The 72,089-nt window shown below is 40.2% G+C and overlaps 1 protein-coding gene across 3 annotated transcripts; it reads right to left on the bottom strand.

The window, feature by feature from the left end:
* Window positions 1-27,087: 27,087 nt before the first annotated feature.
* On the bottom strand, window positions 27,088-68,750 carry LOC134868824 (tenascin-like). Of its 3 annotated transcripts, XM_063890136.1 has the most exons (29): window positions 68,549-68,750; window positions 55,188-55,400; window positions 49,007-49,554; window positions 47,074-48,387; window positions 46,482-46,745; window positions 46,278-46,393; window positions 45,088-45,241; window positions 43,460-43,729; window positions 42,604-42,789; window positions 42,421-42,510; window positions 41,957-42,220; window positions 39,918-40,343; window positions 39,099-39,374; window positions 37,488-37,760; window positions 37,058-37,330; window positions 36,083-36,355; window positions 35,140-35,448; window positions 33,855-34,127; window positions 33,479-33,601; window positions 32,537-32,680; window positions 32,075-32,194; window positions 31,426-31,569; window positions 31,208-31,338; window positions 30,404-30,536; window positions 29,913-30,064; window positions 29,361-29,457; window positions 29,104-29,265; window positions 28,365-28,528; window positions 27,088-27,796 (listed from the first exon to the last, which is right to left on the bottom strand). In XM_063890136.1, the coding sequence occupies exons 3-29, from the start codon at window positions 49,467-49,469 to the stop codon at window positions 27,686-27,688; spliced, it is 6,705 nt and encodes a 2,234-aa protein (XP_063746206.1). In that variant the 5' UTR covers window positions 49,470-49,554; window positions 55,188-55,400; window positions 68,549-68,750; the 3' UTR covers window positions 27,088-27,685. The 3 variants fall into 3 exon arrangements, with proteins under 3 accessions (XP_063746206.1, XP_063746207.1, XP_063746208.1); XM_063890137.1 differs by lacking the exons at window positions 39,918-40,343; window positions 68,549-68,750 and having other exon boundaries at window positions 55,188-55,476; XM_063890138.1 differs by lacking the exons at window positions 35,140-35,448; window positions 36,083-36,355; window positions 37,058-37,330; ... (1 more) ...; window positions 39,918-40,343; window positions 68,549-68,750 and having other exon boundaries at window positions 55,188-55,476.
* Between the last annotated feature and the right edge of the window lie 3,339 nt (window positions 68,751-72,089).

The raw sequence follows: 72,089 nt of genomic DNA, 5'->3' as shown, positions 1-72,089 counted from the left end.
GGGGACTAGATATGAAGTGTCATGAACATGACACTGAACAGAGTTGTGCTTTTCTATGTCAGGGCCCTATGCTGCATTGCATTTGCAAAGGATCAAATTGGCCAAAAGTCTGTCAGTTATTTGTGCACGATGGGGACGTAGTATGATGCCACCATTGCTGAAAACTCTCTCCACTGGAGCACTAGAAGCAGGCACTGCCAAGACTCTGGTGGCCACTCGGAAGAGTGAAGGAAGAGACTTCATGTTCAGTGCCCAGAACAAAAGGGCGTTCTGTCCTTCGGCTGTGTCTAGGTAGTGACTTAGCTTTAGTGCTGGAGTGGTCCCAACATCCTTCTTCTGCCTCTTATGGTATGCAGCAAACAGCCCTTCTCCTTGTCCAAGGTCCTCTTGCTCTTCTTCATCAACCAGAGGCACAGGTTGCTCAGTCTCTGCAGCATCTTGCAGGATCACTTCTGGAAAAACATTTAACAACAGAAACAAAAGAGCCCTTATTACCATTGGTGTTGGTGATACAGTGTTAGACTGGAAAATGCAATTATTGATGCTGTCAATAAGATCAGACTACGAGAAAGAAAGTTGCATTGAAGTCAATAATATTAACCTTTAACTTGTGCCACCTCTGCCTTGATGTCACGATTGACCAGTACATGGTGCTCCACCCACAGCAGAGAAAAGGTTGGATCCAAGGCGGCTGCTTTGAGGTAGACTGGGTCTGAAAAGGGGGCAGTAATCCCATCTTGAGTCCCGGCCATTTTCACGTTAATGAAGATCCCAAGAAATCTTTTGTTCAGGGATGCCTGGAGATTTCTGACCAGGCCGCTCAGGAAACAAACTTGAGGCTTTAGCTTCTCAAGGTGATGATTGAGGGACAAGACGGATGGAACAACTGCACTGATTGTGATGACCTTCTCTCCCTGTGTTAAATCAGTTGGTTCTCCAAACGGCTTCAAGATGTCCACCAACTCCTTCAACAGATTCTACTCTCTTTGTGTGAATGACAACTCCTTATTCCCAGCCTTTTCTAGAATGGCACAGAGCTTTAGATCAGGGGTCTTCAACGTTTTTCAGGCCAGGGACCCCCAAACTGATGGAGAGTTGGAGCAGTAGTAGTTAATATGGCATACAATTGTGTTTTATATTAAACGGGGCCTAGTGCAGTGTGTAAACATAGATACTGTTATTGTACATTCAATACTAAGCTATTCAAATAATACACAGGTTAATATATTCATGTTTTTATTTTAAACAAGTGCAAGGTACAGTGTGGCCGTACCACTGCCATTTATGAACATATATCTTGCACACAACACAGGGCTATTAAAATAAATCACAATAAAAGTTTGAACTTTAAACAAGTGCAAGGTGCAGAGTGGCTGTGCCACTGTCATTTATAAACAAACACTGAGCTATGAGATTTTAACACTAAACATGCATGTAGATGGGACAATGAATCCTCAAACCATCTGTGGATGGCACACGTACTCTCACATCAGTGAGATGTCTGACCCTGATGAGCAGCACACAGCTGATCCAGCCTTGGACGGATGGAGGTTGTCAGGCAGAGGGTCATATCAGCCTCAGGCTGCAGCCTTGACCTGTATTTGTTTTTCAAGTAAGTCAGTGAGGCAAATCCACTTTCGCAAAGATAGGTTGTGGCAAAGGGCAAAAGGCTCATCATGGCTTTTCCTGCCAATTGCGGAAAGTCTTTCTGGCAAGAGATCCAGAACTGGGTGAGTGGTTTTGTGTCATATATGTGTCTGAACGTACTGTCAGTGGATAGTTCGATTATCTGATCCTCCTCCGTCACTGTCAGGTGTGTGCCGTCTGCTGCGTTGTCTGTGAATGGAAACAGTATCCATGTCTTGTCCCTGCGCCAGGAGTCAGCCTCAGAAAAGTAGTGCCCAAATTGTCCCTCGAGCGCCTCCAAATGCGCAAGAATTGCGCGTGTAATGGGGGGCGAGAGCACAGCAGAATCTCCCAGCTCATCCACTGATGGAAACATGGAAAATATTTCCTCCCCGATGCGCTCCCTCCACCTTTTGATTTTTTTTAGAAAGCCTTCCATTTTGTCATACAGTTGAATGGCATGGGTATTGCGGCCTTGCATTGAACTGTTAGCAAGATAACATCAGCAAGATAGGCAAGTTTGGTGACCCAAACATTGTCACTGAAAAGTGCAGCCAGCTCTGTGCGCTTTTGGAGAAGTAAAAACTCCCGAATAGACTTGCGCAATTCCAGCACACGTGACAACACTGTTCCACGTGAAAGCCACCGAACCTCGGAATGGTAGAGTAGCGCAGTGTGTTCTTCTCCCTCAGCAGCACAGAGATTCGAGAAGAGACGTGTTTGCAATGCGCTCTTCTTGACTAGGTTGACTAATTTCACTACCGAGTCCATGACATCTGCCAATTCAGCGCTCATATCTTTGGCAACAAGTGACTCCCTGTGTAGCATGCAGTGCGTCCAAATCACTTGCGGAGACACATCCCTTACAAGCGCGATTAGTCCACTTTTTAAACCAGCCATGGCTCTTGCACCATCAGTGCACAGCGCAATACATTTTGTCCACGGAATGTCATTCTCTCTGAAAAAAACATCGATCACTTTGAAGATTTCAGAACTAGTTGTGCGTTGAGGGAGGCACTTACAAAACAAAAATTCCTCCTGCATTTCCTTATCATCGACAAAGCGCACAAACGCCAGAAGCTGGGCGTCCTTCGACACATCTGTTGACTCGTCTAATTGTAACGCAAATGCATCTGCCAACCTCAGCTTTTCTATCAGTTGCATCCTCACATCAGATGCCATCTCGTCTATACGGCGAGCTATGGTTGTGTCCGACACTGGAATGGTTTTCAGTTTATTAATGTCAATATCATTTCCATACATGGTTTTACACATATCGGTTGCTGAAGGCAATATTAAATCCTCTGTATGGCTGTTTCTTCTGGGCAATCCGAAGAGCAATTTGATAAGAGCATTTCAAAGCTAGCTCCCCAACTTTGGCTGATTTTCTGATCAATGTCTGTTGACCTTGGAGGGATTTGAGGCTAGCTTGGAAGTATTCAACAGGTTTGTCTTTTAAGTGGCTGTGTGTTGTCTCCAAGTGACGCTGCAGCTTTGATGGCTTCATAGATTCATTTGAAAGAACAGTAGAGCAAATGACACACATTAGAATCTCAATGCCATCTGTCTCCTTAAAGGTAAACCCGAACTTCAGATAATGATCTGAATATTTTCGTGTCTTCTCCCTTTTGCGCTTACCCTTATTAGCTGCAACATCTGCAGGCGCAGCAGGTTCTGCCTCGTCACTTGCATGTTCACTGGTGGATGGTATCTCGCTTGTGCTTGTTGATTTTTTCGCTCGAGTTACAAAACGATCCATTTTATATGTATGGTCTTCTCAATAATGTCGCTGCGTGCATCCCTGTGTCTGGGTCTTCAGTAAACTGGGGCCTGAATAGGCTCTCGTCCAATCACGGGGAACCTGACAGAGCCAGCGCATAGACATAATATTATGTCTATGAGCCAGCGTGTGTCACACGGCCTCGTGATTGGCACATCTGCCTCCATTTTTCCGTTCGCTATAATATTTTGGATTTGTGTTGTGCATTTAAAGACATTGCAATTTGTGGGAAAAAAACGGTTTGTAAAAAAAATATATATATATAAAAAATTGTCTAATCAACCAAAGATTTCGCGACCCCCCTGCAGTACCTCCGCGGACCCCCTGGGGGTCGCGACCCCCCTGTTGAAGACCTCTGCTTTAGATGATCACACTGGAGAACTGCCTTTACTTACCTCAGTGTTGAGTTCCATCTTGTGTTGACTGCAGCAGGGACGCCTTTCTGTTCCCCAAATTCACTATCAGACACATCTTTGAATGTTGTGCTTATGTGCAGCAATGACCTAAGTTTTGATAACTTGGAAAGAGAAGGACATGCCACTTTTGTTTCTTTCAAACCGTCTCGCACCACCAGCTGAAGAGTATGCGCAAAACACTGCAGGCGCTGTTTCTTTGCCATAGCAGCATCTACCGTTTGCTGTTCTTCCAGGGTTAAGTCACACCAGAGATCAGGGTCATCAAGATGATCTCCGTCATCATCCTCTTGTCATACCTGCAAACTAGTCACCTTTCGGCGAAATTCGCCGTTTTCAACTCAAAATATGTCATTGACGTGAATCGTGTAGATCCGAAGAGTTTTTTTTAGGGGGGGGGGGGGGGTCTGACCGACGACTGACCGACCAACCATAGACTGTATAATCGACTGTATAATGAGCAAGAAACAAGTGTGCTATCTTCACAATAAATAAAATCTTTGTTCAAATGACTCGTTCCACGACCACCGACCAATCATAAGCAAGATAAACCACAGCGCGCGTTCTTTTACCCATCGGTCCCTCTTGGAGTGGAGTGATCAGTCGTCAGCGAGTGGTTCTTCTGGACAATTTTCGGGATACGTTACAGATACAAGTTTTGAGGTAGGTCTAGTAGCAGCTAATCTGGCAAAAACATTGTATGCTGTATAATTTTAACGTTGCTGAAGTAAAATTATTTGAGCCAAATAAAGTGTATTAACATGCTTAAGCTTATCAGCTTGTTAGGTTGCTAGCTAACCTCAGTGAATTGTGTTAAAGTTAGCCTAGCTAGACCCGTTCTACGTCACCTCGTTCAATGCGAAAAGAAGACGTTTGTGAAGGCTGATCTCCACAGCATCCGTCCTGTTATCTGATATTACTGGCAGCCAGTGGCGGTGCGTCAATAGTGGGCGCTTGGGCGCCGCCCACCCTGACTTTTTGAGTTAAAAAACGTTATATATACAACATAATTGAAATAAGAAATGTACCGTGTTTATGGGTTAAATGTGTATGGGAGACCACTGTCAAGAACCGCTAAAATGTGTCCGGACATAATATATTGCCATTCGCCTTTTCTGAGAATAGGCAGGTCGGCTACCGTCCGTGGGCGCCGATAACATGGGAGTCTATAGGAGAGCTTATACTTTTCTCAGTCATTTTAGCAAGGATAGCTTTTCATTGGGGGATGAAACTTAGATCTGTGGGCGCAAATCTTTGCGCCCACAGCCAATGGCATTGTTTCTTAGTTCAATGTGACATTCTTAGATACGCGATTGGACTATTTCGGCGAATCAGCATCGTTATCATTCCCTAACCACAAGCGTAAAGAGCAGCACCGTAGCTAGCTGAAACTTAGATTGAGTGAATATGGCGACAACGATGGCTGAGAACTCCGTGCAAGCTCTACTTAAAACACCGTTTCATCGACTATCAGATGTCGAAAAGAAGAAATTGAAAGACTTGGGACCCGAGCGTCCGGATTTAAACATTCAACAGACGACCACTGATCGCGGGAGAACCTACACTCGGACTTTCTCCTCAAACTTGTATGCTAAGCGGAATTGGTTAGCTGGTTGTACAGTGAGCAATGCCTTTTTTTGTTTCCCTTGTCTGTTATTTCAAAGTCCTGGGACTGAAACACTTTGGACTACAACCGGGATGAAGGATCTAAAGCACTTCACACAAAAATGTAAGAAGCACGAATGTGGCCGCAGCCACCTAACCAACTGTCTTAAGCTAAACCTCTAAAAAAAGTGCTATTTAAACCGTGCTGCCCAACTGCGCCCCCCCCAAAAAAAATGTTCACCAGCCGCCACTGCTGGCAGCTATGTCATTGTGGTCGGATATGAGAGGGATGAAAACGAACACGTAATGAACAAATACACATCCGTGTGTGGTTTAGTGAGTAGCTAGTAGTGGTGCAACGGATCATCATTGATCCGTGATCCGTTCGGATCAATTATTTCGGTTTCGCATTCATCAACTTTTTAGTAGCTACGAAAAGTTTGGAGTTCCGAACAAAATCTTACAAACGCTGGCGACCGTGTGTAGAGTTAGTTTACAGTAAGCACATATAACGCTTCACTGTTGGAAATGACAGCAGTCATATTGCGCTGTGTTATGTACACAAGACGCAGATGCCTTTGAAACACGCGATCTAAAAACGAAAACATATTTTATATGTTGTAACAATTGTTGGCAATTGGCAGGTTTAAGATCCAGATTAGGTTCATGGTTGTGAATTATCTATGTAAATCGACTCTATAGATTACACGTTCATTCTACATGTTGAATGATGATAGCGTAATACAAATATAGGCTATACATACAATGACAAAACTGCCGTGGGCTATATGTTATCCGTATCCTTTGTTAAAATTAATGTTCAATAGCTCTATGCCAATGGGAACCACAGAACGTGCGCATTACATATGGACCAATGCGACACGTTCATTACGGCCGTGGACCGATAAACACTCAGTGCCGTACGCACACCAACCGGCATTTGCGTGTTTAACACCGTGTTTAACACTGGCGTTACCGCCGCTTAACTTAAATAATGAAGAACTGCTTTTAATTACGACTTGGCCGAGATCTTAACGTGCTGTTCATGCGTTTCCCATGAATAGCCTACTACTATAACTCGGAGCGGAGCAGGATATAATGCGCATGTGCGACGTTGCTAGGCAACGTGTACAAAGGCTGGGGGGGGGGGGGTTGTCACCTTTTTCAGCCCTTCTGAGTTTGCAGGTATGTCTTGTTCACTGGGGAAGCACACAGTGAATGCCTTTCGCATGTTAGCAGCATTGTCACTAATAATGTACCGTAATTTCCGGACTATAAGCCGCAACTTTTTTCCCACACTTTGAACCTCGCAGCTTATACAATGACGCGGCTAATTTATGGATTTTTCCCGCTTTCACAAGCTTGATGCCGCAAAATGGGATTTTGAAAAAAATTGACAAAAAACTGAGCACCGTCACATAATGTGACGTAAATCGAGCGTGCTCAAACTTCCCATCATTCTGATACAGTACAGTAGTCATTTTGTCACCCTCATCATGGCAAAGAAACGGAGAAATGCATATGATGCAGCTTTCAAGTTGAAGGCGATCGATCTGGCAGTTGGAAAAGGAAATAGAGCTGCTGCACGGGAGCTTGGCCTTAATGAGTCGATGATAAGACGTTGGAAACAGCAGCGTGAGGAACTAACTCAGTGCAAAAAGACAACAAAAGCTTTCAGAGGGAAGAAAAGCAGATGGCCCGAACTAGAAAATGAGCTTGAACACTGGATCAACACACAGAGAGCAGACGGCCGAGGTGTTTCAACTGTGCAGATCCGACTGAAAGCCAAAACAATTGCCACCGCAATGAAGTTTGAGGATTTTAGAGGTGGACCATCGTGGTGTCTAAGATTTATGAGACGTAAAGGCCTGTCCATCAGGGTACAAATGAGTCTGTGTCAGCAGCTCCCTCCCGACTACGGGGAAAAAGTTTAAAACTTCCACAAATTCACAGATGCAAAGATAGCGGAGCATTCCATCGGCCCGCACAACATCATAAATATGGATGAGGTTCCTCTGACGTTTGACCTGCCTCTCACTCGGACTGTCAACAGGAAAGGCGAATCATCAGTCACGCTGAAAACAACTGGGCATGAAAAAACGCACTTCACCTGTGTTCTGAGCTGCACGGCATCGGGAGAAAAGCTTCCACCAATGTTGATTTTTAAACACATGACGATGCCAAAAGAAAAATTCTCGAGAGGAATTGTTGTGAAAGTCAACAAGAAAGGATGGATGACGGAAGGCCTAATGCATGAATGGCATACGGAGTGTTACGGCAAGCGACCGGGAGGATTCTTTCACAAGAACAAGGCTTTGCTCGTGTTGGACAGCATGAGGGCCCACATAACAGATTCTGTGAAAGAAGCCATCAAGAGGACAAACTCAATTCCAGCTGTGATTCCTGGGGGCACAACAAAGTATTTGCAGCCACTCGACATCAGTATAAATCGTGCATTTAAGGTGGCGCTCCGTGTTCAGTGGGAGGCTTGGATGACAAGTGGGGAGAAATCCTTCACTAAAACGGGCCGCATGCGAACAGCAACTTATGGTAAAGTCTGCCAGTGGGTCCTGACAGCGTGGAGCATTATCAAAAAATCCACTATCATCAACGGGTTTCGAAAGGCTGGACTGCTGCGTGTTGAAGAGGGCAGCATGAGCTCAGCGGGGAATTTGCCTCCGGATGAAAGTGACGAGAGCGACAATGAAGACGATCCAACATCGGATGAAGCAATTCTGACGTTATTCAACTCCGACACCGAAGGAGATGACTTCAGTGGTTTCAGTGCACAGGAGGAGGAAGATAGTGACCAATGACTTTCTTGGTAGGCTACTGTTTACTGCTATTTTTAAATTTTTGTTACAAGCCGTGTTTCGTTAAAGCCTATTTATTTTTGTTACAAGCCGTGTAAAAAAGAACAGAAAAATAACAACGAAATTGGGGAGAATATTCATTTTAACAGCATTGACCGTCCCTGCCAGGGATAAAGGGAGATGTGACAACCGACCAAAATCATTAATGTACGCTCAAATACAGGTTTAAAGTTCAATTCAAACAAGTCTCGGATAGATCTACTCGTGACCACATCCAAGTATCAAAAGGATTTGTCAACCATCATAAATGGGAATTGAGAGTATGATATACCTTGTTTCGTTTAAAGGCCTATTTATTTTTGTTCCAAGCCGTGTTTCGTTAAAGCCTGTGTAAAGTTCATTTGTTTCAATGTACCGGTAGGCACCTGCGGCTTATAGACATGTGCGGCTTATTTATGTACAAAATACATATATTTTTTTAATTCAGTGGGTGCGGCTTATATTCAGGTGCGCTTAATAGTCCGGAAATTATGGTAGTCCAATTTATCTTTGATGTTGTATTCATCGCATATTGACTCAAATTGGTCACAGATTCGTTCAGCTGTGTGTGAGCTTTTGAAGCAATTGCAGGCCAAGAGATTTGTATTTAGCTGTATCCTCTCTTTAGCTGTCTCTTTCTCTATCCAGTGGACAGTGACACCAAGGAATCCCCACATCTTTCGGTCAGACCAAATGTCCACAGTGCTCAAACATCCACAAACATGCTCATGTTGCTCAATTGAGTTTTTAATCTTGAACGTCTCTCCCCAGCAAGGCTCTCTGTTTTTGATGTCAACGTTCTGCGACACACTGGGCTGTACTTACTGTCAGAAAGTGCCGAAAACTCTTGTGTTCCACAATAGACAGGGGAAGGTTGCAATCAATAATCAAGTCCGACAGTATTGCGTTACTGATAGCCTTCTGCTGTGGATGACTCATGCTGTAATGCGCTTCACGACTGTCCAAGAATTGTGAGATTGAAGGCTGTTGTGGTTCATCTATGATGCTTCTACTCATCTGGTATTCTTCAAATCTGTAACAGGTAAGCATATAAAACAGATGTCAGAAAGTCCCTTATAGCCACACATAAATTGCATCTGAAACTATCTCCTCATATATCAATGCTAACATGTGTTAATATTTATTTCTGTATTATTATGAATTGTATTGTATACCGTAAGATTGTGTTTGTTTTAACATTACATTGATAAAATACATTTCCATTTTCAGTGTACACTTGCTATATTAATTTATATTGTTCCTGCTTTACCTTGCCATCAAGCAGCCCTTTCCGACAGGAAACTGAAGAATGCTTGTTAATTCACTCTCTCCAGCACACCTGATTCCATTGGCAAAAACGGCCATTTTACCTGCATCACACAGAAATTGCTGGTCTACTGCTGGCTCAATGATTAAGTTCAATTGTGCTATTCTATGTCTTCGTTGATAGTTCAGCTTTGTTGTGATTTACCTAAATTACATAAACGACCTGAATGAGGCAGCAGTAGACTAGCAACTCCTTTGTGCTGCAAAGTAAAATAGCCATTTTTGTCAATGGAATCTGGTGTGCCGGAGAGAGTGAGATATACTTAGTTTTCCTATCGGAAAAAATCGTCTGGCAGCAAGCTCAAATGGTACACATTTATAATATAAAGTACATTAAACTGACCTTGATTTGATTAGGCTTGCTTTAGTTTTGCTGCTGGCAGCATTCTACTGTGTATGATCCACTGACTAGCTGCTAAAAAAAATCTCGCTTCAAAAAATCCTAAACTATCCTTTTACAATATGAGTATGGATAAGTTCACTATTTTGCACTTTGAGCCCCATTTCTGGTTTGTCTAGGATGAAATAGTGTGTTTGACACCGACATTTTAACGATTGGTCCCCCAATGCTTCATGTAAGGGCATTCATAAAGCGGTCCTTAAATCAACCTTAAACGTTCGTTTTCAAAGATGAGCAACTCACCGAGTGATCACTGGTTAGTGGTGATGCTCCAAAACGAGTGTCTTAGCGAAATACAGTTTCTGTCGTGTTAAATTTGCCATTTTGTATTCCAAATATCAAGCGGAAGTTAATAGCCTTCTCAGTGAGGTATCTGAAAACATAGCTAGTTCCATAATAGCAAATAACACGGATAGAAACCAAATATTTGGCCGATATATTTTTTTAAACAACTACGAACACCACTTGCCACTCGGTGAGTTGCTCATCTTTGAAAACGAATGTTTAGGGTTGTTTTAAGGACAATGTTATGAATGCCTGTAGCCAACTATTCTGAAGCAGGGGGTGATTCCAAATTAGCCAAAAGGTGGAGACTGGACCAATCGTCAACATTTCTATTTCATCCAAGACGACCCAGAAAGGGGGCTCAAAGTGCAAAATAGTGAACTTATCCATTAATGCAGTGATTTTCAACCACTGTGCCGCGGCTCACTAGTCTGCCGTGAGAGATCGTCAGGTGTGTCGTGAAAAAATATCCAATTGCACTTCATTAGTCTTATTTATTTATTTTTAATGAACATTTATTAATTATTATCTGCAAATAATATGCCATCGTGGAGTGTCTGTGCTGTAATATAGTTACCGGCAGGGTAATGTAATATTCGTCCGGGTGGCAACAGGTATAATTGCCTCGTTCCTTCTTAGAGACAAGAGATTTAGTGACGCCTGCGACAGGTCGTGGTGACGGTGATGGAGAAGGAAAAGTGCAAACTCCGAACTTGGCCCTGGACAACATTCTGACCCAGATGAAGGCCCTAGTACAAGTGGTGGTAAAAAGAAAGCAAAGACGGTGAGCTTGAGGCAATACAACGAGAGCTATCTTTCGTTCGGATTTACTTTCACCGGGGATGAGACAACACCGACTCCATTATGCTTGGTGTGTGGGGAGAAGCTGTCCAACAGTGCCATGGTGCCAAGCAAGCTTAAACGCCATCTCCACACTAAACACCCGTCGCTTCTAAACAAGCCGATGGACTATTTTGTTCGCCTGCGGGAAAACACAGCGAAACAGGCAACTTTTATGAAAAAAACCACAAAGGTAAATGAGAAAGCCCTCAAAGCTAGTTACCTAGTTGCTGAACTCATAGCCAAAAAAGTCCCTCACTGTGGAAGAGACATTAATACTACCTGCCTGCAAAGCCATAGTCAACGAGATTTTTCGGGTCACATCGGAATATCATGACCAGGGAGGACTAACGTGGGAAAATTGCACAAGTGTTTGCACTGATGGAGCTGCAGCCATGGTCGGGCGCACCAAAGGCTTCGTTAGCAGAGTGAAGGAAAGAAACTCTGATCTTATTACTACACACTGTTTTTTGCACCGTGAGGCCCTCGTTGCGAAGACTTTACCAGTGGAACTAGTTCCTGTGTTGGATGATGTTGTGCGCATAGTGAACTTTGTAAAGACACGACCTTTGAAAAGTCGTATATTTGCATATTTGTGTGAGGAAATGGGAGCGGAGCATACAGCCCTATGCTCCATACGGAGGTCCGATGGTTGTTGCGCGGCAAGGTGCTGGCCCGTGTGTATGAGCTGCTGGAGGAACTTAAGGTGTGACGAACGAGAGGTCCGATTACTCCAATCTGTTTTCAAGCTGGCATACCTGGCAGATATATTTCATCATCTGAATGAACTCAACACCCGGATGCAAGGCCGAAATGAAAACCTGCTTACAAGCACAGATAAAATAAACGGATTCCGTTTAAAGGTGCATCTCTGGCAACAACATGTGCAAAGTGCCAACCTTGAGATGTTCCCACTCACAGACAAACGGCAAGATCACACTGCTGCACTGTGCGAGGTAATAGATAAACATTTGAAAACTCTGGAGGAGAAGTTGTCCTTTTATTTCTCTTCAGCCTCCACTGAATGTCTCGACTGGGTTAGGGACCCATACAGCTCAGCATCAGTTGTTGGAAAGGACATGCCTTTACAGGAGCAGGAGGAACAAACTGAACTGAAACAAGATCGTGGGTTAAAGCTAAGATTTGCTGATCTTCCTTTGGACGGTGTTTGAAACTACCCGTGGTATCATTGTTACCTACTTGGCGCCTTATGGTTTGTTCCGCCTCATTGGTTTTCCAGTACTTCGATTGGTTGGATGCTGTCATTTTGTCAAGTCAAGTCTAAAGTCATCAAATTCATGACTCGAGTCTGACTCGAGTCCAAGTCATGTGACTCGAGTCCACAACTCTGAGAAGAGGAATTCATTTTCACCATGGTGAAAGACAAGTGTGTTTGTATGCTCTGCCACCAAACTCTAGCGCTGTCTAAAAGAGGAAGTCTGGAGCGGCACCACAACACCAACCACGACAAATTCAAAGACAGTTTCCCCGCCAAGAACGCAATCCGGGTTAGGAAAGTTGCTGAGCTGAAAGCGGGGTTGAAGACCCAGCAGTCGCTTTTCACAAAACCTGCTGCTCAAAATAAGGCTGCGACTGAAGCTTCATTTCTTATTAGTCACCTGGCTAAACACAAGAAGTCTTTTACAGATGGCGATTTATTCAAGGAGGCAATGGCCATCACTGCAGAGACGGTTTTCAACGGCTTCAAAAACAAAGACGACATCAAAACCGCGCTCCGCAGTGTCCAGCGGGGCCCCAGGGCCTACAGTGTCGAGGAGGGTCGAGGAAATGTCCGGGGACGTGGATCGACAAGTGTTAAAAGACATGTCACACAGAATTTATTTTACTACAGTAAAGGCTGACACACTTTCCCGAACTAGAGAAAATGTCACAGGCCATCGGTGACAAGGACGCTTTTCACCCTGAGCAGTACTGTGTTCACCTGGACAAAGTGGCAGCAGAGTTCAGTCGGCGTTTTGGTGAATTAGACGTCATCGAAGATGTTGCTGCATTCGTCTTAAACCCATTCCTGACAATTGCTGTGGAACAGGTAGCTGCCAAATTTCAGCAGGTATTTGCCCTGCCTAGTGGGGTTGACATGGAGATGGTTGATTTGCAAAATTACATTGAGCTAAAAGCAAGATCACGGGACAGTAACCTTTGGGGAATAGTCAGCAGGGAGAAGTTTCCCCTCCTCGTCTCATGTGCACTAAGAGTGAGTGCCTACTTTGGCTCCACTTACCTCTGTGAAATGGTGTTTTCACAGATTAAAATAATTAAATCAAAGTACAGACACCTCACAGACTGTCTCAGACTAGCTGTCAGTAGCTATGAGCCAAACTACAAAGCAGCTCACAGACAGTATTCAGTCACAGCCATCCCACTAACCTGGGTGAGTAACATGCCAGTTTGGACTTCTGATGATGTGAAAAGTGATACATAACTGCACTGAGCTTATTTACACTGACTGAGAATGTTGTTAAAACACAATTACAGTTCTATTTTAATAATAATAATACATTTTATTGATATATATTTTCTAAAAGGCCAATGTTATGTAACTTGCATGAAGCTTGAGTGGATAAGCATAACACTGCATGTTTTCTGCTCACTGCTAGTCTGTGTGTGACATAAAGCTGTACTTGGCCTAATTGCATTGAGAATTTTATTAGCATTACAGTTGTATTTTCTAAAATGCTGATATTAATGTGACTTGAAGCTTCAGTGGATAAGCATACCTTGATATGATCTGCTTGTCTACCATAAACAAAATACTGTTCTCATATGTGGAAAATTCCACATTCCTTAAAAACTTTGAACCTTTTCTAGGACCTGATTGGTTCAACGCCTTTAAAGCACGCTACCATTTGGCATGCCGCTCTGACAAATCCTGAGCACTTATCAAGTGACGAATCTGGTTCTTCTGCTCACTTGGGTTATGTGTCTCCAGAAGTCATTCTTCCCTTGCCAAAAGCCACAGAAAGAAAGAACAGAATTTAAGAAAGAAAGTGAAAACAAGAATCGTGACCGACACACCTGAGAAGATGGAGATGGAGAAGGCTCACAAAGAAAAAGAAGATAAAAAGGCTGAACAGGAAAAGAAAAAGAATGAAAGAGAGAAGAAAAGGGCTCTGAAAGCTGCAAATCAAACCAAAACCAAGAAGAAAACGGCTGTGTACAGTAGCTCAGAAGAAAGCTCCACCACCAATGATGAGGCAGAAGATGGCCTGGAGAAGACACACAGCAGAGAAAAGGAACGGGCTGAAAAGAAGAAAAGGAGTGGAAATAAGAAGGGGGCTCTGAAAGGGTCAAAACCAACCAAGCCCAAAAAGAAAGAGATCTCCAGTAGCTCAGAAGAGAGTGACTTTCCGATTCCACTTAGCGATGCCACTCATTATGAGAGTTCAGATGTCCAGAGTGATGATGATGATGATGGTGACAAGGATCTATCTGCTGGTGACTTTGTCATTGTGAAGTTTGCAGGTAAAAAATCCAAATCCTATAACTATGTTGGATTGGTGGAGAATGTTGAAGGTGACGAGATCAGTGCAAAGTTTCTGAAGCAAAGTTGTAAGAGGTCTGTTGATGGAAAGCCCATCTTCACATTTAGAGAGAATGATGAAGGAGTCATCCCTAGAGGTGATGTGCTCAAGAAACTACCCACACCACAAAAACTTGGTGGGACAGCCAGAAGGGAGTATAAGTTCACATTCCCCTGCAGCATTGACAAGTGGGATGTTCAGTAGTAGGCCGAATCTGTGAAGAGATTCAGATGCAGATGATTTGCAGAGGATTAGGTGCTCATTTTGGGATTTTAAATTTGTTCTGAGTATGTGTTCATGTGGCGCTAGGCCTTGTTTAAGCAAATTGGCCACACCACAAAACTTGGTGGTACAGCCAGAAGGGAACAGAAGTTCATATTTGCCTGCAGCATTGGACAAGTAGGATGTTAGGTGTTCATAGGCCTTGTTATAGAAAAGTGGCCTTTGATGTTGTTAAAACTTTAAATAAATAATTTAGTATTGAATTTGTCTTGCTTTTATATAGCATTATTGTTTGTGAGATTAAAATGATCTGTTTTATTTCAATTATCAATGGCACAATTTACCCCAGTGAATTTTCTCTAATGGCACAACTTACCCCGCACCGGGGGCAAGTTGTGCCACAAAAACACTTTTTTTTCTAAAGCTATATTTCTCAAACAGTTTATTTAAGATCTGAAGTGATTGTTCCCAGGGATGCACAACATCCTAAACTATATGTACATATTTTAGTTGAAATAATACAGCATCGTCTTCAGTGATTGTAAAAGAAAAAGTCTGTTTCTCTGAATCTTGTCTTAATAGGTTTCCTTGTTGATTTTGAAAATGGTTGTGATGCAAGAACAAAATCTGACCTTATCTTCCCTAAAGTATTACAACATGGCATCGTATCATACTTTTTACTTTTCCATGCATGTAAATGACATCTGATGTGTTACTATGTACCAATTAAGCAAATGAGTGTTCCTCACAAAACCCTGTAAAAACATGAACATTTGCTCCACTGTGACCTACTGCAACAGCAATAATAACACTAGCAGATAATAATGTAACACCACTTTTCCTTTTGTCAAGTTGTGTAATGGTGAGAAATGTCAAAAGGAAACAACTTCTTCTCTAGTCCCATTTCTGGTGAAAAGGGACTCAGTGTGGATAATCAAATCGAATGCAGCATAACCACAACCTTAGACATTTCAAAATGAAAGCATCAAGATGTTGTGTTGGTGTCAGGGTTTTTTATGTGCTATTATCACAGGATACTTTAGGAAATTATGGGTGGCTATTTTACAGCTCCTCTCACTATGATTAATGGGCATAATGTGCAAGGAATATTTAAGGACAGAGGTTAATAATGGCCTACAGTTTATACCAGGACAGATCGAGTGTGTGAAGGTATTACAAGGGAACTGAAGCATAAAAATACAGTTCTTACGTTTATAAAAGCCTGCTTGAAGCAGTTACAGTGAATTACTTCTCTTTTCTTACTGTCAGTCGTCTGCCAGACAGAAACTAATTCTTAGAATTCCCATTATTGTAAATGTGTTTTTTATTTATTTTTTTGTCTCTATTCCTTTGAGAATGGGAGTTCTTCCTGTGTGCGGTCAGATGCACAGACTGTTATGTAGCCACACCAGTTACAGAGCTGTAAAGGGATGAGGTTTAAAGATAAGGGAATGGGTTCAGACGGCTTATCTTTAAAAAGCCCTGATAGGGGAAGCACAGGCTCTGGCACCGTACAGCACCCTGTTAATATTTAACAGATATATCTAAAGCATTGATGAGCACCTCTCAGAAAGGGATCTCAGGGAAGGACCAAAGTCCATCAATTGTCGCCCAACAAACTAGAGTTTAAAAGCATGACATGATCAGTTAGTCAATTTATAAAAGAAACACAGTATTTCAGCTGCATTACCAGAAATAAAATGTAACCATGCTGACTTTTAGTCAAGTTTGTTACACTTTAACAGTCATGAACAGAGTTCACCTTTAAAAAAATACATCTAAATAATCTCCCTTTTTAATTTGAAGACAATTGAACCACATTCATACCATTAAGAAGATCAACAAAACAGATCCAATCATATTTTCTTTTTGTAAATAAAAATGTTCCAGCTATCTTTTAAGAGTAACAAAACAAAAAACACCAAAAATCTGGAACATCGTGTACGAAGAGAAACCTTCTATGATAGATAACTCAGGAAACTTGCTTCCCGGAAAAGGGCCGAGTAACCTTTAAGTAAAGACCTGGGCTTCGACGGAAGGCAATTACAGTGAAAACAAACTGGGAATGTCAGTTTTGTCCTCAGTTAGACATCCATCCCCTGTCAACTGTTCCCAAAATACATATAGGGCAGACCCAGACACACTGATTCCTGTGTGTAACAAATTGGGAAGCCTCCAGGTGTACAGCTGTATGAATTTCTGACCCCAGAGAGAAACTATAAACAACCCCAGCCTCCACACTCGCAGGAGGTCTTAAATGAAATAGGAATACTTTAGTACCCAGTCACATGCTGCTGAGTGCATCACACCCTGTGGTTGCCCTGCAGAAGTGTGCACACTGTAAATACTCAAGACTGTTAATCAATAAACCAGGCCATTATCCTGACTATGCCACTCTTGCAGGAGCAATATGTGGTGTCTGCAATCAAGATAGACTATATGCCTCATATCTGCTAATCATTTTACCCAAGAGATAAAGGTGACTGGGGGGCCTTGAACTTGAGTAAACCGGTCAAAAGCTTTGTCGTATGACCATCCAAGATAAATGTATACATGCGGGTAGAAAAAAGATCCTCATAACTTCAGAATTTGCTCAATAATTATAACTTTTTTGTAATTGTATTCTAGATTAATGTAATCTAGTGACAGTTGTCTTTACATACTTTGTAAACACAAACTGCTAATAGCTAATTCTGCAGAATTTTATTGGTGCCAATCCGTAAAAATGTGATCAAGTGTAGGTTGAATATACTAGGCCCAAATTGTAACCAACAGCTCACATTATGACTCCCTTATACCTCTTGTTTACATCCCAAAGGCCCAAAATGATGGAATCTATGATTCCAAAATTGAAGCATTACTTTCCCCCATAATAACTAAGATCAAAATGACTCCAGGGGAGAACAAATATATTAATTTGAGCATTTGTTCATGTTTTTATGCTCATCCAACAACATTTAGTGGGTTAATTTGTCACTCAATAAAATGTAAACAAACCTAACCCACACAGTTGTAATGAAGCAGAGTTTTTTAGTATAAATCTTATTAAAGCTGAAAATGAAATTTAGTTTTTTAAAGATGGTACTAATTTAGACATTAATATTTAATGTTTAAAGACGTTTTCAGGGGCTTTGAAGCCAGAAAGGCTCCAGACCAAGTGGAATGTGGATCTATAATGCTGTCTCCCCCGACAATGTTCAAAGATCATGCTCGGGGGCGATTATCTAATTGCTAATGTGTAATATGGCTTTCTCAATAATTGACGAGGAAAGGTCCACCCAGTTGCGATGACATCAGCTCTGATTAGTAAAAGTGTGTGGATGGATGTGAAAGTGCTGAGAGCAGGCCAGACCGTAAATTGTTCCATTACGGCCTGATTCATTAACTTGTCTTTCAGGTCACGACTCAAACAGAGCAACAGAATCTCTGCTGCCTCGAAAAACAAAGGATTTATCTTTACAATAAGATATTAATAAGCCTGTCGAGGAAAATAATATTTTTGTTTTGGTTTCCCCCCCTAACTTGATCCGTCGGGCCCCTTTTCAAAGTCAAATCCAAGGTTAAAAGATATTTCTCTGAATCTTTGGCTCCTTGATCTTCTCAAGCGGGTTTGTTATTGCATGAATAAACAGAAAATATACAACCATTAAAAATAAGCTACCTATAACATGTAATCAGTGGTGGAAGTACTCAGATGTTTTTCACATGTAAAAGTAGCAATTCCATAATCCCCCCCCAAAAATAATACTGCAATCATACTTTTACTTCCAAAATACTGCTAGTATTTGCATTAAATATTCTTAATTAAGTAAAAAGTACTTATGCGGATAGGTCTGACATCATTTGGGAGTATTCATGTTTTCAGCTGAGGACACTAACTAAAAATTGATTTGAAAGAAGTAAACAAAAACACTGGGTATAGATTTTTAAGCTCACTTCTACCAGAAAAACCTTTGTTAATTTGAACTATGTTTAAATGTGTTTAAATGTTGTGTGATCTCTAGCCTATTGGTTTATTCCATGTACTACTTTTAAAAAATAGAATATTAATTGTATTCAAAAATACAATTAATTTAATATGATATTAAAAATAATGTATGTCGTGTAGTAAAAATGAGGACACATTTCCATGTGTATTCCAAATGAAAAGAACATTAAGAAATAATCTCCAAGTCGATCAGTAGCTTCATAAAGCAACTGAGAATGCAGTGAAAACGCACTACTACGTAAAACCTTTCACCACCAAACACAGAGCATCTAAAAAAGCGTGGCACTTATCAAAAAGGGACACCTTACTGGAATGACAGCTGATGAAATCTATGTTTAGTTATCACAACACAGATGGGGATTTATAAACATTTCAAATGTCAAAGGTCGGATAGGAGCTGACCTCTGGGTTTGAATGCCAGGGGATTCATTGTGATGCTAATCCTGTTTTATCCAGTCAGACCTTAAAATAAACCGAGTGCTCTGAAGAATGAGCCGTAATCCCTATCACCAAGCCCTGTGTGCTCCTGTCCTGAGCCGGGATGTTATGTCACAGTCAGAGCTGCAGAGATAAAACCATCATGAAATGAGAGGGAATATGTGCAGGTACAACACATATCATAAAGGGATTTTCAGAGCTTATTTGTAAAGCTTTACTCCAACAAAACCAATGCATGTATGCAAACCAATAAGAGCTGGAGTGAACATACACACACAAACAGAGAGTGACGTGGAGCAAGGGATTATCCTTCTTAAATGTATGCGCAATTTAGGGGAATATTTTGACATGTTACAAAACACGCTTATTCGCGTACTTGCAGAGAACTAATGAGAACGTTTGAACTACTCTCATGATGGTAAGGTAAATATTAAGCTATAGACAGCAGCTGGTTGGCTTAGCTTAAAGGGTAGAAACGGGGGGAATCAGCTAGTTCGGCTCTGACCAAATGTAAATATTTACAAATAAAATATCTTGTTTGTTTTAAAAATCTTAAGTGTAAAATTCACAATTTGTGGTTTCAGACACTGCTCTGGTCAATACATTATCAAGCACATAACCAATGAGGCCTGATTATTTTTTCTTTTTAAAAAGCCAACCTTAGTCTTTCCTTTCAAACACACAAGACCAGTGCATGTATGCCAACCTATAGGAGCTGGAATGAACACAAATACACACATTACAGAATGAGAGCAAGGGATCATCCTTCATAAATGTTTGCGCAATTTAAGAGACTAGTTTAACATGTTACGCTTATTTGCTTACTTGCAGATAATTAGAGGAGAAAATCTATAGCTTACCACTCTAATCTTTGTACGTTAATGCGAAGCTACAGCCGGTTTGCTTAGCTTAGCGTAAAGACTGGAAACAGTGTTAAACAGTTAGCCTGGCTGTGCTAACAGCACCTCCTATTCTCACTTATTAACACATCAGCCTATGTCTGGTTTCTTCGTTTGACCTTTGCAAAAACGAAATTGTAAAAATGACAAAAGCCAGGCTAGCGGTTTCATTCCAAACCCCCTTTATATGCTAAGCTAACTTGCTGTAGCTTCATTATTAATATGCTGGCATGACAGCAATATCAATCTCTTTATGTAACTTTACGCAGGAAATGAAATAAGAGGATTTCCCAATATGTCAAACTATTCAAAGGAAGCTACGAAATACAGATTTCCAATGTACTACAGATATTTTTAGACTTCATGTCCATTTCCAAATGCATCATAGCAAAGTACAACATGTTATATAAAGTACATCTATGTCTTTTAGTTGCCAATCAAGCTTTTTAATCAGGATTACCCCTCCTCTAATGAAATGCACATACATGACTTGAACTATACATGTATTAATGTATAGGCTGAGGGAATTTGTTAGAATTTGGTTTAAGGAGCTTTGGGGAAAAAAATGCCCAGAAAGCCCAGATGGCGACTTGATGAGGTACAGAAATGAAGGTTGTGATTTCTGTTGTATGTGGCAATGAAGTAAAGCAGCTTGAGCCCGTCATATGTGAGGTTCAACATGCATGATATAAACACAGCTACAATCCTCTTAGCCTCAGGTCCAACTTCACGTACATCTGCGGGGATCTAATGAAATGTATTTTCTCTTTAATGCTCACTATGTCAAGCCAAATGACGAATGAACATGCACTGTAATGTGGATTACAAGATCACTTCATTTGGGCTGAGAGGAAGAAAATCTACTGTGTACCGAACAAAAGGGATCAAAACTAGCTTCAAAAGTGAAATAATTCAGTTTAATGTTACTGTCATCTCTGCTCTCTTGGCTTTTAATAAGAGGTCAGACATCTGGCCCCTGGGCTTTTCATGTAATTGCTCTGCTTTTCTGAAATGGACAATAGCATTAAATCTATAAATTTGATCAAATCCTCAGTGATTAACTAAATGAGCTCTTTATGAAATAGGGATCCATTAGAGGAGATCACTCACCATCTTGATGGGTCATAAACCCGCTGTGCAGGTTGTATGCATCTACATGAGGGGTCACTGACCCTCTCATTTTTAATGCTTTAATTTTGATGACATGTTGGATAGCTGCATCTGTTGTTGGAGCCTGCATGTTACGTGCCGGGCAGGCTGTACTTTTGTTTCTTGCCTCCTGCTCTTTTCTTTACTCCCTGTCATTCGCTACAGCTAATCAGCAGCTGATCAGTACCTACCTGGGCATCTCTGACTGATGACTGATTGGCTCCTCTCACCCTCAGCTGACCAATCAGCACCCAGGACCAGCCATAAAGGAGACAACCAGGAAGCCTTCTCGGGGTCTCACTGCTGGGCCTGCTGCTGACTGGAGAGCCTCAATTTGACTGCGTGTTAAAGCATTGTGACAATCGTGTATCCTGTGCTATATGTTGTGACTGTGTGTGTGGTGGGAGGTGGAGGAGTTAGGTAAGTTTGGGGTACCCTTTACATCTCATCACGTAGATAACATATGTTAGACACACTAGGTTAGCGGATTGTTGCCACCCCTGTATTTTGCTTTGTCCACTTAGTAGTTCAGGAAGTGAGGGTTTTGTTTGAGTTTGTTTCAGAAGATATATGTAGGGATAGGCCTGGGTTTTGTTTGAGTTTGTTTCAGAAGATATATGTAGGGATAGGCCTGGGTTTTGTTATATTTATTTCTTTTATTTGGCACAATCTCCCTTGTCTCCTCCTCCTCCTCCTCACCCGAAGAACATTTGTTGTTCCTTCTTTAGTGATTAGAAATAAACATTGTCTGTCTACATTTAATCTGACTTGCTCATTAATTGGTTGTTGTGTGTTACTGTCTCCAGGTCCCCTAGACTTTAGTGGGGACCTAACACAGATGTCAGGAGATGATCCCTTCAATTAATGCTGATAATGGGATATAATCTACCTCAATCCCTTGTGTTTGTTTATGTGACCCTTCAGGATCATGCACATAAAGAGCTGTGCATTAGTGCATTGACACTGCATCATTTTCAACTGTTGGATTAACAAGGGGGAGTAACTGCATTCATGAATAGCAATATCACACCGTGTCAGGTGTCAGAATAAGTTGAATGAACTTTTTCCCCCTTAAAAGGTTTATGGTCTTTAGAGACCCCTGATAAAGTTACATTGCATATGCTTATTATTTGCTTATACAAAAGATACATCAACTATGACATAATATTATACATTAAGCTATCAAGTGATTAGGAATTGCTCCACATTCACCAGCTGCAACACAAAAGTGATGAACACATTAATGCATCATATCCAGTCATTTAATATATATTATTCTGAGTACTTTTGGTAGTGATCATTTGGTACTAATTTTATGTTGATGGTGATATTTTGAACTTTTACTTAAATAAGACTTAGAATTCAGGATTTTCTTTCTTGTGGGAGAGTATTTTTACACTGAAATACATATATCTGATTACTTTTACAAGTTGAATGTGTGTTTGGTGCTCAAGTATTCTATTAGTAAAACAGCAGAATACTCATCAAATCATCAAGTGACATTAAGAGGTATTAGTACAATGTTAGATTCCCTTGAAATAATGATAAATAAATGAATAACAAACATACAAAATATAATTATAATCTATAGAGACACTCATACAAAGACGTAGGTAGATAGAGGTACATATAGCAGATGACAAAAAGCTATGGATATAACAAATTGGACTTCTCACCAAACATAGAAACAAATTATTAGGAAGATAACATTTAACAGAACTTAGACTTTATCAATTGTATCTATTTTACTCACAACTAGCCGTGCACTAACTCTTACACTACCATACAGGTTGTTCTTACATTGTATTTATTAATCCAATGTTTGGCTATAGATTACAGTGTGTGCATGGCCTGCTGCTTAAAGTTTGTTTTGAGCGTCCCACAGGCAAAGTTTTCAAGGTCACATGATTTACAGTGAGCTTTGAATCAAACTTATTTTCGTTGCTTTTCTTTAGCATTAAACATTTTGCAATCCTGAAAAGGAATTTGAAATATACCCCAAATAGGTTGGCCTAATAAGCAACATTACAGCGTTTTGTTTTATGCCACACTCATTTGCGATTCAGAGCACATGCATGAGAAACTCACTCAGCATATAGAATAATCACACTGGGCGTGAAATTACAGATTTTCAATTACATATGTTTAACAGCAGAATGGAAAGGAGTGTGGTGCGCTTTGACAGGGCTGTGAGCAGATGATTTAGATACATGTTCACACAGTGCCAGGGACTCTGCACCTGAGAGCAGAGCCAATTCAAATATAGCACAGACTCCTGGGAAAAAGTTTCCTTGAAAAACATGATTAATGGCAGACCAGCGTGCTTCAGCGAGGCCGCATGGCGTGACTAATGCTAACAGGTTTTCTTAGGCAACACAGTAACCTTTGCTCAACTTGCACATACAGAAATCCCATTTTTAAATCGCCTCTTTTTTGACCCCCTGAGGTAAACTACAGTCTTTAGAATACGTTAGAACCTCTTTTCTGTATGGTAGCATGCTGGGGAAACAGCACCCTATTGTACATGACAATGCATAGAACATGTCCAATGTTAGTTAGCTGCATAGAAATCGGACTGTGTAAAGATTTTCTGTAGGTCGTGCAACAGCAGGAGAGGGTTGGCTGTGTAAATTTGAGGCATCTCTTTGTGTAAACAATGATATAACAGTATGCAAATACTGAGAGTATCACAACGTGTAGCAACACCATGTCAGTTCCTAGAACTGTTGGTTAATTTTGGTTCACATGAATCAAGACAGCTCCCACTTTGAACTGAAGCCTTACCGAGGTATAGTTACATCAGCCTCTAGGAAACTTATATATAAGTGTTAATCAGCAGGTTTCTACAGGTGATTTGCTTTCTAGGATGATTAATGAACTATAATGAACTTTGAGATTGTATTTAGGTCATATCACCACATTTCCTTTTGACTTCTCTTCACTTTCATTAGCAAATAAAGGCATAACAAGCACAAAGAAATAAGAATACAAAAGATAAGTAGAGAAATGTACACTTTTACAGTTCATTGTATAACCCTGTTGTAGATAACTAAGTTCAAAAACTGCAACTATTTGATTTTTAATTTTTGTTTCAAATGAACATGCAGTAAAGGAAATAAGTATTTGATCCCCTGCCGATTTTGTTAGTTTGCCCACTTACAAAGAAATGAACAGTCTATACTTTTAATGGTAGGTTTATTTTAACAGGGAGAGACAGATTATTAAAAAGAAATTCCAGAAATGAACATTAAAAAAAGATATGCATTTATCTGCGATGATTGTGGGAAATAAGTATTTGATCCCCTTGCAAAACATGCCTTAGTGTGGACTTGGTGGAGAAAGCCTTGTTGGACAACACAGAGGTCAGATGCTTCTTGTAGTTGGTCACCAGGTTTGCTCAAATCTCAGGAGGGATTTGGGTCCATTCTCTCTGCAGATTCTCTCAAAATCCTTAAGGTTTGGAGGCTGATGCTACTTCAGCTCCCTCCACAGATTTTCTATGGGATGGAGGTCCAGAGACTGGCTAGGCCCCTCCATCACCGATGGGCTTCTTTAAGCAAATCCTTAATTGCCTTGGCTGTACGTTTTGGGTCATTTTCGTGCTGGAATACCCATCCATGTCCCATTTTCAGTGTCCTGGCTAAGGGAAGGAGGTTATCAGCCAATAAGTTACGATACATGGCCCCCCCCATCACCCCCTCGATGCAGTGAATCGCCCTGTCCCCTTAGCAGACAAACCCCCCCAAAGCATGATGTTCCACCTCCATGCTTGATGCTGGGGACGTGTTCTTGGGGGAATAGTTAGCATTTCTCTTCCTCCAAACACAACATGTTGAGTTGATGCTAAAGATCTTGATTTTGGTCTCATCTGACCACATCACCTTCTCATAAGCCTTCTCTGAATCCTTCAGAGGACCACTGGCAGACTTCAGACGGCCTGTACATGTGGCTTGAGCAGGGGACCTTGCGGGCGCGGCAGGATTCTAATCCATTACGGCGCAGTGTGTTACCAATACTTTTCTTGGTGACTGAGGTCCCAGCTGCCTTCAGATCATTAACAAGAACCTACTGTGTAGTTATTGGCTGACCCCTCACCTTTCTCATGATCATTGATGCCCCAAGAGTCCTCGCAGACCGGGCGAGATAATATTTTTTCTTTAAAAGACGATCATCAAAGTCATTGGTATTCATCCTCTGGGCATCATGGATGTCTGCACATAATGCAAATCAATAAAATATTTGTTGAGACATTTCAGTTTGAACCAAAGTGTTGGCAAACCACCAACATTAGCAACCTAAAACCTAGCCATCTCCTTAATTCATTCTGTGGAAAGTCTCCTTGATTTTGAGCTATTTCATCAAGTAAACCCCCCACAATACTTACAATCTCTCAACCAGCAGTGTTATCAGCTCTTATCTGTCCTCCTGACAACAGGAAGTGATCAGGGTCAGGGGGGATATGGAGCTGATTTTGACGAACATAAGTGTCAGAGCATTGTATAATCTCCTTTTCAACATTGAGGGGTAGGATTGAGTACTGCTACTCTGTGGGGCTTTATTACACACTTGACTCTTGACCTCGGGGTCCTTATTTAGAAACGTCTCAGGATGAAATTTGACCTCAACAATTTACATAGGTAGAAATCCAGGCCAATAGTTATTTCTAAACCTTCATGTGGAAAACTCCTCGCTCCGTGCCAGGCGACATCTCCTCATTCCTCATTGTCATATTCAAACTAAATGTTCCAACACCCTAATCCTTCGACAGCTGAGAGTGTCGGGCTTCTCTGAACAGCACGAAAATATTCAAAAAACCTCTGCAGTGATCATGACAGGACCAAACATGCAGCCTGACCCCCAGGAGGATCGGATGCAAAAGGCCAACATGTTCCCATTAAACTGGTCTGAAAAACAAACAAACAAAGAGAGGTGCAAAGAGGATATGTGGCGGCTGCAGATAAAAACCAGCTCGAGCTAAGATCTGATCACTGAGTCACCTGTTGAAGACTAAAATGACCTAAAATATATCACAAAGTAGGACACTGAGATCGGTCATATTTAATGAAATCATGGCTCATTTAAAACCATTGCATCTGTCTCTGTTGAGCAATGAGTTTACTTGGATGACAACTGAAAAGTAAATATATAGATTTTTTAAAACTTGGTGCAGCTTGCACAATAGGCTCCAGTTGCAAAAAAAAGAAAGATAACCCTGGATTTAAACTGAACTTTGGATCCTGGTGGAGCAATGCTAGGCTGCTCTAAAGCCAGTGAGTGGGGTCACGATCAAATAAAATGCCCCAGAGCAATCCAGAAAATGATACTTTATTCATCATGCAACCCTGTTGTAAAAAAGACAAATACATAAACAACTTGAATTCAACCAATTGATTGATTAAATTAACACTTTTTTTTAAACACCACATACCATATTTTCACATTCACAATAAAACTAATAATTTCTGCATTTAAATAAAAGTATTTTATACCCTCTAAAGATTTTCTTTTTTAAGGGCAATTTGTGCTTCTTTTGAAGACCATGGTACATATTTTTCACACTAAATAGATGGTTTCTCTGTAAAATACACTTCCAAATACACTAGGCAGCAACATACAGTCCGTCACATAGAATTGAGAGAGTACACACTGCCATCTGCTGGCAAGGATCTAACAATGAAATCAATGTCGACTTATTCAAATTCAAAGAACAGCTCACACACACTTTTATCAAACTATCATTTTTATTGAAGGTTACAGAGCATCTTTCTATCAAAATTTAAATATGAATTCAGTGGCATTAGTGGTCTCCAAATGGTCTCTTGGTTTTACAGTAAATACAGAACATTTCATTTGTTTTCAGTAGATGCAATATGATGCATCATTGTCTTAATTTATCCTGGTGGATACCTCCGATTTAACAGTTTCAACATGTATTTCACTTGTTGTCTCTTTAGGGGGTGTGATTCTGACTATGTGCCTTTGACATGTTGCTGATCAGTGGATGAATTTACACAATGTCACAATGGATTCCTCACTACAGATGTTTGGTCCCAATAACACATGTGCTGTATGTCCGTTCACACTCATCAAACTCAGCGCTGCCTTCAAATATACATAAACATACACAACAGTGCCGGTTTGGGATGGCTGAGACAGTTTGCTTCTTTGGTGGAAGAGCCTTGTTCATGTCTGGCAGCCAAAATTAAATTACATTCAGTGTGAGTGTCTTTTGTTTTGTGAGTATTTTATTAAACATTTTTATTTCTGACTGATGGGGGTGGTGGAGATGAGGTGTAGATGAGGAGGGGGTTCACATAAGTCTATGATCTTTTTTTTCTGTTCTCCAAATTTCTGAAGTTAGCCGGCCTAATCTTCATCTCTGCAAATTCAATTGAGTGTTCGTGGCCCTTCCAGTGGAACCAGTTGATCCCCTGCAAGAGAAGGCAAATCATAAAGGCTCTCGATAGAGACACATCCAAATCTTCAGCTGTCTCTCCCTGCACCACGCATCGAGCAAAGAGAAACACTGATTCTTCCTTTAACGCCTGATATAAAACAGCTCACAGTTACAAAAAAGTCAGAAACGTTGTGAAGAGTGTGGAATGTTTGATGTAGATCACCGATTTCCTTTCAGAAATGTAAGAAAATACCTTTATTTAAATACTAGAATATAATGTTATGACTTGAGATACTTTTAATAGCAAGTTAAGGACCACTGACTTATAAACCTTAAAATGTGGTTTGTTGATGTACACACTGACATAAATGTACAATATAAAAATGGCAGAGCTGGAGGAAAATAATTTTACATTAACCAAATTTAAAACTACAATACAAAACCAATAAAACGTAACTGGGACTGAAAGATTTATAATATGTGAATGAACTTTCCTTTGTTGTTTGTTACCTTCACTGTTTAATGTTACAGATCTTTTTACAATTGTTCCACAGGAATGAGAAAGCGATGATACAAGACTTCAGGAAATCAAATGCACGTACCTTACTGTGACTGAGATCACCGTATTTCCCCATGAGGTTGACACGATGACAGTTTTTATACCAGAAGGCTCCTTTGTAGGACAAGGCGCAGTTGGTGACAGCAATATCGTTATCGTTGTCGTAGGTGGAGAAAGGTCGACCCTGGTGGTAGGTCATGGAATCCCCTGGTGAAGAAATCAACACACAGCTCATGTGGATGAGAATTTATTGAGTAAATTGTGTGATAGAGGTTTTTACTTAAGGAAACCATCAACAATTTATTGCTGAATATTAACTTTATTTGCCTAGTTAAGCATAGAGACTAAAAACGGGGAGAACAGCTAGCCTAGCGCTGTCCACAGCTAACACAATCTGTCTACTAAATCTACCATGTCCTATCTCATTTAGTTAAATTCTACAAAAACTTCAGGTGTAAAATAACAAGGGATGGTTTTACAAAGGTTTTGGTGCCATATTATATTTAAGCTTGTAGAATGAAGCCCAATTTGCAGTACTTTATTTTACAACTGAACCAAACAAGATACAAAGTGTTAATACGTGAGCTTTAGTGATGCTGGAAGGTGACTATTCTTACACTAGCTGTTCACTTTTTGGCCTGTTTTCACTCTTTGCAATAAGATGCTACTATTTACTCGACAGACATTAGAGAGGAATTACTTTCTCATCTAACTGTCATAGAAAAAACTCATATCGGTGAATCCAAAAAAATGACAATCTCCTCCTTCAAATGAATACCCACCTGCTGTTCCACTATACGCTCCTATGTAGACTTTGTAGCGGGTTCTTGGTTCTGCAAGGGTGAACTTGTCGTACAGAGCGTAGGCTGTTTCTCCTTCATCCCTCATGTCCACTCGCAGCTCATAATGGCCAGAATTTGTGATTTTATGAAGGTTGGAAAGACCTGTAGTAATATAATATGTGTGAGTTTTGAAGGGACTGAGTAAGAAGAGAAAGACATACAGAGATGTGGTAAGTCTAGGAGAGCAGAGCTCTTACCCAGCCAGAACTCATCGTTCATGTTTCCGAAGCCAGCCGTGTAGTTCTTCCAGTTCCTGAAGAACTCCAGCTTTCCATTCTGCCGTCTGAGGAAAACCTGAAGAGGACAGAGTGTCACAACAGCTCCATATAAATCATAACAAAGCACAACAAAGGTCACCATGGTTTCTGATTATTATTATTATTAGAGAAAACAGGCAGTATGTTAATATCAGAATCAATGTCATTCAACAGCGCTGGAATTATGAGGTTTATTTATAAGTGAACTTCCCTTGCTATGCTATATGGAAATAGTGAGAAATGTCCATCCTAGTTTCACTATGTCTTGTTTTGCCAAGATTTTTTATTTTAAAATGATGAAAACAGAAAGAAGCAGGGAATCTCTATTTTTGAGAGCCTGAGAGCAGACTTTGTTTTTTGCCATTATTGCATTAAATAACGCTTGAATGATTAATTTTAGACTTTTTTCTCTCAATAAGACTTTTGTTGTATCTCTAGATTTATGGTTGCATAACTGCCTTTGAATTGACTCCAGCAGGTCGAGTCACTCACCATCCATCCTCCTCCTTCTGTGGTCATGTCACAGTAAACCTGGATGGGCTGGCTCTCCTCTCCTCCCACGCTGATGGTGTACAGCCCAGAGGTTGCCTCTCCGTTCAGTAAAATCTGAGCGCAGTCTTTAGGGTGTCTGTACAACTGTCCAACTGTCAGCACATATTAAAAAGACATCATCTTAGCAGGGTGATCTTCAAGACAGTAGACAGTGTCGTGAGAGAGTATGGACTTTTGAAAGAAAGAAGGTTTAAAAAAAAAAGGTTTTTCCATTGTGAGAGAGAGAGAAACATAATCACAGGTGCAGGATCAGAATGAAGGGAAGGAATCTGCGCTAGGAAAGGTTTTACATTTCAAAGTGCATCTGGAGTGTTGCCTGTAACATCACCACATCTTCCCCTGCTGTAAGAATACCAGCAATGAAGTCGCTTTTGGGAAGAATTATTAAAAAACAAAAGAGAGGAGGTGTGAGCTTGCATGTGTTTCCTTACTGGTAGTGAAGACGGTGGTCACATGACGACTCCTCTGGGGTCCAGCGATGGCCTGAAGTTTCACATTGTACTCTGTTGAGCCGGTGAGCTGAGCCATGTTATAAGAGGACGCTGTCGGGCTGAGCACCACTTCCTGAATCCGTACACACACATGTAGAAAAAAAACAGTTACAAAGAGCAAGAGAGAGAGTCGACTGAAATATGTAAACATATAAATCATTTCAGAATCAAAAATCAATGCTACACACTACACTGGAAAAGTAGGGCACAACTCTTTCTAGGACTTTAGAGTTATCTGTTGTAAAAATTCAGCAGATTTTTATTGAGAAGCCTTAATTATTTTCGTATCATGTGATCCAATGATACCACAATTACAGACTACACATTTAGGACACACCTTCAAAAGATTTGAGTCCAAGATTTTAATGGAATATCAGAATTTTTGGAAATGTGGATTCTTGTTTCTTTTCAATACTTTTTGTCTATAACCTTGTGACACACACCTGTTTCTAAAGGATTTTAGGGCATTTTCTTTTTTGTACGAATATTCTAATGACATTTCAGCAGTTTCTTGAATCATGATGGACACCTTAGTAAAAATATGTTCTGCTTTCAGTGATTATAGCAGAAGCCCTGAGGCAGGTGAAGAGAAAAACAATATGTGCCAAGACGGTAGAAAATGACTCTGGAAAAAAAAACACCTGATAGTGTGCTTTGGAAAACACCAGGAACCGTGACTTCATGCAGTCTGAAGTTTTATTTGTTTAAACCCAAAAACCTAAGCATCGTCAGTAATGTACACACCCTGATAACTCCATCAGCAGAGTCAAAGGTGAGTGTGTAACCAGTCACTGCAGCCTGCGGAGGTTTCCATGTGAGGGTCGCTCCGTCAGTTTGGATGTTAATAGCCTTCAGATCACGAGGAGGATCCACATCTGAAAATACAACATCACACTGTGGATTAATCATTCCTTCAACATAAACAAGATTTTTTAATACATTTTCTCTTTTTACAATCCTACCGGTGGTGAATTCAGTAACAGCGGAGTCACTCTTCTGCGCGTCTCCCATAGCGTGAACTCCAACTGTGTAGTGGGTTGCCGGAACCAGGGAGCCCATCTCAAACTCCACCGTGTTCCCAGAAACATGCTCCACCATGGGGGACACTGAAAGGCAGGACACAACCACATCAATAATCCAAATCACACAATCACTATAAAGCTAAATTAGTCATTTGAACAGGCAGCATTTTAAGATTTTACTTAATAATAATACTGCCATACTTGTACTATACCAATAGATTACATTTGATCAGAAAGTAGACCCATGTGCATAACAGTAGTAATTAGTAGAATCACTTCAATATCAATAAAATGTAAACTGAAGCATTACAAATTTAAACTATATAGAATGCATTTTTACTTATTTCTCCAAAATCATGACTTAAAGTGTGATTTGATATGTGATCTAAAAATGTAGAAGTTTTTCTCTTACCTAAAATACTTCTGTACTGGATTTAAAGAATTTAAACTAATCAGGACAAAGCTTGTGTCATTTCCTCATCCTGCTAAATATAGTTTTTAGCATCGATGGCTTTTAAAGTTGAACTAATTCTGCTTCTGGACTAAATGACAGGATATTGCATGTGTGATATAAATACATGAGACACACCCGAGTCAGCACTGTAAGTAATGATGTAGCCATCCACGGTGGCGACAGACGGTTGCCATAGCAGTAGGGCGGACGTGTCAGTGACATTAGCTGCAGTCAGGCCCTGAGGTCTGTCCAGAGCTGCAGTACACACAAACAGGAACAATTACATTTTCTTAGAACAGACAGGGACGCACAAGGGTTTTAGAAGGAGAAGAAGAAGACGAAGAAGAAGAAGACGAAGAAGAAGAAGAAGAAGAAGAAGAAGAAGAAGAAGAAGAAGAAGACGAAGACGAAGACGAAGAAGAAGAAGAAGAAGAAGAAGAAGAAGAAGAAGAAGAAGAAGAAGACGAAAAAGAAGAAGAAGACGAAGATGAAAAAGAAGAAGAAGAAGAAGAAGAAGGTGGAGGAGGAGGAGGAGGAGGAGAAGAAGGAGGAGAAGGTGGAGGAGGAGGAGGAGGAGGAGGAGAAGAAGGAGCCAACCTGTGATGACAGTGTCAGTGCTGGGGTCACTTTCCTCCAGGCCCTTCACAGCACTCACAGTCACCTGGTACTTTCTGCCAGGACTCATATTGGGCAGCAAAGCCTCAAACACGTCGCCATCCACAGTCACCATCAGCGGGCTTCCTGCAGGAGAAACGCAACAAAATGGGTCCTACAATAAAAACCAAAAAGATATATATCTTCTTTCTTTATACATATGCTCTGATGTAGCCTTGCAACTTAGTGCCTTTCAATAGTGTTGTGATCAACGTTAGCTTTGGTTGACAGAACACTATGCAATTTTATATTACTGTACAATATTTTATATTGTCATACTAAATACATTTTATATTTAATCACGTCATGCCATAGCCTCAGATGAAGTTTTTCTTTCCTGTTATTGTATTTATCAAACTTCCTCTATTCTGTCCTTCCGTACAACAATACAATTTGGACTAAAGGTTGGTCTTATCTTTTGTAAAACCAAAGTGGCAATAGATTAAATGAAGGAGATGTAGCCATTAGCTTTAAAGACACTTCTTGGATGTGTGTTCTCGATTTCATCGCAATCTCCCCAATAGTTGTTGCGGCATTTAAGTTATTAACCAAACATTTCAACCTCATAGTGACACAAGAGGGAACGTGGGAAGATAACAAAAGCCAGTTAGATTCATCCTCTGGGGAATGAATGTATACACTAAATGCATTGCAATCTGTGGGATAGGTCTTGAGGTGTTTCAGCCTCAACGGAAAAGGTGGATTGAAGAGCCACATTCCCTAGAGCCATGCTACTGACAAGGCTTGATTTCCTTCAACTAACTATGAACTTAATATCAAATAACTCTAATAATTAAACAAGGTAAACAAACTCAGATCAAATAAAATACACATTTATATCAGTCATTATCTATAGCAACAGAAAAGCACACATAGAGCTCTCACCTCCTTCAAAGGGCATGTAGGTGATTCTGTAGCCATCCACTGGAGAGCGAGGCATGGACCAGTGGACCATAGCTGATGAGTCCATCACTTCAGAAAAGCTCAGTCCGTTTGGAGTACTGAGGCCTAGAAAAGTACAAATAGAAATGTGCAGACAGATAAGCAGAAGAAAAGATGGCTAATACCACTGCATAAATACAGGAAAACTATAAACATGAAGGATCCCAAAAGACCATTTTCCATTGGACTTGGAGTTAAGCCTAAACATGAGGAATAAAGAGTTTTAGTTGGACTGTGGGTTCAGTTATCAGACAGCAGATCACACACACAAAGGTTTAGTAGTTAGTCTAAAACTGCACACTGCTGTGATTTTATATACCTGTCTGAGCAACCCCGAAAATAGGTTGTGAGCGTCGATCCAATGTGACACCGTAAAGCTCAATTTCATACTCGGTGCCACTCAAGAGTCCAGTTAAAACTTTGGTCCGTTCGTCACCGCGGACACTGTACTCGTGAGGGTGGGCTAATCTTTTGCTGTCTCTTATTTTGATCACAAATCTGTCAAATAAGTCTTCATCAGACGTCCATGACAGACGGAAACCTTCAGCCGTGGCGTCCGAGACAAAGAGATGCTCCACCTCCGGCTCAGCCTCTGATTAGACAGGGAAAAACGATGCAGTAGGTTTGAAGTTTTCCCAGAAATAGTCATCAAAATTCTGAAGTATGGAAGAAGTCGGCAATCAGGCAAGGTGTCCAGGTGGCACACAGGGTTATACTCCAGCCTTTTTGTCACCTCCAATCTGACATGCTCAGGCGTCCGTTAGTGTAAATCAGTTAAAACCACAGCACACAGGTGAACTGAAAAGACAAGATGCTTTTTGTAAACCTTTATTTATGTCAGTTAACAGGGTCACAGTCCTTTAAAGGATCTAAAGGATGTGTTTGATTTCACAAATACCAGTTGAGACAAGGTCCCCATGCGTCTTCAAGCCCAGCCTCGATTCATTCAGTGCATTCAAAGACGATGAAACAAAAGAGAAGAGAAAATAAATCAACTGACATTTCATGCCAAGAATGTCTCTGTTGACTTATCAGTGTTTTCCTATGTCTGACCATTTTGTAATATTCACTTAAGTCAGAGAAGTAAACCAGCATGAGTTAGCAGCATGGTGAGAGTTACTTTCAAAAGACGTCCAAAGACGTCTGTGCAGGACCAATCAGAAATCTGAAGGAAAACACTTTTAAAATATGAAAACAAGCAAATTTGCTTGTTTTCATATTTTGGAGGCAAGAAGAAAACAGGTGGGGGTACCAAATCTCTTCCCCCGGTGACGAAGCAAATGCTTAAAACAGAAGAGAAGTGAGACCATTCTGGAAAAGATTTGTTTTAAATATGAGTTAGGATTAGACGAACAGTACAGGAGCTGAAGCCTCACCATCGAAAACATGGCAGATGACCAAATGTATCACCCACAAGCTAATCTTGTTCAATCAAATCTTTGTATTATTAGAAATACAAAAACATCTATATCAACAAATGATGCCATTTATACAGCTTCCAAGCTGTGATGGTGAAACTTCAGAACAGGAACATTGACTAATGATCACGTGTACAGTAGTTCACTTTTAGTAGGAGGGGCCCTGCAGTGCACTGTGAGTGGTACCTGTCACAGCCACTGTCGTGAGAGGCCGAGAGAGAAGCCCTGACTCTGACACCCCGGTCAGCCTGACCTCATAGCCTATGCCGGTGATGAGGCCCCAGATGTCCAGGTGACTTTGGTTTGCCGGCACAGTGAACTCCTGAGGCTCCAGCAGCCAGCCGGAGTCTGTCACCACTATTTGAAAATGTGTGAAGCCGCCACTAGAGGGGGCTAATTCCTCCTGCTGCTGCTGCTGCTTCACCTCCCACGACACACGGAAGCCGTAGGGGGTGATCTTGGAAATGGTCAAGTTTTCCACTCTAGGCAAAGGTGCTGGAGAGGAGTGGGTTTGATTTTTTTTTTTGTGAAAAGGGAACACATGTGGGAAGGGGAACAATTTCCTATTAGGTGGATAATGTGTGCAATGGTTGCAAAAGCATATAATAAAATCTGTTCCTGTGATTTTGAGTTTTAAAGGAGGCAACATTTAGCTAAGATGGGAAAATCTGATCTGAATACCTCTGAAATTGAAGGCTAAAACACATTAATGGCAAAAGTAGCATGCATTATAAAGTGTTATGTAGTTCTACAATAATAAAAAATGACTAGAAAAATGAAAAAATCCTGTCATGAGCCACAAAACCAAAAGTGTGAACATGAGCAAAAATGTACAACAATCACTGCTGAGATTTCTCACAGTAAGGCAAAGATGCTAAAGATGCTAATAGCCGTTGATCACAACTAGTGAAGACAAAAAAGGTCTGGTTACCACAATTCTGTCCAATAAGTATTGTATTATACTTCAGTGATCTATTTTCCTTATCTGTGGATCTTAGGCCTGAAATGCATTAAGACAGATATTTTGGTATAGAATGAGACCAAAACATACTCTAAACTAAGAGTATTTAGGCAAAACCTCATCAAAAACCAAGGGAGGAGAGCTAAAGATATGTAAAATACGTAGTACCTGTGGCAGCGTGGGTTAATACAGTGGGAGTGTGGCGCCCATGAGAGATACCGTACAGTTCAATATCATAGCCCGTGGCATCCATCAGGTTAGAAACCGTAATGTTACGGGCTTCACCAGGCAGTCTGAACTCCAGTGTATCAGACTGCTGCTCGGGGTCACTGACCCGGATAACAAAGCCATCAAAGTGACCTGACACAGTGCTCCAGGACAGGCTGAGGTTATGCGGGCTCACAGATGAAGCAGCTAGGGGCCCCAACAGTGGGATGTCCTCTGAACAGAAGGAAACACGGCTTTTCAGTTATGTTGCGCTGCTAAATCACAATGTGGTTGGTACACGAAGTGTAAAAGAAAGCATGTAATTAGGCCTGCCATGATAATTACTTTTTTTGATATCATAATCCAGTAATTGTAGAATATATAGACGTTATAGTCATCATTTTCACAATATCAACTGAATTTGATCATTTTTATCCTTTTTACACTGTCAGCTCATTGTAGAATATATGTATAGGAGATATCCTTTATGGTTTTTACATGAGAACAATACTTTTTTTAGAATCAATTTATGGAAATAAACTTGATCATTGTATATTATCAACTTATGTCAAAAAACTGCAGTTTTTTAAATGTTTTCGTTTAGGTGTTTTGTTTTCAAAATGTATGATTTATGTGTATTTCATTTCAGATAGTTTGAATTATTTTTTATATTCCAATGTCTGAATATTTTAAAGAATTAGTCGTTACAGTCAAAGTGTGCTCTTCGTTTATTGTATTAGTGGCATGATGGCCTGAAATGACAATGTCACCTTTTAAGGCCAATAATTCAATATTTTTTATTCTGGGATGGTGAGAAATAGCATTTAGATTTCCCTGTTTGTATCACACACACAGATAAATTGAATAAAGTTGACTTTGACAATATATCGTCCAACAAAAGTAGTGATCTTGACAGGCCTAAATTGGAGGGGATACCTGTTGTCGTTACTTCAAACAGGGGCTGTGTGTTCTGGCCCCCAGCGCTGGCGTACAGCTTTATGTTGTAGCTTGTGCTCGCTTTGAGCCCGGCCATGACTGTGGAGTGCACGTCTCCGGGCAGAGCGCGCCCCATTGCCTGCGAGGGCAAAGCAGACTCTCTGACTTCTACTATAAAGTTATCAAAAGACTTCTCTCCTGTCCGCCACGACAGAGAAAATCTGTCTGAGGTAATGTTAGAAACAACTAGCCTGGACAAATCAGGCTGTTCAGCTACAGGGGAGAGAAAAATATGAATAGATTCATTTATTGACAAAGAAAGCATGTTTGAGTCTATATGAAAGCAGGCCTAACTCAACTTTAAAGTGCAAATAAGAATATTTAAAACAATAGATAACCCTGTCCTTTGTAATAAAATAAATCAAAGTACCTGTTGATGCAACAATACTGACAGCACTTGTTCGGGATCCCTTGTACGTCCCATAGAAGTAGGCTACATAGTCAGTAGTGGGCCTGAGCCCTTTGACGTCATGGGACTTTGCATTGTGGGAAATGTTATATTCCTTTGGCTCCGTTAGCCAATCAGAATCAATTATCTCCAGGATATAACCATCAAATTTGCCATCAGTGCCATTCCAGGAGATTGAAAAGCTCTCTGACGTTAAGTTTGAAATATAAAGTTTTCCAAGCACTGGTAGATTCACTAAAGGGAGAAATCATTATTAGATTTTCATTTTGTTTTGCAACATTTTTGCAGAATACAAACTGATTGAAGTAGGAAATGGTTTGATAAAAATGTGTATAGCATTACAGAGAACTCACCACCTCCAACCTGTTATTCCTGATAGTAGCTTCAAAAATAAAAACATGCTTTTATTCTGTCATCAAAACTAACTTAGGAGCTTGAATTTTAACCAGTTACGCTTACTGTATTGCTTTTAAAAATATAATAATAATTAGATGGACAAAAAATGTAAAGGGGAGGGGAAAACAGCTGAAGATGTCTTGCCTGCACGTTTAAAAGTGAAAATGTGGCGAAGAAAGAAATTGAATAGTATAAATCAAAATTATTTTCCATGCATGTACAGGGAGGTCTGATCATGCAGTTGAGGTCCTAACATTATGAACAAGACAAATTCTGCATAATGTTACACCAGAGCAATTCAAAGAGGACAGCTAGATATAATGATTTTTTTCTTCCATGCAGTGACAAATCAGTCAGTTGCTTGCAAACATGCAGCAGATAATTGAGCCCATCATTCAGATGTAAAACAATGTGGCATTACAGTTAACCTCACATTATATTATTCACTTTTTACCTTAATAACGGTCTTGATTAAGATTTTTTTTGCCACCTAGTAGTTCAAAAGGAAATAAGGATATTTACTTTGACGTTCTGCATCAAACTCTACAAACTATGTCACATAGACTAATTGAACTCACTAAAATTCACGTGCACATACATGAGCAAATGATCCCTCAAGGTTAATCAATGGTACACTGAATGATTGTTGATGGGATGGAATGAGATGGTCACGCTGTCGTGGGGTGACAGGCATGTGATGGTGAAAGTTATTGGGTTTTGCTTTTGCAATCATTGCAGCACATCAGCGTCAAATCTCACCACGATGCAGGGGATGGTAGAGGTGTTGGGGGAGGGGGGCTTCATGCACTTTTGTAACTGGAATGGAGGGAGCCGTTCGGGGTAAGGGTGAACATTTGAGGGGCATTTGCTTTGCTCAGTGATGCGGCATGGGTCCATCACCCTGCCCTCTCTCAGCTAGACAGAAACAGTGGCTGGAGGGTAAAGAATGGTTCATGGCATGTTGGTTAAGATGACAAAATCACAGAGTTAGGTTATTATGTTGGTCTGGTGTCATGCAGCGAGGTGTGGATGGTCCACAGAGGTTCTAGTGTCAGTGTATGCTTCACAGACATGGACTGAAATAGAAAGTTAAAAATCAGAAAATGGAAATGAAAGGAGTGAAAGTTAAAGAAGTTTTAAGGACAAAAACACTGCAACACTGCAAGTCGCAGGTACCTGTGGTGGCTTCAGTGTACAACGGTTCAAGGAAGGAGCCCTGATACATCCCGAACAGGCCAACCATGTAGCTGGTGTTGGGATTGAGCCCGGAGAGGCCCAGGCTGAAAGCATCTCCAGACAGACTGAGGTTCTGGCTCTGTTCGAAATTCTCCAAGTTTGTTACCTCAATGACAAAGCTTTCAAATCCCCCCCCCATGGGGCTCCAGGACGCAGTGAAGCCGTCCCATGTAATGTCAGAGATGGTGAGGTTCACCACCATGGGCTTCAGTTCCTCTGGTAGATAGACAGATCAGAGTGGGTCAACTGAATGGCAAAATGGATTGTAAGAATTAATCTCAAAAAGCTTTTTTAAAAAGACACATTTTTCATCACAATAGAACAACTGAATACTTGGGCCACTGACAAAGAAAACAAGTCTTCTCGATGTTGGGAATAAAGTCAAACTAATACCGAAACAAAGTTGAAAAATCACCGGAAAAAATAATTTTTCCTCAAATAAAAGCTTTAATATTAAAATATCACAGCTACTTTTTTCCCTAAAATTATTATAACTTTAAACTTTTTAAATGTTAGGATTTTTTCTAGAAATATTAGTCCAAATCCTGCTTGTTTTTTTTGTGGCCTTAATACTCCACCATAAAAAAAGTAAAGCAAAGGAATGTAAGGGATAAAAGATGATTGTATTTTACAATAAAAACAGAAACAGTTTGTGGAGTCAGCATGAAATATTAAAACGTAAAAAGTAAATGGATGGGATGATGATGAAGAGGATGGGTGGTACATGCCTACAAAAGAAGAAATATTAGCTCCATGTACCTGTAGTAGCAAACACTGTGAGAGGTAAAGACCGCTCCCTTTCCACCAGCCCTTGAATTGTAATATTGTATTTTGTGGAGGGGGACAATCCCTCTATTTCAGCTTTTCTCACACTTCCTGGTAGTGTGGACACATGAGCGTTTGATGCCCCTGATGGAGCTCTGAGCTCCACCAAAAAGCTTTCAAAAGCCTCGTCAGGCGCCGACCAAGCCAGGCTTACGCTGGTGGAGGAGACATTGACTGTGATGCCCCTCAATACGTCCAGGGTGGAGCTCTGAGGCTCAGCCCCAGAGCTCATGTCACCAGTATCAGAGGTGTTTAGGGGACGGAGGGGATCTGGGTTTTGAACTGCTTCAGTATCCAGAGCAGTTGTTGGAGCATCTTTGAAGCTCAACATTAGAACATCTGGAGAGGTGGGCTCGGGGGCTACAATGAATAAAAGAAATTAAAGAATGAATTTGTTACCAGCCCTCGCTGATGGCTGAAAAATAACCTGTGAAGAAGAAACTGGGTTAAAAAAAGAATAATTCTGATTATTCTGCTTGAAGCTATGCCTTTGATTAGTATTATTGGTTTAGATGTCGTTGTTTCGTACGTGTTTTTCCAGGCCTACAATCTATAACATCAAGCAACAGCTCTTAAATTAATGGCACTTGAGACAGCGACATTAATCTTTGAAGCATCTGAGTAGTCCATCAGAGTGGAAGTACAAAGTTGTCTTCAAATATCTTGTAAAGCCATGCACAGGCATTTTTCTTGCTGCTTTCCAAAAGAATGACTCTGAGTCACTTGATTGACAAGCGAGTGACGTAGTGTGTCATCTTCAGAGAATGCTCTTGTTATTGGGATTGAAGGCGATAAATGATGCAGAAGGAATTAGCCTTCAAAGAACAAAATGGATGCATTCAAAAGCTCAGATGCAAGAAGAAATTGGGACAGATAGAGTATTATAACCCCTTGTATCTGAAGGTGTTAATCGCTCAGGGAGGACATAGTTCTACCAATTCCCAGTGTTCATTCCTTCTTGTATTTTAATTTTTTAGCAGCAACCTTATGCTAGAGTATTGGATGCTCATGAAATAAGTGTTAAGATAAGATCATCTATGTTGGGTTTGTCTTCATATTGTGTCATGCCAAATGTTATACACGGTTGCTCTGACCAAATCAAATCTTTTTTTCTGTGAATCTAAAAGAATGAAAGACCAGCATGCAAATCATATGGCCATTCGGATACAGGCAAATAATCGACCGAAAATGTTTCACTGAGGGGAGACATTTTCAGACAGGACAAAATGTCCCTTATAAACTAAAAGTAAAGCGTATAATACCTGTGACTGCAACAGCTTCGAGTAGCGAAGATCTTTGGCTATTGGCATTTCCATAAAGTTTTATTTGATATTCTGTTGATGCATTCAGGCCCTGCATTCTAAAGCCAGTGGCATCTCCAGGAAGTTGGACTTCTCTCGTATCCCATAACCGCCGAGTGTCTTTATATTCTACTGCCAAACTATCATAGGGACTATGAGCCTGCAGTTCCCAAGAGAGGTCAAATCCGTCATTAGTGATGCCCGAGATAGTCAGTTTCCCAATTTCCTCCTCGGGCTCCGTCTCAACTGAAAACTGTGAGTCAGCAGGATCTAAATGCACGAAGCTAATGACATTGTCCTCCGAGCCTGAAGGAGTCGTTAGCTCACGGTCATCTGAGTCTGCTAAATAAAATGTGAAAGAGGCTACAAGGGGAGGGAAAAAGGCACAAATCCAGACTGCATTATTTTTGGTGCAAGTGCACGTCATTTTTTGTGTGTTTTATGGCAGTAGAGTCATCAAATGTGTTAGGTTTGAATGTAAATATACCAATGGAATACTGATGGACTTACAATTTAGATTACATACATTACTGAACTCTAAAAACATAAACAAATGAAAAAGCACATTTTTTAGGGGAAATAAAAGCATTATTTTGCACAACAAATCTGAAGTATTCCTCTTTTAAGGCATTTTTTTCAAGACTGATGGTGGTAAAACTGCTCTCTACCCACCTGTAGTTGCAGATAGTGTGACCGGTGTGCTCCTCTTGAGCCCCCTCTCTGCGGCTAAAGTGATGGTGTAGCTCATTCCAGGAGTCAGGTTGTACATGACATGGCTGGTCTCAGTGGGCGGGATCTCCACCTCGTTAACCTCCCCATCCCTGGAGACGTACACCAGCCTGTAGGCACCGACCTTGGCCTGGGGTTTCTGCCAGCTCAGCGAGAGGGAGGTCTCTGTTGACTCGACTTCTTTCAAATCTCTGGGAGGATCGATATCTAAAACACGAATAAAAGTGTCAAAAATCTCTGAAAGTTAATCTTTCTAACTTCTGCAGCATGCTCAGCACAGATCATAAATCCTTTGCCCCCCACATTAGTTCAATTTCATCACCCAATTTGTATCAACAAACATGGCCGTCTGTGTATTTCTGAAGGGGTGTTAAGGAGGACTGTTTGGACAGATGCTCTTTCCTCACCAGTTGCTGCATTTGTAGTAGCAGGGAGGCTCTCTCTCTCATCCTTCACAGCCGTCACACCGATCCCGTACTCCGTCCCTGGCTTCAGCCCTGCCACACAGAGGGATGGTGGGAAGTTAATGATCAGGGTGGTTTGACCAACACGAGTCATGTGTGGTTGTATTTATTTTATGTGACCCTCACTGGTGATGGTAGCTTTTGTGGTGTCTCCTGGCCCTCGAGGAAACAGTTCCTCCCCATGAGTGTCTCCAGAGAGGGGAGTGTATTTCACCAAAAAGTTGCCAACATCAGCCTGACTGTTGGTCCACTGCAGTGTGATGCTGTCGTCTGTCTGTGACACAGCCTTCAGGTGCTTGGGTGCATCCAGGGCTGACAAAGGTAAATATATTAACGATCAAATTACGAGAATCTATACCTATTGAGCACAAACTTAAGATTTATAAACAGACATTTAGTTTATATCTCGGCAAATATTGCAAATTGGGCCACTCCAATTTGCACATTCCAAATCATTACACAAGGATATAAATACTGTAAAGTATTTCCACAGACTAGCATGTGCTGTTCTATAATTTTTGGTTCCTACTGAAGGGTTTAATGTACAGAAGGGGGTCACGAATACTGAGATAGTTCAGTTTTTTTAAGTCAGTTATAACTTTAAACAGCTGACGCCTTTTTAGGCAAATATATGAAACAAGAGGACATTAAGCATTTGTTGGGAACTATTTTCCACAGCAAATCTACATTTGGTTCTCTGAAGTATTTAGGGCTACAGAACATTGTATGTGGAAATGATTTGAAATCTACTGTGTGGTAATAAAGGAACATGGGTAGCAGTGTGGCTCATATGTTATTCTATCTGAGCCCTATGGCACAGAGGAGGTATACATTATTATTTGATATACACACACAGTACTTAAGTTCTTTGGTTTTTTTCTGGGTTTGTTGACATACAAAAACATAGCCTTGCATTATGCCATGTAAATACTGTACCTGCAGCTTTAAAATGAATGAAGATGTAAATCTGCATTAAGCCTACCTGTAGTGAATGTGGCGATGACAGGGTCACTGGAGACGTTTCTGCTCCTGGAGATGAGCGACACGGTGTACTCGGTGTCTGGCTGCAGGCTGTCGATGCTGTACTGAGTTTCTGGGATGGAAACCCCTACAACGGCCTCTTGTGAAGGCTCAGAGCTGGGCCTGTAAGCTAAGGTGAGTCTATCCATCGGAGCAACGGGCAGAGACCAGCTGACCAGAGCAGAGGAGTCCGTCACGTCCTTCACCTCCACCTGCCAGGGGCCGTCAATCTCTGGGTGAGAGAGACAAGGGTGGGAGAAAAGATGCATGGGAAATGTCTGATTTATTATGAAACTTAAAATGAAGGAAGAATACGGTTGACAGTCCTTACAATCTTTCATACATATAAGTATAATGTGCAGAAGTAATTTCCTGCTCTACAGGCGAACCACAGTAAGATATCATTTTTAAACATATTTAACTGCTATACCGATTTCAGTAAACAGTTAAAAAAAGTCTTAAAGCTGCTCGTTGTAAAGGGGTTCACATTTGCTGATGAAAAGTAATAAAGAAAACTAATATAGGAGTGGAGTCGGTCTAATTTTCAGCAAGCAAATAAGCTTATTTCCCAAATGATGCAGTACTTTTCTTTATTGTTATCCAGCAGGTAAGTGTCTGCAAAGTTGTTCTCAATTACGTCGAAGATTTAATCAGTCTCTGTAGGAAGGTTTTAACTGCCAATAGTCAAATTCAAAAACAATCAAGCCAATATCTCTTACATTGTTGTGAGATCAAGATCAAACACAAACATTAGCACTCCTGGCGTGGTATCTTTGAGCCTTAAAAATAAAAGAGCTCTCATAAGCCTGAACTTGGTTTTTTCACAAGATGAATCAATAACTTGGATCCACCTGGGAAAAGGCTTTTATGAAATATAATGTGCTTCCTTTTCAGTCTGGCTTTATGTTTACTGCCTGACAAATCTCCTGTGCTTACATGTGGGGGAGGCATCTTTACTCGGTGTCAAACGGACCAGTGGGGGTAAAAAGGGTATGAAAGGATTATTCATTTATGGGGGATGTGTCTAGTTTCAGCCAAGACAAATAAATGACATCACAAATGAAACGGCGTGATACCCAGAGGGTAAAAACACAACGGCATCTAAACTAAATGGCTTTTCCATGCACAATAAAAGTTGTTTGGCCTGGCATCGATTGCATAATCTAGGTGTTTCAAAACCTAATGTATGGAGTAACACAGCCATAAAAACTTATCCAAGAAGAAAAAAATTGCTAGGAGCAAATTTAGTGAAAGTGAAAAATCATGTGAGGCTGACATTCAACGTGTCCGAGTTATTACTCTTAAGCTGGAATCTGTGTGATGGACGCAGGGAGAGCCAGAAGGGATTTCCTGTTATTACTCTTCTTTTCATTATGGAATTTGCCTCTTTGACATTAATGTATTTTTTTAGCTCTGTGCTCGAGGAAAGGGAAGGTTTTTATTGTACCAAATTGCTAAAAGCTGCAATAGGGAGCAGGAGAATGACATAATTATGCCATCTGAACTTTTTATTAGGTAGAAACTGGATCATTTTGAACATCTAATCTCACCTCTTCACTCTTAATAATACAAAAATAGCTAAAGACTCACTGGTCGTGACTTTTTCTGATGTTTGGGGTCCTCTGGTGTTGTTCTTGATGATGTTAACAGAGACTTCATACTCCTGTCCTGGACCAAGTCCTGTCTGGATAAACTGGTTTTGGTCAGGTGGAAGGGTGCTCACTGTTTTCCCATTTTCTTCTTTCTGCAAGGAAACATAATGAACATATGAATGAGAAATATCCGGTAGAGGATGAGAACAGAGATTACTGGAGGGAAAAATGGTTAACATGAACTAAATGGAGTAGCCTGAACAAATTTATAAAGTCCAGTTTACATCCAGCTGGTCACTATCTAGATCCATGGCATTTTTTGTTTGGAAAATGCTTACTAGCTTTTATGCTGGCAGTTCAAATTTAGTGTTAAGTTAGGAATGCGGTTTGGATCCTTTTGTCTCACTCCAGCAGATGCTGAGTAATGGTAGAGAAGACATTACTTTCTGTGCAAGTTGAATTCAAGGTGTATTCTTCAGCACTGAGAATTATTCATTTTTATGTTTTTAACATTTAAGTTGAAACAGTCAGATTAATTAGTTTTGTTAAAGTTTGGATTGAGTTATTATTATTGTGTATGTTTATATCAGCTTTTTCCAGAAGAAATCGACCTGGGGTAATGTTTATTCAGCTAAATCTTAAGAGGCCACACTACCAGTTCTTGCGACTCGTCTTTAAAGTTCCTGATTTTAATACCATGTAAGAAATCAGATAGAGAGCATTAAAAAAACAAAGATGCATGCAAAGCACTGAAGACACATCTATGCATAACCCATCAACATGCTGCTCAGGAATGTGAGAGTCCAGCAGCTGGTTGTGTAGTAATCTACATCCCAAAGCCTATTATCAAAGTAAACATGGTCAGGAGAAGACATTCATATATAAAAATAGGTTAATACTCTGCAGCAGCTGCAAAATGTGAAAAAGCTTCCGCTGCTTGGAATCGCAGCCAGTAATTCTTCGAGAAGAAGTTACTGGCTGCGATTCCAAGCAGCGGATTTACCCAGAGTTCTATGACATCCGGCCTTGCCCTCACTGTGGTTTTTCCCATATGTCAAAGCAATTTTAGCACCGAAATAAATCCATGTTTTGCTGAGACTTCCAATAAGCTTGAGAAGCTTTATTACATTTTCCCCTGTCACTTAATAAAATCCGGTGCAAGCCTTTAAAGGAGATAGGCAGACTGACCGTATTGCGGAAATAGATCTCCCAACCATCAAAGGAGATGTCCACCTGGTCCCACATCACCTCCACAGAGCTCTCTCTCACCGATTTGAAGATTAAACCCTCTGGCTTTGGAAGCGCTGCACGGATGGAAAAAATACATTATTTACTGATTATTGGTAGCTAAGATATATGTTCTTTTTTTTCATACAATAAACTAGCTTGTACCTGTGGCCACCCTCGCACTGACGGGGACGCTCTTCTTGTTGCTTAGAACAGCGTAGACACTGATCAGATACTCGATGCCAGGCTCAAGCTCTTTGACGGTGGCAGTAGTTTTGTCTCCTGGCACAGTGAACTCCTGTTGAAGACCGCCAGGTTTGGTGGGCACGTACGTCACAAGGTACTCTGTCACCAGCATCTCGTTTTCCCAGTTCAGGTCCACCGTTTCAGGGGTGACCTCGCCTACAGTAAGGTCCTTCGGAGGAGACACTGGAAAAAAAACACCAAAGGATAGGGTGTGTTTTCTTTGACAGTTTCTCACGCCCTCAATCCACAAACCAGAGCTAATTCAAACACCAGCTGTGGTGTCAAGAACTGCCAAAGACAGTGAACAAATGCAGACAATGACTATGAAAACTATTTTATTTTCACTGAAAAAGTTTATATCAAGATAAGTGATGAGGGAAATTGGAAAATGGGAGGAAATGACTTCACTCTGGATTTGATTTTATAGTACAATTAGTTAACACATGGAAACGTTCAGGATTTATGGATTGTCAAATATTTTTTGGTGTGTAAACTGAACATAGCTTCTTACCTTCTGAGCAGTCTTCTCCGATGTATCCCTCATCACAGACGCACTGACCGTTCTCACAGCGACCTTTGTCCTGGCAGTTGTTGGGGCAGCTAAGGTCCGCGCAGCTTTCCCCTTCATATCCAGCCTCACACGTGCACTTTCCATTGATACAGCGTCCCCTGTTGTTGCAGTCTCCTGGGCAGGCTTGCACAGAGCAGTCGTCTCCAGAGTAGCCTTCCTGACAGATGCACTTGCCGTCGACGCAGTAACCCCGGGCCAGGCAGTCGTTGGGACAAGCTTTCTGACCGCAGTCCTCCCCACTGAAGCCTTCGTCACAAACACATTGCCCATCGATGCAGCCGCCACGGTTCTGGCAATTGTTAGGGCAGCTAAGCTCAGCACAGTCCTCACCAGTGAAGCCTGAATGACACACACAACGTCCCTTGATACACTCTCCGCGGCCGTAGCAGTTTGAGGGGCAGGTCCTGATGCTGCAGTCCTCACCAACGAAGCCCTCCTCGCACACACACTGGCCGTTCACACAGCGTCCCCTGTGCTGGCAGTCGTTTGGACAGGAGAGCTCTGAGCAATCATCTCCCTGGAAACCAACATCGCAGTCACATTGCCCGTTTATGCACTGGCCTCTGTTGTTACAGTTGTTGAGGCACGCTAACTGGCTGCAGTCTGCGCCTTGATAGCCCACGTCGCAGATACACAACCCGTTGAAGCACGTACCTCTGTCATTACACTCGTTGAGGCATATAACCCGAGAGCAGTCCTCTCCGTTGAAGCCGGCAGCGCACACGCATTTGCCATCTACGCAGTAACCATTACCGTGGCAGTTGTTGGGACAGGTACGCTCTCCACAGTCCTCACCGGCGTACCCCTCTACGCAGTAGCAGGTGCCATTCACGCAGCTTCCACGGTCATAGCAGTCTTTGGGGCAGATGAGTTCAGAGCAGTCAGGGCCATACCAGGGTTCATCACAAACGCAGTCTCCGTCTTCACAGCGGCCGCGGCTGCGGCAGTTGTTGAGGCACTTGGTTTGAGAGCAGTCTTCGCCAGAATAACCATAGGAGCAGATGCATTCACCACCCACACACTGGCCGTATGTACCGCAATCCAGAGGGCAGTCGTCAAGTGTGCAATCCTTTCTGGTGAAGCCCTTGAAGCACACACACTTTCCATCAACGCAGCGGCCCCGGTCCTGGCAGTTATTAGAGCATTCGGGTTCAGAGCAATTGGGTGGTTTCCAGCCCGGCTCGCATATACAGCCACAGCTTTCAGTGCTGTAGTTCCCATGACCACTGCAGTAGGGTTTGGTTCCCAACTTACCTTGATAAGCAAGTAGAAAGATTTTAACAATCTGAAAGTTCTTTGTATTGTATTAGATTTTAGGGGTTAAAGAGTTTCTTTCAATGAAGCAATAGCTTTAATTAACTTTCGTGAGAGTTAGCAAGTATCAAGAATTTGAATGGCACTTTTATATATGTACTGCTTTTGATTAATTAAAACATTTAAAAAAAGAAAGCAGTTCAAAGGCTGCAGGATTACTTCTTTGACTCTGGCTGTTTCCCTTATTTCCAGTGATTATGCTAAGTTATGCTAATCAGTAGCTGGCTCTAGCTGAGAGTGGCATCCAACTTTTCTCTAACTAAGAAACTGAATAAGAATAATAAACCAATCCTTTAGGATTGCATTAGTTAGAAAGGTTCCAAAGCTTATTTTAGCAAATATTAGGGAAGAAGACGTCATTAACTCATAGTCAGCATGGAAGTATCACACTCCCACACTGAACTCTAAGGAATTCTTCAACAGATGAACTGAACAGATGTGCCATTTGTTTTCTTACTTTAGCACTTCACAAAGACATTTTTGAGAAACAAAGGATCATTTTACTGTACTGGCTACAATCTACAAACCACACAAAGCATGAAAGACAAATGACTCCTACCTGTGACCTGCGAACTGCCACACTGATCTCTGAGTGTTGAAACCTCTCCCTCAAGCATTTCCAGTCGGTTTAAGAGTTCTTTCAGGCCGGGCATGTCTTCAGAACAGCCGCAGGCCCGGCGTGGTATGTTGATGCGGTGGGTGAAGACGATCTGGTTCTCCCCATTGACTGTGTGCTCAGTCCCTGGATGGCCTGAAACGACTGCTTCATTTTTAGGATGGAGCGCCGTACTCTCTGGAGCGTCCAGATCCACCGAGCAGAGGGAACTGGCAGGAACATTGATGTTATAGACGTGATTAAAAACTACAGGATGGTCCGCACTGGGGAGCGTGATGTTATGTCCTTTTTTAGGGGATTCCAGAGTCTGTCGTCGATGCCGGAGGATGTTATTCACAAGCCCGGCATATGATAAGCTGAGCAAAGCAGTCAGGAGGAGGCAGCCCAGAACGCCTCGTGTACCCATGCTAGAAGATGTGGGACGTGGATTTATTGAACAAATATCCGATTAAACTCTGACTAAAGGCCAATCCTCATTTAAGATGAAAGTTCTGGAAAACAGAAAGAAAGTATTTCATTACAGATGCATTTTTATTGCGATGTAGAGCTACAACAATCAAACAATTACTCAACTCATCGATTGAAGTTTTTTTATTAACTTAATATTGTGTCTCTTAACAGAATATAAAGCAGAAAACCCTTTTCTCAGACTTTCCGATAATCTAGGCTTTATTTTTATTGTGAATAACTGGAACAATTTGCATCTTCCTAATATAACAAGGAAAACAAAGGTCTCTGGTTGAAATGCTCTCAACTTACTGACTGATATACAACTGCCTTAAGTAAATAAATGCATGAGGTCACAAGCCAAAAACCCATGTTTCACCTTCACAAGTACAACTTTTACAGAATAATAAGTAGTCAATTCGGTCACTGTTTAATGAATTCCAATGGGGATACTCAAACATGCATTTGACCCATCCTGACAGAGAAGATATTTCACAACAAGATTAAAGTAGAATAATTCTTATTGCCAGGTTCTTGCCAATACACAGTCATAGTTTTAAGCCCAGTGGTTTAGTAAACAGCAATCCTTTGGTGTGAAACAACTCACACAAACATGAGAAGGGTCTGAGAATTTACCTGCAATGCACTTTGCTAAACAATGGGTTACTATGAAGTGTTTCCCCCACTGTTTTTGAGATTTAACTACATCTTTATAAAAACTCCACTTCAACGATGCAACAAACATAAAAACATGTTCACTGGAAAAGCAGAGTTCAGTCAGAAGTTCCAGAATCCCTTAACACTAGTTAAACCAACTCCAGGCTAGTCTGTGGACCACACAGGCAAGTCTGATTATTATTTACAGTTTGTGCAACATAAATAACTGAGTCACTGCACTCAGCATAATATGATAAGCTACTGTGGGTAAAGGAGTCTAAACATAAAGATAAGTTATATCATCTTTGTTTGATTTTGCTATGTTAAACAAAGACAATGCTGCTTTGCAAATCCTCTTTACATTTGCAGAAGTTCTGCAGCAGACACAGCCCATACTCCATGTGTTCACACTTCCACACTTCTGTTTCGTAGATTATCCAAAGGAAATAGTGTGTTTGCAACGCAAAGGAATTGACAGTTGTTCCGGCACACCAATTCTTTTCACAAAGCACATTCTCAGCTGTTTAGCATATATAACAAAATAAGCTGCATACGTCCCATGCACAGATCTCCTTCTCGCCCACGATGACTTCATCAGCTGGACACCAAGAACACTATCATTTGTGGGAGGCTAAACTAGAACTAATGACTGGCTTCTTGCTCAGCGTGGGAACGCTTCTTTGTATTACTGAGTTTCTAAAAGGCCTGAGTAAGCATACTGAAAATCAATAGAAAGCCCCAGTGTCATAATGTGTCCGTGCACTCGACCCTTCCTCACAGGATGTAAGACCTCAGGTTCATGTCTCTTGCTATGTCTGGGAAGCTGCAAACTATACCTCTATAAATCGGGTATCATCTCTGTAAGTGATGCACGATTTTGTCCAGATTTTGTGACTGGTGGTTGACAGAAGTATGCACATGCTAACAAATTATTTCCTGAAGGGGATTGTGATGGCTATGAAAGGACAGGTGGAGCCCCAGGATTTAGGTTCCCATGAAGACTTTTGGAAACTATTTATTGAGACAATGCTGAACCTTAGCTTTCAGGGGATAAAAGCAGATGTTCAACACGATTCAGCTTCAGTGCATCTCAATGTAACCATGACTGCATCTTTTCCTTACTACTTGGTTATTTAAACAAAGATCATATTTCATACTCAAGATACACGTTCAAAACAGGTCATGGCATTCACACATGATAAAGGAACTTCATCAAATCCAAAAACACACAAGGAAGTCAACGAGATACAAAAAAGCCTACGTGAAACGAGATTTGAAACAGGAAGAGAAGTAATGAAAAAAGTACAACCATAATTGATAAAAACATGAAGAAGCAATATATTAAGTTGTAACAAGAAGAGAGATAAGACAGTGTTTTTCCTAGAACTAAACATGCTTAATCAATCAGCAATTCTTTCAGATTTAGACACATCTGTACTATTTACAAGGTAAAAAGATTAAAGAAAACTGACCAACTAGCCGCTGTACAGATTCTCACCGCTTTCAAAAATCAAACCCATACCTTGATCCTATGTCTACCTTTGAACAGAAACCTCAGGATTGTAAATATCCTCTATATCATAACTTCAGTAGACTTCTGAGTGAAAAATTAGTCTCTAGTCTGTTTTTAGGATTAAAGACAGAAAGGTTTGGGATAATGCGCAGGCTGAGTCTGCCTCTGTATTCTTCTTTGGTCAAAAATATGAAAAGTTATAAACAGGTTGTGATGCATTTTCAGTTTGGAATTATCAAAATTTATATTTGGGAAGAAACACTAAAACAGATGAAGCAGCAGGAAATACCAGAGCAAAATGTCACAAGCTGTGGGCAAATGACGTGCAGTCGTTGAACACAGCAGTTTTATGCAGATCAGGAGTTCCATGACATCTGAATGAGGTCATTTCCATTTTGGTTTGCTTTCATTGGGTTATTTTTGACATGCAGCTCGATGCATTACCGGAGTCAAACAACACACATTTTCCATTACCCTCAGAGCCTTTAAACCCCTAATCAACACTCTTTCCTTTCCTTCTCTTCTCGACCTTTGACCTGACCTTTTGTTCGCCTCTCCAGCATCGTTGCATGCCTTCACCACCTAAGACACAGATATAAAACCGAGCTTGAGTTTCACAAGGTCTCGCACATCTGGTGAGTGCTAGTATAAAAGCATGTTATGGCTGGTGTTGTAAATCTAAAAACTAGGGCTGTCAATATGTTTTGCACCTCCCTCTAGAAGACTTTACAGAAAGAATCCCTTTAGTTCCTCAGTAGTTTTTTACAGCTGAAGATGTTGTAAAGTATTGCAAATATTTATTTATACAAGAATGACTCGATATTGAGAGCTTACAGTAAAAAGCCAAGAATACATTGACCAGGGGTTGACCAAGGACATGTGACTTCTGGATATGGGAAGACAATTTGGATAAAAAAATTGAAATAAATTTAAACTCTTCACTAAGCTATAATCCAGAAGTGCTGTAGCTTTAGTATCCTTCCCCCATGCTGGCAGCATGATGGGAACTTTCCCGCGTGGAAAAGTGAAACCGGGAATCTTGGCCCTGGTCTCACGACATCTGTTTCTCTCAGTCAAAGAAAATAAAAGGGCACTGAGTTACTTGTGCTGTTTCCACACTCAAACTGAAAGTGCCACTGCATGTATAATTTGTCGTCTTTGATCATCTCTATCCGTGCAATCATCCAGTTAAGGGCGTATTTTAGTCTTTATTTCAGATCAATTAGAGCAACCCAAGTGCAGCATGTCTGGACACACTCACTGGAATCATTAGCGGCTGATACAGGAGTGTCACCATCATGAATATGCTTTTTTGCCCATCTATGATAATTTACTGTTTATTTTTTTTGGTAAAGTCTGATTCTCATAGCATCTGGAACAGCTGTAAATCATCTTAAGAAAACGTTAATTGGACGAGTTAGTGCAGCCGATAGAACAATAACAGAAGTGGCCACACCTCATTAGCAGAATGCACATTTCCCCAATGCTGCAGATATCCTGAAGCTGTTCTTTAACACCAATAAACCTGAGCTTTATGTGTTCCCATGTGAGCCTGCTGAACAGGGTGCAGACTTCAGTTTCCATTTGCAATTATGGAGTCTCCTCTCAATCAACGAGAAAAAGCTTTAACATTTGTAATAGGAGACTCATTTTTCTTCCTTTCATGAGTAGTAATGATTAACAGATCAATAGGAACTATGAATGTTTAGGCAAAAATCCAACATTTCTACTGGCTCCAGCGTCTCTCTGTGATCATTGAATGCTTTCTCTGTCATTTCTTTTAGGCGACACAATATCTTTGGGTAATGAAGGTGCCCTGTATGTTTTCTGGTAAACATACAGTGAATATTCAGTGTTAATAACTTAAGAGGCTTTGGTGTATCCTTTAGTTTAGTTGCTTCATCATTAAATATTTGCAAGGTACTATTAGTCCCAGAATTATTTACATCCTTGTTGACTTGCTTGTTTTTCGCATCTATTGATGAGTGCTACAGTATGTCACTATTGGTTGGACTATCTCAATAAAAGAGGTCCCTCTCAAAGGGAAACCACTACTGAAGGTCTAAATCCCCACAGAGAACTGTTAATCTGTTTTACTTTTAAATATTCAATATTAAACAAATGTCTTCAGCCGCAGTCTATAGCTGTAATGCTAAAGAAAACCAAATGTTTGGCAGCTCTAGTGTTTGTTGTTTGTGAATGATCACAAACAACAAAGTCATGATGAGAAATATGAAGATAACCTAAGAGAATTCGCACTGATATTAATTACTCATCTGTGCACATCCTCCCGCCCTAACCAACACACCTTTAGATTTACAATTTAAAGGCCTAACACTGAAAAAGATCAGCCCAGATATGTAATAACTTACCTACATTTAAAAATTCTGTTGTGTACAATACTGTCAACAATTATTCAATATTCCAGTTTCTCTGAGTTAGTAAAAAGGGAGACATGAATTATTTGCCTCACCTCGCTCTCAGTGTCACACACCTTTGATGCTTAACTGTCCCTGGAATTGGTAACACCTGAAAAATCTACACATTTCTACTTAAAAGGCAAAGGCCTGAGATGCTGAGTTATGATGAACCCCTGGCTCATTGTGCAGAGGTCAAACAGAGGGGAAACTGTGTAGGACGAGCCCTGGGGGAGCAGCAGCTCCTAAACCAGCTGTCCCTGACAGAGGTTTGTTTCACGCTGACACCTTCCTCACTGCTGCACAGGCACCTAGCAGTAAAGCTGGAAACCATCTCGGATTGAAAAGCTATCAATGGGACGAGCATTTATACACGCGCTGTGGGATAAAACAAAAAGCTCAGGGGAACTAAATGATTATAATCTTCCTCGGCTGAAATACTCACGAGTGAAAACCACCATAAACCAGACTTGGATTTCAATTAAGCAGCGTTTGGACTGAATGGATGAAGTACTTTTTTTGTCCTTGCCCACGTTTGCAAATCCTGCCAACCGTTTTTCCCTTTAATTTAATCTCCAGGATGGAAAAATGACACACAATGAAAACTAAATTGCATTGCAGAAGGTAAGGTGATGAATCATCAGGCTGCAAAACCTACCCAGACAAAGGGATACTCACACACAAACACACACAGATGGACCTTGTTTTATTTTTAGTTTTTTAGATATATGATCTATAACCTCACAAAAACTTGACAGGATCATTTTGGCATGAAGCGTGCTGGCTGCTGGCCCTTTCCTACTAAGACGATCAAAGCTTCCACATGTACTCCCTCAGCAGTCACTCATCATTTTTGATCCTGCTCTGGCTGCTGTGCATGTCCGACCGGGGAAGAAGTTGCAGTATACACCAAGAATGTCCTACCGCTAAGCTATAATCGAAGCCTTCTGGTGTTGAAGTAACCTGTGCTCGACTGAAATGTAAATGCTAAAAAAAAAGGTACTATTTTATACATTTTTTAAAGGGAATTCATCTCAGAGAAGCAAAGAAAAGTCAGTCACATGAAATACAAATTAAAGTATCTTCTTACCTGTGTTTCTGCAATCTTCTTGACCCACGCCTGTGCAGGTAAGATGAGGCACACCTCAGGGTCGTCACAAATGCATTGGAGCCAAGATATATGATGCTTTGCTCTGTTGTGTCACTGCTCCGTCTTGCAGCGTCTCCGGCAAGGTGGCAGCTCTGTCAGTCAATCCTCCCTCAGCTTCCTTATCTTCTTCACAGCTCACACTGGAGCTCTTCACTGAAAGAGAGAGAGAGGGAGTGAAAATAACAGAGAGGGAGAGGGGGAGAGAGTGGGAGTAAGTGTCTTTTAAAGTGTGAGGAGTAGTTTGGGTCAGACCCCCGTTGCTTAAACACCAACCCTTAAATAGCCGTCATTTTCCCTCCCTCCCTCCCTCCCTCCCTCCCTCCCTCCCTCCCTCCCTCTGCTGAGACTAATGGATGCAGAGCCGGGCTGCTGCTTTTAAATGAGATGCCAGTGTTACTGGGAATCATGACAGAGCAGTCAGTCTCTTGTGGTTGTGCAGGAAAATTAGAGAGGAAAACCGGGAATGAGAGGAAAGTCAGAAGACAGAAAGTGGACAGACGATTTTCTTTCACCATATTAACTCTGCAATAATGATTTATGATGGTTTCCTGCACAAATAAATACTAATCTTTGTTCAAATGTACTCAAATATAATACATCTAAGGAAGTCCCTCTCCTCGATCATCCATCACCACTACCACTTATTTCCATACTTCATCAGTGTGAAACTTTCCCCAGCAGTCAGTGATTAATATACACAGCAGCTGAAACCACATTTTTATTATGCATGCAAGCACTCCTAATTAAATTAATCTGCGGTACACTCCCTGATTGAATAGTTCCAGTAATTATCCAGTGACGCTTTATTAAAAGTGACTACAAAGTGTAGAAGTGGATGTTAAACAGTGAAGCCCATCTCTTACTCCTTCAGTAAAGGTTTCATTGCTCAGACACACATCGCATACATTTACTGGTTTGTGAACCAGACATCTTGGATTAAATTGAAGGCAAGCTGTAAGAGAGTATGTGGTTTCAGTTGTGGCCAATCCTGAGAGTCAACCTGCAGGACGACTTGAAGCTCAGCAGGGGAAAACGACAACATGTCACCATACGGACGCAGTGGCCAGGCAGTTTAATCTTAATATGATTAGATAAGGATGAGGTTTAAATCTTTAAAGTGATTCTGTGGGACTGGTTTGGATGTTCAAGACATGGTGGTCCGTTGTTTGTTGTGAGCACAAGAGTAAAACCCCTGTAGATTGAGTAGAATAATTCTGATAAAGGCAATACATATTTATTTGTATTATCAATGAATGTGCTGAGGCTTTTGTTTGTTTATTACTCACACCTTAGAATATTTTTGGTTAAAAAATAACTTCAATGGTTAATCAACCAAAAAGTAATTCAACCTCCTGTCACCTTGTGGCTCACATAATCTCACATCTAATTGTTTGTCATTAAATGTAAAAAAAAAACCAAGCACTTAAAGTTAATATTACGATTTTCCCTAAACCAGAACTCCCAAATCAGCAAATCCCGAACATGTTTAGTTTACTTTTCAAATCACAAAGTCAAGAAGCAAAAAGGTCTTTTTAGGACCTCTCTGTGTGGAAAGTGCATCTAAGATTTGACTTTGGTATTATTAAAGGAAGAATAAATAAAGTCCAATCGGAAAGGTTGGTTTGGCTGTTTTTTTATGAACTCACAAGAAGGAGGAGCTTCAAACTTAAACAATACATCCTGACTAATCTAACGGCACAACAGCACTAAGCAGATTTGTCACATTTCATTGCAGGACGGTCGGGTCAGGTAAACAAAGCCACAAGATTCAAAGACAACAAGTGTCTGTTTTTCAAGATGTTGTGAAGCAAAACAGAAAAGTGATACATGTTAGAGACGGACTCCACGTATCTCAAAGAGAGAGGGTGCAATCATAAAATCTGTCACCATTCATCAAATTCCAATCTTCTACTCGGCTCAAGAAGACCCCAGGGATCTGGTCCGAAGGAGAGCCCTGAATAATGAGAATATGGTGTATGGAACCGAGTAAATCGGTCACACAGAAGCCACTTTTAATTCAAGACTTCACGTTTCACGTGTACTACACAACCCATGTGGCTCAGGCAAAAACAGAACACATTTGCACACTTTTGCTACTCCAGCTATATATAAACAGTATAAACAAAATGGCAGTTATGATTACAATAAGGCAAGACAATTAAGATAATTAGAACTAAAATTTTAGCTTTGCAGATGTTTACAGCGCCATAATAACCCAAAGAACGGTCAGGGGATCACCACACTTATGGACATTTATCCTTGTTTGTACCAAATGTCAAGCCAATCCATCCATAGTGGTCAAGACATTCTAACCAAGAAAACAAATGTGTACTTCATGGTGGTAGTAAAGAAAAGTCAAAGGATTCTTCCACTGAGCCACTCTAATCAAATTGTAGTGTCAATAAACTGTTTTTATCTAATTAAGTTTTCTCCTTTCAGGAAGTGGAAATAATTTTTGCATCCAAAGACCAAACATTCATTGGTAGTTTATAGCCACAGTCTTTCTTAGAAATTATAGCAAAGACATCCAATCCATACAGTTGCTCTGACTGCTACTTGGTCAGTTCTCTATAATCCTAACAGGCTGAACTGGCATAAAGAAAAACAAAGTGTCCCAGTCTGACCTTTGGACAGGGTTTTAATCATAGAGCTCAATATTTGATGGGTAGTTGAGGCTCCACTGTTCACCTAAAATAAACAATGAGGTCAGAAAAATATAGTTTTAATGATGGATAATAATTACCTAACCTTTACCTTTATATTGTTTTTTGTTTGTACAACACACTATGTTTTAATGTTACCAAAGGAAAATGTCCCGAAAATAAATTGCAACATGACTGCCAGGGAGTTTCCAAACATTGCGAAAAGACAACTACAATGAAAGAGTCATTTTTTTCATGTTGACATGGATTACTGTGGAATATTTACATGGAAACTTACTTGATGTTTAATTATGCTGCTCTACAATTACAGGGTGTGTTTTGCAAGATGCTCTAAGGTAGGAGGTAACTGCAGGCTACTGTTTGATCTTTTCTAGTTGAAGAGTACAACACTAACAGAAAGAGGAACAGTATTATATGGAGGTTAAACTGTGTTATCCCACATAAAGGAGGCCACCAAGAACTTGCATTCCCCTTGCATGGTTTATAGTAGAGCCCATGTGTAAAGATCAAAATCATATTGTGTTATATCTGTTTCTCCAAACTTTTATATTTGGGGATTTTTTTTCTAGCACGTCACCTGATTTATTATCAACAAGCGCTTAGTACTCATAAACACAGAAACACAACAAAAAGCACATTCTTTGAAGACCTCATTAGTTTTTAATAACCCACTATAACTCATGTGAACCAGTGGCACTTACAAGAAACTTGTGAAACTGTATCTGCCAACCGTTTGTGTCAGGATAAGAGCTGGTCGTCAAAAGCTGCCTGTTATGTAAGGTAAAGACATGTGACAGCAAGCTTTTGTTTAAAAGTTATTTAACTGAATACATTACTGTACACTGACCAAATAACTGTGATACAGACAAAGAAACGAAAGAAAGGCGGAGCGCAATGCATCCTCATATGTGGTGCTACATCGTCATCGGTCTGACTGAGTCAGTTAAAGGCCATGTGCAGACACTCAGCAGACCAGAGATGTCACAGCTCACACAAACATGAACTAATATGGCTCTGAAGGCATCACAAATCCCTCTCTGCTCCCTCCGGAGGATGCCAGCACATCTGCTGAGAGCTGCTGATTGCAGTCACAACTAAAAATGCAGCTTCCACCAAAGCATGGACGGCAAACTGTGCATGGAGATCCCTTTGTTGTCTCCGTGTGGTAGCTCTAATGAGCTTGTGCGCTTTACAGATTAGAGGATCTGCACTCCCAGGCATTCGTTTAAGGATTATAGTGACATTGGTGAATGATCTCTACTAAATGTGGCCCTTTGTTAACAGCTGTGTTTGGCAGGGTTGAGTTAGAGCCTTATCAACCACAGGAAGAGATATTGTTAATAAGATAAGTGATCAGTCATTCATCAGCTAATATCATAGAGATGAGAAGAATGCAGAGCTGCTTTCAGACACATAATATTTTTAGATGATACATGTTGCAGAATAATATGGGCACAGAAACAGTCACACACTTTTTTAAAGCTACCTGGTGATACTTTTTTTTTTAGTTTAAAGTAAGATGTAAGCTAGCACTTAAGCTTATCACTGCATCCTGGCTTTAGGGACAGCCTGTTTATATCTGCTGAAAATGACCAGGCATTAATCAATTACCAACACATCAGTGGTTGTTGCCAAGCGTGGCACTCAACGTTCAAATTACCTCAACTTGACCTGGATTGCGGCTGACCTTTCGATGGGCAACCAATCACATGTCAGCTGTGCTAAGCTGCGTAAGGCTTAACTAGCTGTTTTAACTGCAAGGCTCTCGAACCAATTTTGCGGTGAGCAAATTGCGTATTAGATGAATGAGGCTTAAGTGTCAAGTATGTATTAGTAGTTAGTTTATCGTGTATTTGGTCATGAACCCAGACATATTGAAAATTGACCTGATGATGGCACGAGATGACAAGTTAATGGATCACCAAGGTATTTAAATTCACCCTGAGGGGGAACTAGGCAAATGCCTCTACAAAAGTTCCAAGGCAATCCATCTAATGGTTATGGAGACATTTAGTTTTAGACCAAAGTAGTGGCAAATAAATTACTCTTAATTCATATTAGATAAGCAATTTCACGTAAACTTGTTAAGATAACCTTATCATTACTCATAATTGGAACTCCTCAGATTCAAAACACTGCCCAAACTTCCAAACTACAAAAGGAATGCATGTGTTGTGTTGAGTTCAACTAAATCCAATTTCTTAAGTTAATTGTCTTTTTCAGTTGGGAGAGAAATTATCGATGCTAATTAAAAACACACAAAGAAAGATAAAGACATGCATTGACTGCATTAGGAGAGTCCTTTGTCAGTGATGCATGCCCCGTTGAACTCAGTGTTGTAAAGTGAAGATGTAGAGGAGTTATTAACAACACAAAGAGCATCCTGAAATGAGGAGAGAAAATGTGGCGGTAGATATAATCTGCCGCAGTCAGAAGTTTAAATTAAATTCATTTCCTCTGACGGCATTTATCATTACCTAACAATAACTTTATAATCTTTAATGCATCCAATAAAAAAGTACAGAGTTGTATGGCTCCTCTTTGATGTGTTTTGCAGAAAATGGCATGTCTAGCTGATTCCAACAATACTGTTCTCACAATAACACTGAAGTGTGCCAACTCAACAAGACAGTGGAAACATTTCCCCCCCCAACAGATCTTCTTAGGCTTTCAAGCAATACACATTGTTCCAAAATACATCAGCAAAGTCCCGACAGACATCCAAATCCAGCCGAAAGCAGCTGTAAACGTGTTGACTGGGATATTGTACTGAAACTCATGCTAAGGCTCTGTTGGTGTTTACATCAATGCATTAGACCATAATCCCCTCTCGGGTGTTGATGACATTCATGCCAATCGCAATCCTGCTAAGGCTCTGTATAACATTTCTATGAAACAATTCAGCTTCTAACTTTTAAATAACAGACGGTTGAAGAAATATTTAAATATCTCTGATTGCAGTAAACAAGTTGTATTCAGTTGGCTTGAGACCCTTTAAAGCAACGCAATGATTGCCGTTGATGCAGGCTGTATTTTTCTGAGAGTTGTCAGCCAGAGAGCAGTAACAGTTTATCTTGAAGAGATAGCACTATAGATTGGAGAACGTTGTAGGTAGCAAAAATGTTTTAATCTTTTTCCAATAAAGATGAATCATCAAGGGGCTGTTGCTCAGGAGGTAGAGCGGCCGCCTGTCGGTCAATATTTAGAAGTGATCTTTGGCAAGATACCCAACCCTTAGCACAGGACGGACGTCTAGCACAGCCCTTACTCCTTAAATTGGTGTATATTTCTCATTTTTCATCAGTAAAAAATCCTTTATTAAAGGATATATACTTGCAAACTATTACATTTAATTTCCTACAACTTGCACAGTTGCAAAAACATATACTGTTTATATTTGTAGTCTCTAAAGCAGGGGTGTCCAACCTACGGCCAGGGGGCCAACTGCGGCCCGTTGTCCATTTTGAATCGGCCCTCAGCAAATTCAAAAAGTATAGTTGAATAAGGCCCCAACATAAAACTTGTGTTTTTCTTATATTGTACTTGTTAAATATATATGTAAACAGATATTACACAGTAGGATTCACGTGTTAATGAACCCACTTTTCAAATAAATTCATAAAATCATAAAGTTAATAACATGTTCTAACAAATCTTAGTTGTTAAAAAAAATCCCAATAACCTATTTATATACCAAGCTCGAAGTAACACCTTCATATTTCCTCTTATGATAGGCAATCAGGTCCTTCTGTTTCAGGAGTGAGCTGCCAACACTTTGTGTAAATAAATGAAACCAATAGAGAGCTGTGATGGTTGGTTTTCTTAAAGCATATTCAAGTATTCAGCATAATTTACCTACTTTTGATTTATTTTGCTAACTTATAACTGAACTTATGAGGCAATATACCTCACTTCTAGTGAGGGGCCCAGCCCTTCACATGTTTTACTGTATGTGGCCCTCAGTGAAAAAAGTGTGGACACCCCTGCTCTAAAGCACAGTTTTAACATTAATATGACGTTTGTTATGTTTAAGCTCTTAAAGTCCTTGGTTAAGAAGGGAAAATATTCAAGGACTGCATGTATCACTATCTGGTGTTTTTTAAATGCAAAGTAACATCAGTATCAGCCTCCAAAATTCAGTATTGAACAGTCTACAAAACATCTTTGCATTTTAAAATAATAAAAAACTTTGTTTGTTCAACAGAAGTTGTTGACTACTCTTAACTGATCTCTGCACTGTTAATTATAGCTTCTTTTGGAAGCTAAATATTTTGAATCAGAACACAGTTATCGTCTCTCCAAAAGCTATGCCACACAGCTGAAAATGCTTCTTGATAAGTTATAATAGGGCACTCTGCTGAGCTGCAAGGACTCCCCGGTTTCCAGGCCTGCCTCATTCCATTCAGCTGACATTTCACCGCGGTGGCAGATGGCCGCTGTTCACACAGGCGACTCAGTCTGGCCTTAGTTAGCAGCTACTCAGCGCTTTCATGCACACAGCTGCAGGAACTCTGTGGTCTCCCCTTGGACACAACATATGGAAAATGTGTAGGAGCATGAAGTGATCGTTCTCACTCCTGCTGTGACACTGTGAGGTCCGTAGTTTTTCATCCGTTTGAGGAATAGGCTAATAAAAGTCTCTGTGTTCTATAAAAGATATTGTAAATGATTTTTTAAAAGTTATTATGATATCCTTTCCTTATATCAGGGTAATTTCACAGAAAAACTGTATTTTTTATTTTAATATTTTGGTACAACTGTTACTATGACTATAGATATACAGATATAACAGACTAAGAAATGTATCATATTCAACTGGGAACAGAGGGAGGTAAATTATTTATCTGATGTGGGAGAATTACTCAATGCTGACCTGCATCGAGGACATAAAGTGCACACCTAGTTTAAAATAAAAACATGATGTAGATAGATACAGTATATTTCAAACTGTCAGGGCACATTGAGGCAGCACAGCCCACAGTTTCACTGCAGATGACAGGAAGAACAGAGGTGTCTGCAAGTGATCATTATCATTGAGGGATCCTTTCATGTCTGATAAAAGCAGGTTGAGGATACATAAATGAGATGTTCCGTCGGATGAGATGCATGAAATGTGGCTCATCTGTGGGATTAACAATGGAAACCCAACATGTGTACAATGTGGCTAACATTACATGGAGATGATGTTTTGCAGTGGAAGTCCATCTGCAGGAAAGCCGTCAACTTCACTTCACACATCATCTGCACCGCCAACCAACACCATATCACACACACACACACACACACACACACACACACACACACACACACACACACACACACACACACACACACACACACACACACACACACACACACACACACACACACACACACACACACACACACACACAAATCTATTATACAAATATGCACACTGAAGTCACCAAAAATTAAACTTGTCTAATTATTTATGACAACTTGGCTTCAGTGATTCTTAAGCTACACTGAGCAGGTCTGACGTCTACACAGTCATTTTGTACAGGTGGAGACTGAATACTTCATAGCAGCAGTTCTTTTGAAATGAAACAGAGTGTCGATTTAGTTATTTTATTTGAATCGTGTTCATTCTGGACACATGACATTTATTGTAATTCACTTCGTTTGTTTCAGTATATTTGGTCAAATTTGAGTTAAAATCCTCTCTTCTAAACTGTCCTTGTTTTCCCTGATAAAAGTGTTGTTTTTCCCTTACTCTTTATAGAAATGTTGCATACTGGGGCAATAATCAGTCAACTTTATACATTGATTAAAGCAGGCCCCCTGCTTTAAAAGTTGCTTAATGGCACCTAAATCCGAAGAGGCTTAAATGCAGAGTAATAAAGTTACCCGGCTCTTCCGCTGATTTTCCGCATCTATTGGCCTATTAAGTTAGCGCTTTGGGCTCATTCACATGAACAGAAGCACATAAATAACTTTACGTGTTCGAACTGAAGTGGATTTACCTAAAAAAAATATCTGCTGATTTCCAGATGCCTCTTTCCCGAGGTGTGCCAAAAGGAAAAAGTATTTTTATGGCTATCGGCATCACTAAATGAGACCCAGAAGTTGTAATTTATCGGTTTAGCCGATACAAAAGTGGACTTGAGCATCCACGCGTCACTAAAGTACATCATTGCTGCAGCAAAGACTGAATTATATCAATGCATCAGCTCATAAACTTCTTACAGGATCTTAGACTAAAGGGTACCACAGAGGAGGCTGCAGTCTAAATAAGCCACTTTTCGATTCTACAAACAACTCTGAGCACTTTGCACACACAAAACATGCCAATATCACCCAATTATACAATAAGTTACACACTGTATCAGAGGCTGCCATGCAAGGCGCCAACTTGGCTTAGGGGAGCGCTTAGGGGTTCATTGTCTTGCTGAGGGACACTTCGACTCTCTATTCAGCGCTGTATACGCGTGAAAAGCCATGAACATTTTTTGCTTATGATTCTATTTGTATAAAATGTGGAAGGAAACAAGGTACAACTAAATATTTACCACATGAGGTCATACCATTTACAAAGTGTTGCAGTCAAACACAGAGAAAAAGAAAACAAGCTCCCCATCAGCAGAGCGTATCTCCATAACAACCTCATGCAAAGCGCTATCACAGTAACAAATGCACAATTTTTACCAAATGTTTATCGCTTCAATACAGCACAGTCAGCATCATTTGCAGGAAAGAATTGGTGAGGTCAACAGAAAATATTTCACAATATTTGGTCCTTATAAGTCATTCTGAATGTGGACACTAGACAAAAGAGCACAATGTTTCCATTTCAAACAGCATTAAGATGTCAAATTGTTTTGTTGGGAGAAGAGATCTTTCTCTTGAAGAGCTGTTTTTAATGTACTTAACACAAAATACCAAACAGACACCTTAAAATCATTTCCAGCAGACTGTGATTTACCATTATAGTGAGAAGAATGAGATGAGAAGATGAAGATGGATTTCCGTTGACAGGTCAGCTCAAACAGATAAGTCCAAGAGTTTATAAAGAAGCGGCTGCTCTGATCCAAACATTTTCTGATTCTGCACACACCCGGGAAGAGGAAAGTGATGTCATGCTTATCTGGTCATACACTACTGGATAAACATGTCGACGTTAAGAAAAGTGTGTTGTGTTGACAGGTCAGTTCAAACATAGGAGTCCAAGAGTTATCAAGAAGAGTCTGCACACAGAGTTGATGTCATGCTTATCTGAAAATGTTAGTTCAGATCAAACTACTGGATAAACATGTCTACGTTAAGTTAAACATCGCCAAGCCATGTGTCTATTATTGGACTTATTATTCAAAGACAAGAGGAATGTAATCCAAACTTTAAATAACCTTACATCCCTCTGCGGTCATCTATAACGATAAGCAAGTTAAAGAGTTTGAAAAGAGGTTCACATTTCTATTACATCAAAAAGTTAGCAGCTGTTCCTGCTGCTCATACTGGAAGTGCAGAGATCATTTTTTCAAACTATTCCAGTGTTAGAGATGAAGGTCAAACTACCAACATTTAACCAATGCTAATGAAGTTAATCCTTTTAGCAATGCTAGAAGGATGAAATAAAAGTGATAGCAGTGTTGGTTAGTCCAGACAGAAATGTCTTTACAGCTATTAAATGGAATTACATGAGATTGTGTTCATATGCTTATGATGCCCTGAGGACAAAGCCTACTAACTTTAGTTACTGCCATAACATTGGATGCGCCCAATGAAATGCACCTCGGGACAAATTACATAACTTTAGTGGATTTTCTAACTAGTGGTGCCAGTAGATTTCATTAGATGTCCAATACAACACCAAATACCTGCAAAACTTTCCCTGTTAACTATAGATCGTGAACATGCTAAAAGTTGTGTTAGCATGTTTACATTGCCTTTTTGAGAACAATAGCATTGTGCCATACGCATTCCACGTTGCACAGTCACTAGTATGGCCATAAACTCTTATTTTCTTTGGGCCAAGGAGCAAGGTAACACTTTGAAGGAAACCCACATGTTTTGTCTAAAGGAGATTGCTAAAGCCTCATATCATCTTCAGCTGAACTTTGACCTTACATTATAAGTAAAGAATCTCTTCACAAGAGCAATGACAGGAGGAATAACGACAGCAACCAAAAAGCCTTATAAAGTAAAGAAAAGATGTAAACCTATCCCTTGCGGTTTCAAAAACATTGATGTTCCAATGTCAACATTTCTCGGGGCCAAACCAAGCCTTGTTGCAAGGATGGAAATGCAGCGAACCACAAACAGTGGATATGCCATTGACTGTGGCAAGCACCAAACCACTGTGCCTGCTGAACACGAGTGAAGTTCTTCCAAATATGAAGTCACATGTTTATTGGTTTAAAATCCTGGGTGAAGCGATATGTACCTCGATTAAGAAGTTCTTGTTCACTTCAAAACTGTGCAAAACATGAAGTGTTGTTAACCACAACCAAGAAACCAAACATGTGTGATGTTTACTTTCTTTGACAAACTTCTTGTCACACTGTTCCCTGGACTACCTCACTCATGTATCACGCCAATCAACATTTTTGATCAATCTAAGACTCTAAAAGAGGCCACCTCAATAAATAACCATGTCCAATGCCAATGTTTTTGTTTAGATTGTCCCAATGTTTTTGATTGAGTATTGCCATTGAAATGCTTGACTGTTTTAATGATTCCATCTCTGGATTTAGGCAGCATGTATTTGTTTAAAGTCAGGGCAACCAAGAAAAGATATCTTAACTGAATCCCTACTAGTGTGAAAACATGCATAAAAGTATTGTATTATTTATGATGTTTGGAACCATTTGTCTCCAACCAAATGTTTTGGCTGACCATTTATTTTATGGTACTGAAAGCATTGGAAATACATTTGAAAAACTCAAAAGCTAACACATCCCACCACCTCCATAGTTTTCACTGTAGCTATTATCCCAATGAGAAATAATTCACAAGAAATTGGGGTTAAATATGTATTTTGGATAATATGGATAAAGTAATGCCTTACAAAGAGTTAGAGTAGAAAGATCTGCCACTATGCCGTGACAGAAACTATTTAATGGGAAAAGAAAATGAGAGCTTCCTGATTGGGTCAGTGAAGGATTTCTCCTCAAAGAAGTATAACTGGAAAAAGTGAAGAAGAGCAACTCCTAAAATATGTCCCACCTCATCATAAGCTCCTGCCCAAACCACCCAAAACAATCTGTTACCCTGACTGTACTGCTGCCATCAGATGTGGGTGACTGTGGGAGGTGAGACATTTCCATGGATGTTGCTCTTCATTTTCCCATGGATATCCTGCTAGAAAACTTGAACTTGGAAGATGCTCTGCTGAACATTTTGCATTTATTTCAAAAGGAGAAATGAGCTGTTAAAGCTTCAGCTGCCTCAGGGTTGGATTAAATGATACAGAGGTGGAAGTGACTTTATTGGCATTGTTGCCCCATAACTGTAATTGGTTACAAGAAGTGACCATTGACCTACATAAGATTAGTTCATTAAATAAGGACGTGTTTCTCTCGACTCTGAGAAACTGTTTGCACCATCTTCTGACACTACCTTAATAACAGTCCACAAGTCGTCGTTCTGTACAGGTGTCAACATTTCAACTGGCATATGTCCCTATGAGGATATTGAGATTTGAAACGGCTATACTTTAAGGGTTGCTTTTAGAATCAGGTTCGGTTCGCCTCAAACTCCCATGAGTCTCCAGGAGAACATGACTGCTGTCTGTAAAACCATGGTGAGGAAAACACAAACATCTCAAACAGTGAGAGTGATGGGGGGAGCGAGCGAGGGCCTCAACTGTGGACGTCGTCGCTCTAAACCAGATGTGCTGACAAGTCAGCCAGCTGCTGTTTTTAACAACTCCTAAACAAAAGTCAAAGTTTCATTACAGCTGTGGGCTACTTGTCCCTGTCATTTTATACTTTTAGATTCTTTAAAAAGTCTAATTGTTTTACTGGACATTGGAGAATGGATATTGGCTTTTTTCCTTACGTTTAAAAAAAAAATGTATACTGTAGATTAAATCATACATGTTAAAAGAAATGTTTACACTACTTTGAGAATATTATTCTGAAATACTCAGTTTCCCACTATCCAAAAGAAAACAGTTAATACTTGACTTTAATACAGAAAATATGTTGAAAAAAAGTTTGGTCCATTTTAGAATATACGATACAGTACTGGAATATGATGAGTGATCCAGCAACATGAAGGTATCAGTGATCACTGTTGCAGCTATAAGGACGTACTCATTTAACAGACTTTATATACTACTAAATGGCATCATTTAAAACAATACATCAAAATGTATAAGTTGATTCACATTTAGATAATCACTTTTGCTGTCAAACGTAGAGGGACAAAACTAAAAAAAGTACCATAAAATGGAAATCCATATTTACATTGAATTTTTAGGAACTTGTTCTTTACATAATATAATATTTGAGTAATACCTACCTAGTTAGACTGGGGATATCCATACACTTTTGCACACAGCAGTGACCGCATTTATTCTGCCAGATCAATGGCATTACTACACATGCTAAATTAGACCAAGGATTATGGTAAACACCCGAATAATACGCAAACAGCCAGTCAGTTCTTTGCACTTACAGTTTAAGACGTTTGTCCCATGTTAACTCCGATTCAACTGCAGCAGAGTAAAAACGTCCTGTAGATGAATCCTCCATCAACGAGGTGACCACAAAAAGCCCAAAACAAGTGTAGGGTTCAATCCAGAATCATCACTCATAATCCATAACAATGGAGCTTTCAGCCAGTACTAAAAACCCAAAAATAAAATACTGAAGTAAACAATACATCTATCTTCAGCAGAGCAAATGTGTAGCGTTTGTTGATGTAGCCAAACAGTAGCTGATATGTGCATGGGTCATCTGCCTCCCTGCAGGAAGTCTGTGAAAATAAAGGAGCCAAAATCAATACCGGTAATAAGCCATCAACTGAACAAAAGAGGTCAGTGCTTCCAGACAGAGAGGGATTAGAGCTGGCATGCTCGTCTGGGGTCCGAGCGCTGCTGTCCTGTACTTGGATGGAAGTTTTAGTTCAAAATGTGTCTACTCTTCTGTATAATCTTCTGTCTCCATGAGTTAACTGCAACTACTTTTAAAGGATATGGAATTCATTTCATTCATTTACTTTTTTTTTTTTTATCTGTTTTTGCAGGTTGACAAATTCACAAATGAAAGGTTAAGAGCCACTTCAGGGCTGGTCAGTGAACTGGAGCATTTAAATCGATCTGCTTTAATCTTCATTAAATCTGATATGCTCCATAGAGGCATACTTGCCTTGTTTATTTTTAATGGCATTTACAAACTCAATGTTGCTATAATAGATTCAATTATGGTTTCATTATTACAGTAGCATATTGCTGCCACCACGAATAAGCATCACTTTGCAGTACAATATTCATGAAACGAATAAAGTGGAGGAAAATGTCAAATTATTCGTTTTAACTGGAAACAAACATGGAAACATTTATACTTTGTTGTTTTTTACATCAACACTACGGTGAAAATCAGCCAATAAGAGGGTTGGGTTGAGTTTAAATGATTTATGGCAAAATAATTGAAAGAAAAAAGGATTTACAACACTAGCTGACCTTTGGTTTAATTTACAACCTGCACAGTTTGAAAACAGCACGAGGTCCTGTGTTGAAGGAATTCTGTTGTAAATACTCTGTGTTCATGTTGTGAGCAGGTCAGAGGTAAAGCCGACATGGATACCCTGTTATTGGTGCCTTTGAACTGTTTCTTTACGTGTCAGCCCTGAAGGAATTCTTTGAAAACCTAAAACCTTTACCCACTGATTTATATTTCTGGTCCTACAAAACAAAACAAAACTTAAATAAATCCTCCATGCATGTTTGACAGTGATCAACACTTATGTAACCTCTTTATGTAACAGCTTTCACTTTAAATGTTTGTTATTATTCCACCTCTGGGGTTATGTAGAGACAGACAGTTCATAAGTGAATCGGGACACTTTCACCAGTGTTCCTCTATTTCTCTGAATTTGAATGTTAAATGTTACCTCAGAGTATCATTAGTTTACTTCATGTTCCTAGAAGGAATAACTATTTCAACAATATTTCCATCCATTAGTCATGAGAGAGATGTGTATATCAGGCCCAAAATCATAGACTGTATATATAAAATTGCCCAAAATACTACCCAAGGATTTCCCCATCACTGCAGCTACATCAAAACTTAAAGAGGCTTAAAATTACACCAACAGCTTAGTCATAGTCTAAGTGGTATTGATCAATTAAGACACAACAATAGTTTTAATTTATCGAATATGCGATTAGTTGTGGCTTTTCAAAAAGAAGACTCTGCTGCCTTCTGTGTATAAGATGATTGAAAATTCCCAGTATTATGTTTGTCATTTTTATGACCAAGTTTGACAAAGCAAACAATTGCTGAAAAATTTCACCTTAGAAATTCTAAAAGGTAGGTTATCCTGCACTTCTGACACTTTAGGAAGGAAGGTGTTACTGTGCATTTTTAAATTTGGGAAAAACATAGAGCAATGGCATGGGTAGCCAGAATCTAAACATAGCCTACTGTTTAGATTTATGCATCAAGAAAGACAAAAGAGTGATACATGGATGCCTAAAGGTACAAACAAGTAACTGCTAAAAGTCCTACTGTAGTAGTCATTACTGCAGTACATGTTGTGAGAGGGACATGCAGTTTGAATTCATGTAAAAGCAGTTTATGTCATTATGTATATTTTATTTCCGGTAAGGCAGTGTGCATGTTGATGCATCAATAATTTGTAACTTCAGCAGTGATCAAAGACCAATAAGAAAACAGGCCTGCAGATATTGTTGGTGCCAAATGCTTCCAGATGCTCCCCCTTCAAGAGCTAATCATGAGATTGTCAAAAGCGGTTGTGTTTTGCCTGATTTCACGTGAGTGATGACTAGATACTGGGAAAAACTAGAGATGGAAAGCATCCTTTTGGCAAATTTTCTCTATTTACACCAGACTTCTTTTCACTTGTAATCCAGTCAGTCATTTCTTATCAAAGTCCTTTTGTTGACTTGAGTAAATCAGATATCCCTGAAGGCTGATGTCTCCATTTTCTTTAAATATTTGGTTACCAGGGAAACCTCTGACAATCATTCAGTGTAAATGTGTTTTAAACAGACCTCTCACTCTGCATTTTTGGCTTATCATAAATCGTGTCCAACAATAATAGTTCTGCATGTTTTGGTTCAAAATAGCAATATTTTACTAGAGGAGGCTAAGCTCCTTGTGCTGTTCAAATAAGTCATTCATGGCTGGATGCCAGCTGCAGCAGAGCTTATTCTGCAAGGGCATAGCTGTTGTATTCCAGATGTTTATTTTGGCAAACAACTGTAATTTATAACTTTAGATGCAACACCAGACTTTTACTTTAAGAGGTAATAAACTTGTGCAGACAAAGGCAGAAATGTAAGCAAGTTTTAGAAAGGTGGCTGAGGCCAAAATAAACCTCATTATAAAAACAATCTTAGGAATCAGGTCGTTGTAAGAGGAGAATTTCACTACGGGAAGATCTAGCGTGAGACAACTGGATAGTTTCTCTTTATTTGGGTTGCCATGTTGTGTTAAACAACCTTGACTGGTGTTTATCCTCTCAATTATTAACAATGCGTGATGATGTAAACGCAGGTAGACCGATAATTATTACTCACTTTCTCATCAAGTCTTCAAGTCTGCAGTTATAAATATTAAAAACTCAAATAAATATATGAGGTAGTAGAGAAAGATCAGTTGATGTCATTAATGATTGATAAATATAAAGCAATAATAAATTGTTTATCAACCCTGGGGTGCATAGCGGTCACTACAGTGGACAGCTGTTTAAGTCATTTTCTCTTAAATGCAATGGCTTCTATGGAGGAATTGCATATCAGCCTTTCGAATGCTCTCTTCTGCCCCCCTCCATTGAGGTTCATTCAGTGGTTAGTTGTGTAACTACAAGTGAACTTCCTCTGAATCCAAGATGGCCGACAGACAGCCACAACTGTCGACCACTGCTAGAATACCCTGTCAATCCTTCTATACCAGGAGAACCTTACAGGTAAAAAAAATATGATGATATGCAGGAGTATCTAAGTAACAATATTATTCTTTTAGTTTTGAAA

This window comes from Eleginops maclovinus, chromosome 8, assembly GCF_036324505.1.
Source record: "Eleginops maclovinus isolate JMC-PN-2008 ecotype Puerto Natales chromosome 8, JC_Emac_rtc_rv5, whole genome shotgun sequence".
NCBI lineage: Eukaryota > Metazoa > Chordata > Actinopteri > Perciformes > Eleginopidae > Eleginops > Eleginops maclovinus.
This window is presented reverse-complemented; position numbering and strand designations above follow the sequence as displayed.

Bases quoted from the DNA above. Each gene is read 5' to 3' on its own strand.
- LOC134868824 (XM_063890136.1), bottom strand. From the start codon at position 49,469: ATGGGTACACGAGGCGTTCTGGGCTGCCTCCTCCTGACTGCTTTGCTC. The intron at 46,394-46,481 runs GTACAAGCTAGT...CCATCCGTGCAG, and splicing joins CAGTGCGAGGGTGGCCACAG to CGCTTCCAAAGCCAGAGGGT. The intron at 40,344-41,956 runs GTGGGTAGAGAG...TATTCATTGTAG, and splicing joins CACACTATCTGCAACTACAG to CCCCCGAGCCCACCTCTCCA.